The sequence below is a fragment of the Bombina bombina genome, chromosome 6 (genome assembly GCF_027579735.1).
Source record: "Bombina bombina isolate aBomBom1 chromosome 6, aBomBom1.pri, whole genome shotgun sequence".
NCBI lineage: Eukaryota > Metazoa > Chordata > Amphibia > Anura > Bombinatoridae > Bombina > Bombina bombina.
The window spans coordinates 780,257,064-780,329,152 of NC_069504.1; the positions used below are offsets into that span (position 1 = coordinate 780,257,064).

General features: G+C 40.4%; 1 protein-coding gene across 1 annotated transcript; it reads left to right on the forward strand.

Moving 5' to 3' along the window:
- Positions 1–11,222: 11,222 nt before the first annotated feature.
- Positions 11,223–46,984, forward strand: LOC128663654 (protein PET100 homolog, mitochondrial). The gene is made up of 4 exons (XM_053718089.1): positions 11,223–11,343; positions 23,323–23,409; positions 36,504–36,536; positions 46,774–46,984. The coding sequence occupies exons 1-4, from the start codon at positions 11,317–11,319 to the stop codon at positions 46,861–46,863; spliced, it is 237 nt and encodes a 78-aa protein (XP_053574064.1). The 5' UTR covers positions 11,223–11,316; the 3' UTR covers positions 46,864–46,984.
- The last annotated feature ends 25,105 nt before the right edge of the window (positions 46,985–72,089 follow it).

The following is a 72,089-nucleotide window of genomic DNA, read 5'->3' on the forward strand; positions in this document are numbered from 1 at the left end:
TGAACCTGCGCCTATAATCCTTGCTGGTGAACAGCCTTTAGATCCTCTGACTTCTGCCCTGGGCGACGAATACATTGCCCTCCAGAGGAGGCAAACATCAGCCTACGAGAGGCTCACATCAACCTGCGAGAGAATGCAGAGAGACCAACGCAGGTTTTACAGGAGCCAACAGACTTTACTACAGCAATCCATTGAGCTGCAACGGGACATGGCAGCATCTTTAAGTGGTATAGTCCAGAACCAATCTCAGATGATGAGAGTTATTTCGGACATGCAGATGCAGAGTGACAAAAGATGGCAGGAACAAAACCAACTGTTGGGTGTGTTGGTGGAGCATTTCACACACCAGCAGGACACTGCCTCCAGCCTCTCATCTGTGGCCAGCACTCCTGCAGAATCCTCTGAATCCACACAACCCAGGAGAGGCAGGAGACCCACTTGTAGTAGTTTCACTTACATGCAGTGGAAATCCGCAGTATGTAATTCGATGACTAGGGGCAGCACCATCACCATGGACCTCAGCAGCAACTATAGAATCAGCATGTGTAGACGGAACAACAGGGGATTGTAGGGCTTCAAGCACCCCTTGTGCCCAATGTTGACCCCTTGTGCCCCATGTTGACCCCTTGTGCCCCATGTTGACCACTTGTGTCCCATGATGCACCCCTTTGTGATTGGTTTGACAAACTTGCAGGGGCAGGAATAATAAATGCTTTGAAGAGGTTAACTATTTGTGATCAAGCTGCTGATATGTATGTTGTTAAGCATGTACTTGCTAGGCCTTCAGAGAGTTACGTTGGTTTCTAAGTCCGTGCAAGGGTTGCTGCGCCTTCAATTTGTGGCGAGATGAGAATGGAGTAGATTTTCTGAAATCTGCGCGCGTAATTACTTACGCCGTATATTGGATACCAAACTGCGCATGTTTTGTATGTTAGTCTATGGGCCAAAAAACGACGGGCGAAGGCAGAAATATACGCGCGTAACTTCTAAGTTACGCTATATATAGGATACCAAACCCGCGCAAATATTGGCTTTGCGGGCGACGATTTATATCGGATCGAGGCCATGATGTTCAATAATATTGATAATAATATTTTATTTCATGTATTTTGTTTAAGCATCTATCAGTGCTGCAGCTGCTGCAGTTACAGCTGATGGTGCTGCCACGGCTGGAGATGAGACCCTCCTATTGCCTGTCAGTATCCACACTGAATCCAGCCACAGCTTCTCGGCCACCATACACCCGGACATTATGTGCAGCACCCCTGATGGAGCAAGCATTGGCCGATCTACAGGTATGTTTTCTATTATTACGTTGCTTTTAATTAAATTGTTATTACTTGTATGATTGTTCACATTTCTAAATATGTATATTCTATTTTCATTATACAGCTGAGGTCCGAAGGGCTTTGGCACCCACTTCAAGATCTACGATCTCCTCCTCAGGTAACAAAAACAAGATCAAACATGAATGTTATGTGTGCTCAGATTATCAGGATTGTCAATAGCTCAATGTGAAAGTTAAATTTGTATTAATGAAGTATATCACTTTCATAAACATTAATGTGAAATAACATACGCCTAGATTTAGAGTTCTGCGTTAGCCGTCAAAAGCAGCGTTAAGGGGTCCTAACGCTGCTTTTTATCGCCCGCTGGTATTTAGAGTCAGTCAGGAAAGGGTCTAACGCTCACTTTCCAGCTGCAACTTTTCCATACCGCAGATCCACTTATGCCAATTGCGTATCGTATCTTTTCAATGGGATCTTCCAAACGCCGGTATTTAGAGTCTTGGCTGAAGTGAGCGTTAGAACTCTTAGAACAAGACTCCAGCTGCAGAAAAATGTCAGGAGTTAAGAGCTTTATGGGCTAACGCCGGTTTATAAAGCTTTTAACTACTGTGCTCTAAAGTACACTAACACCCATGAACTACCTATGTACCCCTAAGCTGAGGCCCCCCACATCGCCGCCACTCTAATAAAATTTTTTAACCCCTAATCTGCCGACCGGACACCGCTGACACCTACATAATATTTATTAACCCCTAATCTGCCCCCCCAACGTTGCCGATACCTTACCTACACTTATTAACCCCTAATCTGCGACCGGACCTCGCCACCACTAATAATAAATGTATTAACCCCTAAACCGCCTCACTCCCGCCTCGCAAACCCTATAATAAATAGTATTAACCCCTAATCTGCCCTCCCTAACATCGGCAACACCTAACTTCAAGTATCAACCCCTAATCTGCCGACCGGACCTCACCGCTACTATAATAAATGTATTAACCCCTAAAGCTAAATCTAACCCTAACCCTAACACCCCCCTAAATTAAATATAATTTTAATCTAACAAAATAAATTATTTCTTATTAAATAAATTAATCCCATTTAAAGCTAAATACTTACCTGTAAAATAAACCCTAATATAGCTACAATATAACGAATAATTATATTGTAGCTATTTTAGGATTTATATTTATTTTACAGGCAACTTTGTATTTATTTTAACTAGGTACAATAGCTATTAAATGGTTATTAATTATTTAATAGCTACCTAGTTAAAATAATTACAAAATTACCTGTAAAATAAATCCTAACCTAAGTTACAATTAAACCTAACACTACACCATCAATAAATAATTTAACTAAACTACCTACAATTACCTACAATTAAATCAACTAAACTAAATTACAAAAAAAACAAACACTAAATTACAAAAACAAACAAACACTAAATTACAAAAAATAAAAAATGATTACAAGAATTTTAAACTAATTACACCTACTCTAAGCCCCCTAAAAAAATAACAAAGCCCCCCAAAATAAAAAAATGCCCTACCCTATTCTAAAATAAAAAGTTAACAGCTCTATTACCTTACCAGCCCTTAAAAGGGCCTTTTGCGTGGCATGCCCCAAAGAAATCAGCTCTTTTGCCTGTAAAAAAAAAACATACAATACCCCCCCCCCAAATTACAACCCACCACCCACATACCCCTAATCTAACCCACCCAAACCCCCCTTAAAGAAAACTAACACTAAGCCCCTGAAGATCTCCCTACCTTGTATTCACCCAGCCGGGTATCACCGATCCGTCCAGAAGAGGGTCCGAAGCCTTTATCCTATCTGGCAAGAAGAGATCCTCCAGAGGGTCCAAAGTCTTCATCCAGGCGGCATCTTCTATCTTCTTCCATCCGGAGCGGGTCCATCTTGAAGCAGCCGACGCGGAGTCATCCTTCCTCACCGACGGACTAAAGACGAATGAAGGTTCCTTTAAATGACGTCATCCAAGATGGTGTCCCTCGAATTCCGATTGGCTGATAGGATTCTATCAGCCAATCGGAATTAAGGTAGGAAAAATCTGATTGGCTGATTGAATCAGCCAATCAGATTGAAGTTCAATCCGATTGGCTGATTGGATCAGCCAATAGTATTGAGCTCGCATTCTATTGGCTGATCGGAATAGCCAATAGAATGCGAGCTCAATACGATTGGCTGATTGGATCAGCCAATCGGATTGAACTTGAATCTGATCGGCTGATTCAATCAGCCAATCAGATTTTTCCTACCTTAATTCCGATTGGCTGATAGAATCCCAAAATGCACAAGCGGATACACCATTCACACAGTATGTGCAACATAACTCCTTATGCAAAGCTCAACTATAGGAGACTGCCATAACTTTGACCGATCCTGAGCACTTGTGCATATAGCATAATAGCGCTGATTGTACTTGCGGTGTCAAGAGCTACCTCTGCAGTCAGTGTCTAGCTAACATCTGCTAGTCACTTAGAATCTCAGTGTAGGAGACTGAAAATACAAATAAGTCGCTGTCGGCTAATTCGAGTGTCTATGAGCAGTGTCGGGCGGGGCCTGGTGTGTGCGGGAAGTTTAAATGGTGCCCTGTGCTACACTGCTCTGCAGCATTAGCTCTACTATCCAGGAAAACCGGTCACTTCAGTTAACTATTAATGTGCGCACATTTCCTGGATAGTAGAGCTAATGCTGTGCCGTGATGCCTGTGGGTTGGGGGTGAAACAGCTGATAGTGGGCAGCGGGAGCAAGGATCCTCAGCCTGGGTATGTGTGTCCGTAGGTCTTTCCCTGCAGTCTTCAGGGGGCGGGGAGAGGGAATCTTCTTGCTGCCAAGAGGAGCGGAGTATGTGAATCTAAATAAGCCTCTTCCTCCTCCTCCGCTGGAAGATGATGATGAGGAGTCCCAGGGTCCCGACTCCCCGCAAAGACTTTCTAGCAGTGTAGGGGACACGCACCAAGGAACATTTGTGCCTTTTGCCCACTGCCCTCACCCCTATTAGCCAATATATTTTTATTAAAAGTAAACCCAGGAAAATAATTTATCTTAACTTCTAGCTGAGGGGATCTGTGCCTGTGTATTTGATCATCACTACTGTGTAGGGAAATACAATAAAAATAAAACATTTCTCTCTAATCTCATTAGAGTATTAACTAAAGAACAGACCATCGTATTGCTGCCTGCCCGGCACTCACTGCCTCTCAGTCTCTGTAACACACAGCGCACAGCATGGATGAGAAGCAGTGAGTGCCGGGTATGAACAGCTGTTAGCTGAAATTGCAGGAGCGCGCAGGGACGAGACTACTAGACTCGAGAAAAGGATCCTGTACTAGTGCAAGCTTTTGGAAGACGTCAGAGAAGAAGGGGTCAGGCGGCCATTTCAAAACTGCAAGATGAGATATAGTAAGTTTATTTTCTGCCAAAGTTTATTTAGATGGAAATTTGGCTACAGTTTACTCTAAAGATTGTTATTTAACTAATCTAAATAAGTTACAGTAATTTTTGGGTTGACTGTCCCTTTAATTGCGGCGGACTTGACAATTGACATTAAATTGTTAAACAAGCATATATAGGGAGCCCGCGCTCCCCCAGCCAGTCTATTAAGCCTATTAAGTGCTTAAATTACACCGCAGCAAACGCTGGAAATATTTTTACTGGTCCACCCATCGGGGTCGTAGACCTATAGTTCCACTTATGCCCTGTGGGTTACTCGGTCAAACCGTGCACCAATACTGGCCGCAAATTACCGCCATCCTCAGGGTTTCACCATTCCGCCATCTACAGTTACGCCCGTTTGGTACGCTACCTGCCAGATGGGGATAGCCGTGAGTTAACTATCAACATATTTTGCCATTTCTTGTCGACCAACTAGCAAGACCTTATCAGATCTACCACTGGACTCATTGCCCTTCATGACCGTTTTGAGGCTTGGATATCTGCAATAAAAAGAAGCACATGTAAAGACCACTGTACCGTTTTTTTTGTGTTTTTTTTTTCATGGGGATAGGAGGGTGGGACAAATGACAAAGTGAAAGTGAACTGAAGCTGCTAGGAAAAGGTAAGCTCATATCTATCCCTAACCCCACTCTCCTGACCCTCCCCTGGCCTATCTCTATTCCTCCCCCCTGCTACCCCCCCTCTCTTGTTTGCTCACAGGGAGTGGAGAGCTGCCAGCCCTTTTACTCCTTCCATTGTCCCTGACCCTTACTGTGCTCCCTGCCTATATGGCACTCCACACTCATATACTCTGGCATTGACACGCTGCGCCCCCATTCAACTTCCTTATTCTATTAGCGTGATCTCGATTTCTGTCCCATCCGCTCTATAATTATTTATGATGCAATGCTTACATGTAAAGAAAAAAGTCCAATAGCCTAATATATACTGTGAATAGTCACCAAAATAATGTATAAGACCGTCTCATAAGTGTATTCATATCACAATATATGATCTTATTATTCAGGCCGCAATGTGGAAAAGCAGTAATTGTCAGTGTAGTATGTTTAGTATCTGTTACCAGTCGATTGCTTATGGGCTTACCTCCTCTGCATCTTTTGATACAGTTCGGTCGCTAAGCTATCTCCAGACCAGGCTGGTGGGTGTATCTTGGAAATGCTGACGCTTTCGCTATACAGCATAAACTCACCCTTGCAGCTCGACCGCCTCACGCTGTTCTGCAGAGAGGTACTCCGTAAAGAGATGAAGCCTTCAATCCTGAGCAGCGTGCAGCTACCGACACGTTTCTACAACTGACACCGCTCCCAGTCTTTGGCCCTCCTTGATTACGTCATTGAGGTAATGCCTCTGCCCATACGGTTCTCTTAGCGGCTACCTGGGATTCTGTAGGCTCCTTCCAAATAGGATTATTGATGCACTTGGCAAAGTAAGAAGAACAGGAAAATGGTCCCCAAACGAAGAAGACCTAGGTCTATGAGTACGGCTGTAAAAGCTGAAACACGTTAGACGTTGTTGTCTGAACATACTCACTTGTTGTTTTACTGAGCTTGCTGATTTTAATGATGTCCACAATAAAGCATTGAAGATTTTTTTTAAAGTTTTTTCATTTGGGGGACCTTTTTCCTGTTTTCTTACTTTACATGTAAAGAATGCTAATATTCTGAATGGCGTAATGAACGCATGCACAGAAGATCTTTTTTTTTTCCCCTTGATACATGCCAAAATGCCAGAAATTTGATTGGCACAAGGAAAACACGCAATAAAAAAAAAAAGAGGGCTAAGTGTCAGGGGCTGCCGGAGCGATCATTATAACAGTAGCGGTTAGAAAATGAAATGCCAAAGATACGGCTAGATTTAGAGTTTGGCGGTAGCCGTCAAAACCAGCGTTAGGAGCCCGCTGGTATTTGGAGTCAGTCAGGAAAGGGTCTAACGCTCACTTTGCAGCCGCGACTTTTCCATACCGCAGATCCCCCTATGCCAATTGCGTATCCTATCTTTTCAATGGGATCTTTCAAACGCCGGTATTTAGAGTCGTGGCTGAAGTGAACGTTAGAAATCTAACGACAAAACTCCAGCCACAGAAAAAACCCAGGAGTTAAGAGCTTTTTGGGCTAACGCCGGTTCATAAAGCTCTTAACTACTGTGCTTTAAAGTACACTAACACCCATAAACTACCTATGTACCCCTAAACCGAGGCCCCCCCAGATCGCCGCCACTCGATTAAATTTTTTAGCCCCTAATCTGCCGACCGCACACCGCCGCCACCTACGTTATACTTATGTACCCCTAATCTGCTGCCCCTAACACCGTCGACCCCTATATTATATTTATTAACCCCTAATCTGCCGCACCCAACGTCGCCGCCAGCTACCTACAATAATTAACCCCTAATCTGCCGACCGGACCTCACCGCTACTATAATAAATGTATTAACCCCTAATCCGCCTCACTCCCGCCTCAATAACCCTAAATTAAATAGTATTAACCTCTAATCTGCCCTCCCTAACATTGCCGACACCTAACTTCAAGTATTAACCCCTAATCTGCCGACCGGACCTCACCGCTACTCTAATAAATTTATTAACCCCTAAAGCTAAGTCTAACCTTAACACTAACACCCCCCTAAGTTAAATATAATTTAAATCTAACGAAATAAATTAACTCTTATTAAATAAATTATTCCTATTTAAAGCTATATACTTACCTGTAAAATAAACCCTAATATAGCTACAATATAAATTATAATTATATTGTAGCTATTTTAGGATTAATATTTATTTTACAGGCAACTTTGTATTTATTTTAACCAGGTACAATAGCTATTAAATAGTTAATAACTATTTAATAGCTACCTAGTTAAAATAATTACAAAATTACCTGTAAAATAAATCCTAACCTAAGTTACAATTAAACCTAACACTACACTATCAATAAATTAATTAAATAAACTACCTACAATTATCAACAATTAAACCTAACACTACACTATCAATAAATTAATTAAATACAATACCTACAAATAAATACAATTAAATAAACTAACTAAAGTACAAAAAATAAAAAAGAACTAAGTTACAAAAAATAAAAAAATATTTACAAACATTAGAAAAATATTACAACAATTTTAAACTAATTACACCTACTCTAAGCCCCCTAATAAAATAACAAAGCCCCCCAAAATAAAAAAATGCCCTACCCTATTCTAAATTAAAAAAGTTCAAAGCTCTTTTACCTTACCAGCCCTCAAAAGGGCCTTTTGTGGGGCATGCCCCAAAGAATTCAGCTCTTTTGCCTGTAAAAGAAAAATACAACCCCCCCCCAACATTAAAACCCACCACCCACATACCCCTAATCTAACCCAAACCCCCCTTCAATAAACCTAACACTACCCCCCTGAAGATCATCCTACCTTGAGCTCTCTTCACTCAGCCGAGCCACCGATGGAACCGAAGAAGAGATCCGGAGCGACAGAAGTGATCCTCCAAGGGGCGCTGAAGAAATCTTCCATCCGATGAAGTGATCCTCCAGGCGGCGCTGAAGAAATCTTCCATCCGATGAAGTGATCCTCCAGGCGGCGCAGAAGAAGTCTTCCATCCCGGCGATGTCATCTTCCAAGTGGGGTCTTCAATCTTCTTCTACAGGATCCATCTTCATTCCGCCGACGCGGAACATCGTTCTTCCCCGACGGACTACCGACGAATGAAGGCTCCTTTAAGGGACGTCATCCAAGATGGCGTCCCTCGAATTCCGATTGGCTGATAGGATTCTATCAGCCAATCGGAATTAAGGTAGGAATCAGCCAATCAGATTCAAGTTCAATCCGATTGGCTGATCCAATCAGCCAATCAGATTGAGCTCGCATTCTATTGGCTGTTCCGATCAGCCAATAGAATGCGAGCTCAATCTGATTTTGTTACCGACAAAACTCTAAATCTAGCCGATAGACTGCAAAAGTAAGTTTTTCATGAATGAAACTAATAATATTTTTTATTTTACATCTGACTTAATTGAGTAGTCCGTCTGAGTTTACCATCACTTTAAAACAGTGCTTTCCAAACTATGTGTCGTGACACATTAGTGTGTCGGCAGCAGTGTGTAGGTGTGTCCCTGCTTCAGCATAATTTTTTTTTTAATTTAAAATTATATTTACAATTTTTTTTTGTTTTCGCCTGCCTGCTACACATATCACATGGTTGGCACGTGATTGATACCTAGTGGGTCACAGATCATCTTAACCTATTGGCGCAGCTCATTGGGAACTGAGACTATTCCAATTGGCAGCTTTGGCTGCACATTGGCTCCTGACTGCACGTGTAGTCTCCTCAATCGGCTCGTGACTGCACGTGTAGTCAGTGAGTGGGATAGCAGTGCGGCCAGTAGTAGTCAGTGCAACTCGCAAAGCTCTAAGGGTGGCCGCTTAAACGCTGAGCTGAGGTCAGAAGTCAGTGTTTTTTTTTCTTCCTGCAGCTAGCTCCCAGTAGTGCATTGCTGCTCCTGCTCTTCATATATGGATAGGAAGCAGAAGCTTAAAAATGCTTGATGATGAAATGCAAGTGTCTTTATCTAATATTCCACCAAATATTCAGAAACTGTGTTCATCCCATCAACCTCATACATCCCATTAAAATAGTAAGTAGCTATTAGTGGTATTAAACTTTTTTTTAATTCTTGCACATACTGACATACTTTTACTTGTAAATACATTTCGTTATTACATATTTTATGTATGTGTCTGTATCTCTTAATACAAGTTAGTTTAACCTCCTGTTTGCTTGTACATCTGAATTACTGTGTCGCAAAATGATGTAGGTCTAAAAATGTGTGGCACCAACATGAAAAGTTTGGAAAGCTCTGCTTTAAAATAATCTTCCAGGCTGCAAAAATTATGAAACAACCTTTGTTTCCCCCTAGTGGTTAAACAATATATTAAAATGGCACACACATTTGAATTGTTTACAGATTTTAAAAAAAACATACAAGGCCATATTCAATATTTATTTTTGGATGGACAATATATATCAAACACACTCACAAGATTTAAGTCAAAAGTATCATCAAAATGCATTGTTAATGTTGGGGGGTATATATATATATATATATATATATATATATATATATATATATATATATATATATATAGGTTTCTTCAATCAAGGACTGCACTCGCTGGATTTAGATAAATTATTAGTTATTTATTATATGGTTACCACAGAATAAATAACTAATATTTTATCTAAATCCAGCGAGTGCAGTCCTTGATTGAAGAAACCTACTGATATAATGACTTTAGCACCCTGGTTGATGACTCAACTGAATTGCGAGTGCAGATACACATGGGATATATATATATATATATATATATATATATATATATATATATATATATATATATATATATATATATATATATATATATATATATTCTGAAAATGACTATTTATAGTGTTTGGAAAGCAATGTAATGGAGATACCCTGGGATCTATGTGGGCCAAATTATTATTACTACTACTACTAATAATAATAATAATATTGAATCCCCAAAGAGGCAAACTTTTTAATTTAACGTGTGCATGAAAGTGGGATGCCAGGGCCATTTATGTTAAATGAAAATGCAACCCTTTATATACTAATTAACTATTTTGAAATTTTCCTTGGTGGAGCAGTAGAGAAATGGGAAAGAAAATCAGCTGTATTTCAAAACCTGTTTACATCATTCATACATGGAAGTAAATATATATATCTGTGAAATCACTCTACAAAATAAAATCTGTAACAAGTTTACATGTAGCAAATTTAAAAAGTAACGTGGTTCTATCAAACTGAATGCACTAGATAATTAACCTTTAAAAAGTTGATTTTTATAAACTATAAAAATTAGATACGCTGAAAGAGTATAGGCTTTAAAATTGAATATATGTTAAATATTATTACTTATAATAATAATAATAATAATAATAATAATAATAATAATAATAATAATAATAAATATTTAACCAAAATGCAATAAATATTTTTTTACATAAGAGCTATAACACCAAAATAGTGTAAACAAAAAAGTTTTAATTACTAAGACAAAACTAACGTTTATCTACTCCTTTCTATTACATTCTCAATAAACATTCTGCATTACGTTAAAATATAGTTCAATATAGATAAAGGAGATATCAATTTGTATAATACAGTGTATATATATAGCGTATAGTGACTATAACTTCATTACAGCTTTATACAGGGAAATTAAGGACATTGGGAATTTCTGAATAATTCCTACACAGACTTATGATTAAAACTATCCCTGCCATTCAATAGACGGTAGTGAAAATAAAGTAAAAAAAAAAAATGCGTATGTAGCAACTTTTCCATTTGCCCACTAGTTAGATGGACTCTCGCGCTTCGAAGCAAATCTTTTCTGCCAATAAGCTTTGCCAGTGCTTGACCAATCAGAATTCAGCGTGCAGAGATCCCACCTCTAGGAAGTTATGGACACGAATCGCTGCCATTGCGATTAGACCAATGAACACAAGGAGGGGTGGATTTTCCGGCGAATATGGGGGTGAAGCTGGAGGTTTTTAGGGTAAATATTAGAGCACGAAATTTGTAGGAATTGCGATGCAATATTCTCGATAAACCTCTATATAACGGAACGTTTTTCTTTGAAAGGTTGATTATAGTTGAATTTGTGTGCATGGTTTGACCTTCAGTGAGCTCACTTGTATATGTATATCTCATGTTAACGCTCATGACAATGCCCTGTGGATGTGGAAGTTATGACATGTATACACATAAACTATAGGGTATACAGAGTGACTGAAAATAGCAGGCATTCATTTGCCTTAAAGTTGTGAACACATTTCCACCTTTCATATCATGCTTTATACAATAATAATAATAATGGGTAAAATCTGAGTTTAGCGTTCTAAATTATTACCTAATAATGTAGCTATGTATCAATAGTTTTACGAAAAAACTAAAACAATATCTCATCAGTGTTCTGCCTTTAACTTGCACGTGATCCCTGATGCAGTTTATCACTATGGGCAAGATTTATCAAAGTGAGAATAAGAATATTCTCACATTTGTCGTCAAAAAAAACCTCACAAATGATATCACCATATTTATGAAAGGTTATGCGCCAATAAAGTCGCAACTTTTCATATGTGCGAACAAATTGACTCATAACATTCGCAAGTCTTAAGTATATGCGAATAAGTTGTCTGGAAATGCCTAATTCTTGTATTAATCTCTATTGGCATTTTAAAATGCCCGTATATATTCGCAGTTCTCATATATTTATGAAAAGTGGTGCATGTAATATTCACTGCTTTTAATCTCGCCAATTTGTAGGTTGCGAGGAGTGAAAAATAAAGAGCAATATTGTTGTTTGTCTGGAGGGAAAATGGAAATATGTCTTTTACTTGCTTTATCTAGGGTTAGAAATTGCCCACAACAAGGCGCAGATCCTGAATAATAATAAATATATTATAAAAAAGTAAAATAATTTAAGTGCAATTGAAATGAGTGTATTAAAAAGAACGAAGATGAGCTCCAAAAAACGGGCAACCTTCCTTAATGAAAGAGAGCCAAAGAAGGGGCAAAATAAAACTAACTTTAATATATAAGAAATAGCATTCTTTTAAACAATCACTTGATTAAAACAATAAACCATTTATTGGTGTCTAAAATTAAGATTGATAAATAAAGTGAAAATTACATTTTCGCAAGAAAACTAGGATCAGCCATTCGCTTGACATCGCAAAAAAGTTTTGCCCCAAAAATGTCTCTAGAATTTTGATAAATACTGGCGACATTTTTGAATTCACACATTGCGAACTATTGCGAAAATAATCGCGACTTTTTAGGCGCATTTTTTCGGGGCTTGATAAATTTTGCCCATATACCTATGTTTATTGTTTTACAGCTATTTCTCATTATACCTGAGAACACATTGCTGACATTTTTAGAGGGTGGCACAGGGCTACAATGTAACTATCCACTACTTTTTATATGGCTCGCAGCCTCCTTGTATTTGTAAAATATTCAGTACTCATTCTCTCTGGAAATTGGCAATTATTATACTGGCTTCAACATATATACTATATGATCAAAGTATGTGGACACCTGACCATCCTTTTCATATGAGCTTGTTCAGGGCCGCCACTAGAAATTTTGGGGCCCCTGACTTAACCATTGATCAGGGGTTCCTTCCCCCCCTTTGACATGTGCAATTTTTTACCAAGTTACTAAAATGTATATGCACTTAATAATGGTGGATTGGTGACTTCTGGGAAGGTCTCGTTAGTCTCAAAGTCTGTAGAAAGATGTGAATAATCAGTAGGAAGGTCAAAATGTCCTAAAAAGTTAACAACAGACACAAACTTGCACATACACCCAAGGAAACACTGACAGAGACAGCCTCAGAAAACCCACAGAGACGCCCACAGAAAACACACAAAGACATACACACACAGAGAGACAACCACATAAAACACATATACATGCACACACATATACATGCACACACACACACACACACACACACCCTCACTGAGACACCACAGAAAACACACATACGCACACACCCTCACAGAGACACCCACAGAAAACACACATACGCACACACCCTCACAGAGACACCCACAGAAAACACACACATACGCACACACCCTCACAGAGACACCCACAGAAAACACACACATACGCACACACCCTCAGAGACATCCACAGAAAACACACAGACATACACACCAACCCTCACAGAGGCATCCAGAGAAGTACACAGACATACATACACCCTCATAGAGACACCCATATAAAAAGCACTAAGACATATACACCCACCCTCACAGAGAGACCCACAGAAAAAAAATACATACACACTCATATAGACACAGACACCCACAGAAACACAGGAGGTAACATTTCTGCACATTGCATCCCCTAAATCAACAGTGTGTGACATGCATGATAAAAAAATTGCAGAAATTAAGAGATCACTTTTTAAAGAATCATATTTGTAAATGTGCAAACAAAAATAATTCTGTGAATTCAAAATTGTACATTAATGATCTGGGTAGATGGCTAGATGAAGAAAAGTACTTTTGAAAGGTTGACATGTGTTCATGTCCCCCCCCCCCCCCCCATTTTCCCCAACAAGAGCACCATTTCAAATATGGTGTACAAATGTTCCCATCTGTCAGCTGTACTTATGGATTTTGAAAATGCTGTACTCTATATGGTCTTGGTGGAACCATAAACTTTGTTACTCAGTCTCATGCCAATAGATCTGGTTAAATGCAGGATTTAGGCTTGTTTGTGTGTATTTCAAAATTAAGTCTGCTGTAGTGTAAACTGAACAGTGTTAAAGGGACACTGAACCCAATTTTTTTCCTTTTGTGATTCAGATAGAGCATGACATTTTAAGCAACTTTCTCATTTACTCCTATTATCAAATTTTCTTTATTCTCTTGGTATCTTTATTTGAAATGCAAGAATGTAAGTTTTGATGCCGGCCCATTTTTGGTGAACAACCTGGGTTGTCCTTGCTGATTGGTGGATAAATTAATCCACCAATAAAAAAGTGCTGTCCAGAGTACTGAACCAAGAAAAAAGCTTAGATGTCTTTTTAAAATAAAGATAGCAAGAGAACGAAGACAAATTCATAATATGAGTAAATTAGAAACTGTTTTAAAATTGCAACCTCTATCTGAATCGCAAAAGAAAAAATTTGGGTTCAGTGTCCCTTTAAGTTAACCTGTCTCATTTCAAACACTGAGCAATCTTAGTCTGATAGTATAAGATTTTATGCAAATCTTAGATAAAATGCCTCCTTGCATCTGGAAAGTCCTTGTATAAAGGGGCAGTAAACTGGAACATAATTTTAAATAAATATATATTAATAAAAAAACAACAACTCATATCTGCCAAAAGGGCACCTACCATTTGTGTATTGAGGAGGAAACATTTCTGCATGGCTTTAAATATAGAATTTCTACAGCATTGTCAAATAATCATAAATACACTGCTGCATATTGCTAAAAAAAATTGTGTTTTTATGGACCCCTGGCCCCACCATACAACTACTATCATACTGAAGTTACAATCCGAAATTGCACAAATAAATAAAAAACATTTGCTAAGTAAGTCCTACCTCCTCTGCAAATGAAAGTGATCTGCCGTCTGACTCAGGCACACACTGTACAAGTGCCAAGTCTGTCTCACACTGTGCAAAGTGGTTCAGTTCACACTCAGAAAGCCTCTCAAATGCTAATGCTTTACTCCTTGTAATACCATTTCCCACGCTCAATAGCACTCTGCTGTAGTACCCTCTGGTGGCTAACAAAATTACATTTTTTTTTTATTTTTTTTTAAATAAGTTGTTCTTGCCTCATGGGGCCCCCTGGCCCATTGGGCCCCTGACAGGAGTCACCCCTGTCACCCCCTGATGGCGGCCCTGAGCTTGTTAGACATCCCATTTCAAAACCAATGGCATTAAAGGGACATAATGCTCATAAGCTACATCGCTTGAAAGTGATGCAGCATAACTGTAAAAAGCTGACATGAAAATATCACCTTAACATCTCTATGTAAAATAACTTACTTTTTTACATAGAGATGTTAAGGTGATATTTTCATGTAAACTTTTTACAATTATGCTGCATCACTTTCAAGTTATTTAGCATACGAGTATTATGTCCCTTTAATGAGGTTACATGAAACCCTTCAAGTCATTTTTTTTCCCCTCCAAAATCAGTATTTATAAAAAAATTCACTCTGAGCTATTTTAGTTTGCTGTAGTGAGTGTATTTTAATGGGTCCCAAGAAAAGGGCAATGTTAGAGCTATGTTCCGTTGCAGGGATTCTCTGTGGAAGGTCTTCCACGTGTGTTTCTGGGATGCTTTTGTGCAAGTGAGTTTAGAAATACCCAATGTTTACCTGTTCTTTGCTTTTTTTTGCAAGTTATAGGGCAATAAGTACAAGTAGCACTTTGCTATTTCAAAACCATTTTTTTCTTTCATGTAATTAGCAAGAGTCCATGAGCTCGTGACGTATGGGATATACATTCCTACCAGGAGGGGCAAAGTTTCCCAAACCTTAAAATGCCTATAAATACACCCCTCACCACACCCACAATTCAGTTTTACAAACTTTGCCTCCGATGGAGGTGGTGAAGTAAGTTTGTGCTAGATTCTACGTTGATATGCGCTCCGCAGCAAGTTGGAGCCCGGTTTTCCTCTCAGCGTGCAGTGAATGTCAGAGGGATGTGAGGAGAGTATTGCCTATTTGAATGCAGTGATCTCCTTCTACGGGGTCTATTTCATAGGTTCTCTGTTATCGGTCGTAGAGATTCATCTCTTACCTACCTTTTCAGATCGACGATATACTCTTATATATACCATTACCTCTGCTGATTCTCGTTTCAGTACTGGTTTGGCTTTCTACAAACATGTAGAGGAGTGTCCTGGGGTAAGTAAATCTTATTTTCTGTGACACTCTAAGCTATGGTTGGGCACTTTATTTATAAAGTTCTAAATATATGTATTCAAACATTTATTTGCCTTGACTCAGAATGTTCAACTTTCCTTATTTTTCAGACAGTCAGTTTCATATTTGGGATAAATGCATTTGTTTCAATCATTTTTTTCTTACCTTAAAAAATTTGACTTTTTCCCTGTGGGCTGTTAGGCTCGCGGGGGCAGAAAATGCTTCATTTTATTGCGTCATTCTTGGCGCGGACTTTTTTGGCGCAAAATTTTTTTTCTATTTCCGGCGTCATACGTGTCGCCGGAAGTTGCGTCATTTTTTGACGTTTTTTTTGCGTCAAAAATGTCGGCGTTCCGGATGTGGCGTCATTTTTGGCGCCAAAAGCATTTAGGCGCCAAATAATGTGGGCGTCTTTTTTGGCGCTAAAAAATATGGGCGTCATTTTTTGTCTCCACATTATTTAAGTCTCATTATTTATTGCTTCTGGTTGCTAGAAGCTTGTTCACTGGCATTTTTTTCCCATTCCTGAAACTGTCATTTAAGGAATTTGATCAATTTTGCTTTATATGTTTTTTTTTTTCTTTTACATATTGCAAGATGTTCCACGTTGCAACTGAGTCAGAAGATACTTCAGGAAAATCACTGCACAGTGCTGGAGCTACCAAGCTAAGTGTATCTGCTATAAACTTTTGGTATCTGTTTCTCCAGCTGTTATTTGTATTGCATGTCATGTCAAACTTATTAATGCAGATAAAATTTCCTTTAGTACTGTTACATTACCTGTTGCTGTTCCGTCAACATCTAATTTTCAGAGTGTTCCTGATAACATAAGAGATTTTATTTTTTAAATCCATTAAGAAGGCTATGTCTGTTATTTCTCCTTCTAGTATACATAAAAGTCTTTTAAAACTTCTCTTTTTTCAGATGAATTTTTAAAATGAACATCATCATTCTGATACTGATAATGGTTCTTCTGGTTCAGTGGTTTCTGTCTCAGAGGTTGATGCTGATAAATCTTTGTATTTGTTCAAGATGGAATTTATTCGTTCTTTACTTAAAGAAGTGTTATTTGCATTAGAAATAGAGGATTCTGGTCCTCTTGATACTAAATGTAAACGTTTAAATAAGGTTTTTAAATCTCCTGTAGTTATTCCAGAAGTGTTTTATCTCCCTGATGCTATTTCTGAAGTAATTTCCAGGGAATGGAATAATTTGGGTAATTTATTTACTCCTTCTAGACGTTTAAGCAAATTATATCCTGTGCCATCTGACAGATTAGAGTTTTTTGGGACAAAAATCCCTAAGGTTATGGGGCTGTCTCTACTCCTACTAATGTACTACTATTCCTACGGCAGATAGTACTTAATTTAAGGATCCTTTAGATAGGAAAATTGAATCCTTTCTAAGAAAAGCTTCCTTATGTTCAGGTAATCTTCTTAGACCTGCTATATTTTTAGCGGATGTTGCTGCAGCTTCAACTTTTTGTTTTGAAGCTTTAGCGCAACAAGTAACAGATCATAATTTTATAGCATTATTATTATTCTATAACATGCTAATAATTTTATTGGTGATACCATCTTTTGATATCATTAGAGTTGATGTCAGGTATATGTCTCTAGCTATTTTAGCTAGAAAAGCTTTATGGATTAAACTTGGAATGCTGACATGTCTTCTAAGTCAACTTTGCTTTCCCTTTTTTTCCAGGGTAAATAATCATTTTCGTTCCTTTCCTCACAACAAGGAACAAAAGCCTGATCCTTCATCCTCAGGAGCGGTATCAGTTTGGAAACTATTTCCAGTTTGGAATATATCCAAGCCTTATAGAAACCTATAGCCAGCTCCTAAGTACCTATGAAGGTGCGGCCCTTATTCCAGCTCAGCTGGTATGGGGCAGATTACGTTTTCTTCAAAGAAATTTGGATCAATTCCGTTCTTAATCTCTGGTTTCAGAAACATTGTTTCAGAAAGGTACAGAATTGGCTTCAAGTTAAGGCCTCCTGCTAAGAGATTCTTTTCTTTCCCGTGTCCCAGTTAACACAGCAAAGGCTCAGCATTTCTGAAATGTGTTTCAGATCTAGAGTTGGCTGGAGTATTTATGCCAGTTCCAGTTCTGGAACAGGGGCTGGGGTTTTATTTTATCTCTTCATTGTACCAAAGAAGGTCAATTCCTTCAGACCAGTTCCGGATCTATCATTATTGAATCGTTATGTTAGGATACCAACATTCAAGATGGTTACTGTAGGACTATCCTGCCTTTTGTTTAGCAAGGGCATTATATGTCTACAATAGATTTACAGGATGTGTATCTGCATATTCCGATTCATCCAGATCACTTTTAGTGTCTGAGATTCTCTTTTTAGACAAGCATTACCAGTTTTGTGGCTCTACCGTTTGGCCTAGCCTCAGTTCCAAGAATTTTTTTCAAAGGTTCTCGGTGCCCTTCTTTCTGTAATCAGAGAATAGGGTTTTGGTATTTCCTTATTTGGACGATATCTTGGTACTTGCTCAGTCTTCTCATTTTCAAAGAATCTCATACGAATCGACTTGTGTTGTTTCTTCAAGTTCATGGTTGGAGGATCAATTTACCAATCAGTTCATTGATTCCTCAGACAAGGGTAACCTTTTTAGGTTTCTAGATAAATTCAGTGTCTATGACTCTGTCCTTGTCAGACAGGAGAAGTTTAACATTGATATCAGCTTGTCAAAACCTTCAGTCACAATCATTCCCTTTGGTAGCTTTATGCATGGAAATGTTGGGTCTTAGGACTGCCGCATCAGATGCGATCTCCTTTGCTCGTTTTCACATACGACCTCTTCAGCTCTGTATGCTGAACCAATGGTGCAGGGATTACTCAAAGATATCTCAATTATATCTTTAAACCGATTTTACGACACTCTCTGACATGGTGGACAGATCACCATCGTTTAGTTCAGGGGGCTTCTTTGTTCGTCCGACCTGGACTATAATCTCAACAGATGCAAGTCTTACAGATTGGGGAGCTGTGTGGGGGTATCTGACGGCACAAGGGGTTTGGGAATCTCAGGAGGTGAGATTTCCGATCAATATTTTGGAACTCCGTGCAATTTTCAGAGCTCTTCAGTCTTGGCCTCTTCTGAAGAGAGAGTTGTTCATTTGTTTTCAGATAGACAATGTCACAACTGTGGCATACATCAATCATCAAGGAGGGACTCACAGTCCTCTGGCTATGAAAGAAGTATCTCGAATTTTGGTTTGGGCGGAATCCAGCTCCTGTCTAATCTCTGCGGTTCATATCCCAGGTATGGACAATTGGAAAGCGGATTATCTCAGTCGCCAAACGTTGCATCCGGGCGAATGGTCTCTTCACCCAGAGGTATTTCTTCAGATTGTTCAAATGTGGGAACTTCCAGAAATAGATCTGATGGCTTCTCATCTAAACAAGAAACTTCCCAGGTATCTGTCCAGATCCCGGGATCCTCAGGCGGAGGCAGTGGATGCATTATCTCTTCCTTGGAAGTATCATCCTGCCTATATCTTTCCGCCTCTAGTTCTTCTTCCAAGAGTAATCTCCAAGATTCTGAAGGAATGCTCGTTTGTTCTGCTGGTAGCTCCGGCATGGCCTCACAGGTTTTGGTATGCGGATCTTGTCCGGATGGCCTCTTGCCAACCGTGGACTCTTCCGTTAAGACCAGACCTTTTGTCTCAAGGTCCTTTTTTCCATCAGGATCTGAAATCCTTAAATTTAAAGGTATGGAGATTGAACGCTTGATTCTTGGTCAAAGAGGTTTCTCTGACTCTGTGATTAATACTATGTTACAGGCTCGTAAATCTGTATCCAGAGAGATATATTATAGAGTCTGGAAGACTTGTATTTCTTGGTGTCTTTCTCATCTTTTTTCTTGGCATTCTTTTAGAATACCGAGAATATTAGTTTCTTCAGGATGGTTTAGATAAGGGTTTGTCCGCAAGTTCCTTGAAAGGTCAAATCTCTGCTCTTTCTGTTCTTTTTCACAGAAAGATTGCTATTCTTCCTGATATTCATTGTTTTGTACAAGCTTTGGTTCGTATAAAGCCTGTCATTAAGTCAATTTCTCCTCCTTGGAGTTTGAATTTGGTTCTGGGGGCTCTTCAAGCTCCTCCATTTGAACCTATGCATTCATTGGATATTAAATTACTTTCTTGGAAAGTTTTGTTCCTTTTGGCCATCTCTTCTGCCAGAAGAGTTTCTAAATTATCTGCTCTTTCTTGTGAGTCTCCTTTTCTGATTTTTTCATCAGGATAAGGCGGTGTTGCGAACTTCTTTTGAATTTTTACCTAAGTTGTGAATTCCAACAACATTAGTAGAGACATTGTGGTTCCTTCATTATGTCCTAATCCTAAGAATTCTAAGGAGAAATCGTTGCATTCTTTGGATGTTATTAGAGCTTTGAAATATTATGTTGAAGCTACTAAGTCTTTCCGAAAGACTTCTAGTTTATTTGTTATCTTTTCCGGTTTTAGAAAGGCCAGAAAACTTCTGCCATTTCTTTGGCATCTTGGTTGAAATCTTTAATTCATCTTGCCTATGTTGAGTCGGGTAAGACTCCGCCTCATAGGATTACAGCTCATTCTACTAGGTCAGTTTCTACTTCCTGGGCGTTTAGGAATGAAGCTTCGGTTGATCAGATTTGCAAAGCGGCAACTTGGTCCTCTTTGCATACTTTTACCAAATTCTACCATTTTGTTGTATTTTCTTCTTCTGAAGCAGTTTTTGGTAGAAAAGTACTTCAGGCAGCGGTTTCAGTTTGAATCTTCTGCTTATGTTTTTCATTAAACTTTATTTTGGGTGTGGATTATTTTCAGCAGGAATTGGCTGTCTTTATTTTATCCCTCCCTCTCTAGTGACTCTTGTGTGGAAAGATCCACATCTTGGGTAGTCATTATCCCATACGTCACTAGCTCATGGACTCTTGCTAATTACATGAAAGAAAACATAATTTATGTAAGAACTTACCTGATAAATTCATTTCTTTCATATTAGCAAGAGTCCATGAGGCCTGCCCTTTTTTGTGGTGGTTATGATTTTTTTGTATAAAGCACAATTATTCCAATTCCTTATTTTATATGCTTTCGCCCTTTTTTCTTATCACCCCACTTCTTGGCTATTCGTTAAACTGAATTGTGGGTGTGGTGAGGGGTGTATTTATAGGCATTTTAAGGTTTGGGAAACTTTGCCCCTCCTGGTAGGAATGTATATCCCATACGTCACTAGCTCATGGACTCTTGCTAATATGAAAGAAATGAATTTATCAGGTAAGTTCTTACATAAATTATGTTTTTTCTTCAAAATTAGTGAAAGTTACATTGGAACACTGATATCTGTCAGGAATACCTGAATAACCCTTCACGTGTGTGTGTGTGTGTATATATATATATATATATATATATATATATATATTTATTTATTTTTTAGTGGACAACCTAAAGTATTGATCTAGGCCCATTTTTCACAAACTTTTTTTTCACAAACTTTTATTTCACAAACTTTTTGTTTCTCACTGAAATTATTTACAAACAGCTTGTGCAATTGTGGCACAAATGGTTGTAAATGCTTCTCAGGGATGCCCTTTGTTCAGAAATAGCAGGCATTTATGGCTTTGGCATTACTTTTTGGTAATTAGAAGGCCGCCAAATGCCGCTGCGCACCACACGTGTATTATGCCCAGCAGTGAAGGGGTTAATTAGGTAGCTTGTAGGGTTAAATTTAGCTTTAGTGTAGTAGACAACCCAAATTATTGATCTAGGCCCATTTTGGTATATTTCATGTCACCATTTCACCGCCAAATGCAATCAAATAAAAAAAAAAAAAAAAAACTTCACTTTTTCACAATTTTAGGTTTTTCACTGAAATTATTTACAAACAGTTAGAGCAATCATGGCACAAATTTTTGTAAATGTTTTTCTGTGATCCCCTTTGTTCAGAAATAGCAGACATATATGGCTTTGGCATTGCTTTTTGGTAATTAGAAGGCCAAAAAATGCAGCTGTGCACCACACTTGTATTATGCCCAGCAGTTAAGGGGTTAATTAGCTTGTAGGGTTAATTTTATCTTTAGTGTAGAGATCAGCCTCCCACCTGACACATCCCACCCCCTGATCCCTCCCTGACCCCCTCAAACAGCTCCATTCCCTCCCCCACCCCACAATTGTCACTGCCATCTTAAGTAATGGCAGAAACTCTGCGGGTACTAAAATAAAAGGCTTTTTTTTTTTTTTTACAGTTATTCTGCAGTGTTGAATCCCCCCTTAGCCCCCAACCTCCCTGATTCCCCCAAACAGCTCTCTAACCCTCCGCCCTCTACCTAGTTGCCGCCATCTTGGGTACTGGCAGCTGTCTGCCAGTACCCAGTTTGCTGAAAAAGACTGTATTTTTAATATTTTTTATTTTAAAAATACATTTTCTGTAGTGTAGCTGCCCCCCCCCCCCCTCAATTCCCTCCCCCTCCCAGATTCCTTGCCAAATAGTGATTTCCCCCCTCCCACTCCCTCCTCATCTCATTCATAATGATACTTGGCTGGCAAATATTTGGCATGCGTGCGCGCGCGCGCCACTCCCACTTCCATTTCTAACAGGAACTGAAAAGCTCACACTTTCAGAATGGAATTACAGGAAAAGGGGACAAAATAAATAATGGAAGTATATTGCTGTTTAATATATATATATATATATATATATATATATATACATACATACATACATACATACATACATACATACATATAGTTTATCATTTTATATTACCATCTTAAAGTGTTTAATGTCCCTTTTTAAGGGCATGCTTATTCAATTCCAATTTCTACTCCCCTTGTTTGATCCTGCAACACACCTGCCTACCTTAGCTCATCATATCTACAAAACAAACCAGATACAGAAATTTTTATTATGGGCGATGTGGGGTGGTTAAAAGAAAATATATTTGTAAGGAGTTGACCTATTTGTGTAGATTGCAAGGTTTAAATTACCTTACAAAAAAAAAGTTAACTTTAGTGTTTCTTTTGACGAAAAAATATATTTCTTTAGCTTCAATCAGTTTTTGCCTTTTGTCCCTGCAGATGGCGCTGTACCTGTCCTTTCCTGTTACAATGTTTTGGATATCTAATCAGGCTGAGTACTTTGAGGAGTATGTTATAAAGCGCAAGGTGAGTAGCACTATAATATTGAAAATCGTATCCTTTTCCCAATCCTGCATTCTTTAAAGGGACACTGTACTCTAAAATTACATTTCCTTGCCTTTTAATGTGCTCCCAATGGTCCATTTTGCCTACTGGACTATATTTAATTCTTTGCAAACCACTCATTTACCTTAATTTTATTATTTGAAATAGATAATTTTGCTGGTATAAACCACCACCTATTCTGAAAATATGAATAGCAAACACATAATCTGTAGAAAAAGAGATAAAAAATAGGAGACAGTGAGGCCTATTTATCAAGCCGTCAACTGTGCTGCATTCGACGGCACCAATGCGCTCGCCTGACATCGCCTTACATCGCTGCCGTGGACCTGAATACGTTCTCCAAATTTAACAAAAAAGCTGTAAAAAAGCCACGCACCAAGTACAGGGCGATGAGCAGCGGACTGTTGTTAAACAGTCATCGATCTCGCTGCTCTTTGGCTTTTTCCCAGCTTTATTTGTATACTGTCACAAAACACCGCCACTATACTAAAACGTTTATCCCCTATCCAGCCAATAGGATGAAAGCTCAATCCTATTGGCTGATTGCAATGCCCATACAAATGCCCTTTTCAGGGCAATGGGGAGCTTAGGTTTTTTTAGTTGGGCTTTTATTTGGGGGGTTGGTTGTGTGGGTGGTGGGTTTTACTGTTGGGGGGCTGTTTGTATTTTTTTTTTTTTTTTACAGGTAAAAGAGCTGATTTCTTTGGGGCAATGCCCCGCAAAAGGCCCTTTGAAGGGCTATTTGTAGTTTATTGTAGGTTAGGGTTTTTTTTTATTTTGGGGGGGCTTTTTTAATTTTTATAGGGCCCTTAGATTAGGTGTAATTTAGTTTAAATCTTTGATAATTTAATTTTTATTTTTTGTAACTTTAGTGTTTATTTTTTTGTGTAACTTGGTGTTTGTTATTTTGTGTAACTTAGTTGTTAGTTTTTTGTAACTTAGTAATTTTTTAGTGTAGATTTTTTTTTTTTTCCGTTTTTAAAAAGCTTTATTCAACACTTTAGCATACAAATGAACAACACAAAACGTGATAATATATCCAAATTATCTCAAATTTCAATCAGGTATTTTCCTTTATCCATAGATAACAGTTTTGGTGATTTCCATAACTTCTGTTGTCGTCGTCGGATAATTTCTACTTAACAAAAATAATTCATATTTACCCTCTATTCAAAGTTTATAAATAAAGCTCAAAATTAAATACCTCTAATCCTTAGTTTTTGTTTTTTGTATTTTGTATTTTTTTATTTTTTTATTTATTTATTTTTTAAATCTTCCTAAACTCGTCTAAGTCGGGTTTAGCTAGAATAATATGGTGTCTTCAGCGATGCAGGATCCGAAACCCTTCGCTTCCTATTTCGTTCCCTTTTTAATTTTGTCCCATAAAGATCTTCCTATATAGTTATTTCTAAAATATTCACTATATCATAATATAGATCCATCTGATTCAACAATTGATAGTGAAGTTTTTCCATTGATACTAAGTATTTTATTTGTGACTTCCATTCTGTTATTGTCAGGGCTCTTATCTGTTTCCAAAGCCTAGGTATAGTCTGTTTGGCACTGTTCAGAAGAATATACAGTGCTTTATCTTGTAATATTGATATTTTTGGTATTGGCTTAAATAGTAGAATGGTTATTGGGTCTGATACCAATTTTTTTTTTTTTTTTTTTTTTAAATGATTTTTATTAATTTTCCATATAGATAATACAATAGTACAGAGGGTTTCCACAAAGTATATAAAGTATATCGTACAAAGGTACAACAGGTGTGTATTTTCCAGTCCATTCAGTTAGTATCCTGTGCAATCTCGTTTTGAGACTGGGTGAGCAGAGTTCTTATGTGGACTGTGGAGTAATGGGAGGGAAACCGTATAGTTGGTTTCGGCAAAGAGCATAAATATAACTTGTCAAACTATAACATGAATATAAAGGTAACAACTGGAGACTGGCTTTTGTGACTATAAGGTGGTCAGTCTTCGTCTTGTCTTTGTGGATATGGAGTTTAGTTGGCGTCTTGGTAGTGGTCTGCATGTCTGTTTTACCTTAATGTTAGGTCCTAGTGTTAGTCGGAGGTGTCACAATGTTTTGGGGGGGGGGGGGGTTATTGAGTGTTAAGGGTGTGTAGGAGTGTCTCCCAATAAAACTTGACATCGAGGAATAGATCTAGTTGGTTGCGTCTGTAATATCCATACTGTTCTAGTTGTATGGTTTCTGTTACTTTTGATAGCCATTGTTGGCTAGATGGGACAGAGAGGGATTTCCAATTTTGTGCTATTAAGGCTTTCGCACTGTTTAGGCATATTGTCAACAGTGTCGATCGTATCTTGCATGGGATCCCTGGTCTTAAGTTAAACAGCGCTAGTGTGGGGGGTAATGTAAATTCGTTACCTAAGATGTTTTTTAGGTGAAGTTCTATTGACTTCCAATAAGGTGTTATCTTGTTACAATGCCACCATATATGTGCCATTGTTCCTGGTTCCCCGCATCCTCTCCAGCATGATGCTGAAGATGAGGGGTAGATTCTATGTAGTCTATGTGGTGTTAAATACCACCGTGTTAGTATTTTAAAGTTGAGTTCTATAAATCTGGTGGAGGTTGATGACTTTCGTGTGTTGTTAAAAATTTTCCTCCAGTCTTTTTCATCTAGCTCTATTTTTAGGTCTTGTTGCCAGTGAGCAGTATAAGGTGGGAGGGGGGTTAGTTCTACATTTTCTAGCATTTTTTTTGCAAGTGATAAAGTGCCTCTGGTGGGAATTGTTGACAGGCAGCATTGTTCAAAGGGAGTGGGCGCCCTTAGTAAGTTCTCCCTAGCTTGATTATTGCATATAAAGTTGTTGAGTTGGGAATATTTTAACCATGAGGAGAAAGCTCCCCCCAGCACATCTGTCAAGCTATTTCTGAGTTTAAGTGATCGTTTATCTAAAAGTGTTATTATGGGAACAGAGTCCTGTAATTCCCAAGTAGCTTTAGTGTTCCTTAGGGGTTCATACCCTCCGGAGAGTTCCATGTTCTGTGATATTGGTGTTAGGGGAGAGTGTTGTGAGGATAGTTTTGGATATTTTCGTACTAGGTAGTCCCAGGTATCAAAAATGTGTCTAAAGGTTGGGGAGGTCTGGCAAACAACAGGTCTTAAGGTTTTGGGAATCCAGCACACTGAGCCGGGTTTGGGCGCTTTTAATATTTGAGAGTCTAGGGAAATCCATGCTTTAGCTTTACTTTTGCTATGCCAGTCAAGGATGCGTTGCAGGGTCACTGAGTGGTAATACATTTCTAACTTCGGTACCCCTAGTCCCCCCCCTCTGGTTGGTCTGTGTAATGTGGTCGCGTTTACCCGAGGCTTTTGTTTTCCCCAAATGAACATGTTGATGCTCCTTTGGAGCTGTTGGATGTAGTGCTTTGGGAGGGATATGGGTATGGTTTGAAAAATATAAATTATTCTTGGGAGAATCGTCATTTTTATGGCCTGTATTCTCCCCCACCAAGATAGGGGTTTGTCACTCCAAGTTTTTAGGGTGTGTTGGGTAGCGGTTAGTAAAGTTTTGTAGTTGGCGTTTAGGAATGAAGCTTCGATTGATCAGATTTGCAAAGCAGCAACTTGGTCCTCTTTGCATACTTTTACTAAATTCTACCATTTTGATGTATTTTCTTCTTCTGAAGCAGTTTTTGGTAGAAAAGTACTTCAGGCAGCGGTTTCAGTTTGAATCTTCTGCTTATGTTTTTCATTAAACTTTATTTTGGGTGTGGATTATTTTCAGCAGGAATTGGCTGTCTTTATTTTATCCCTCCCTCTCTAGTGACTCTTGTGTGGAAGATCCACATCTTGGGTAGTCATTATCCCATACGTCACTAGCTCATGGACTCTTGCTAATTACATGAAAGAAAACATAATTTATGTAAGAACTTACCTGATAAATTCATTTCTTTCATATTAGCAAGAGTCCATGAGGCCCGCCCTTTTTTTGTGGTGGTTATGATTTTTGTATAAAGCACAATTATTCCAATTCCTTATTTTATATGCTTTCGCACTTTTTTATCACCCCACTTCTTGGCTATTCGTTAAACTGAATTGTGGGTGTGGTGAGGGGTGTATTTATAGGCATTTTGAGGTTTGGGAAACTTTGCCCCTCCTGGTAGGAATGTATATCCCATACGTCACTAGCTCATGGACTCTTGCTAATATGAAAGAAATGAATTTATCAGGTAAGTTCTTACATAAATTATGTTTTCTTCTTTTTTCAAGAAGCTCTTGAATTTTATTATTATATCTCTTGGTGGTACATTGTCTTTTGGTTTTGATCTTAAAGCACGATGTGCTCTCTCCCACTTAATATTTGTAAGTGCAGGGTCTCCTAACATGAAAGCAAAAAGGGCTGTGAGATATGTCTGGAATTCTTTCGGTGTCACTGATTCAGGTACTCCTCTAATCCTTATGTTCTCTCTTCTGCTCCTATTTTCTATGTCTTCCACTTTGTCTTCTAACATAGCTATACGATCCATTTGCTGTTCAGTAGTTGTTTGGATATTAGTTATTTCCTCCTTTATAGCTAATTCATTGTCTTCTAGTGCTTCTATCCTGAAGCCCAGTGTGGATATCCTGACGTAGATCTAATTCTTCTCTAATACAGGATCTAATTATATCTGTAAGATCCTTAACGGAGTTTAGAGGAAGAAGAGTCTTCTCAATATTTTGTTTGGTGTCCACTTGTAAAGTACTTGAGTTAGGGAGATTTCCATTTATTTCTGGTGATTCTTTATCGTTTATTTTTTGCTGACTATTTTCAGTTGATCCAAAAAAAGTAGTTACAGGATGCTCCCTATTACTAGTGATCTTAGTCTGTTTTACAGACTTGACATTTCTCTTTGACGCCATTCCCCCTTTTTAAAAAAAAAAAAAAAAAAAAAAAGGGGTCTAGACTCTCTTTCTTTTCCTTTTTTTATTCTCTCTTTTTGCAGACTTTTTGCAGACTTGTAGAGGGATACTTGAAAGTATACACAGTCGTTCCTGTGTTATGTTTAATATATATATATATTTTTTTTTATAAGCTTTTATATAAACTGTCTAAAATAAAACTGCATATATAATAAGGCACAAACCAGGGTCTTTTCCTTCCCAGTTAAGGGCACCTTTTTTTTTTCATTACTATTGTGGTAGCAAAAATAACAGGGAGATACCAGGAAGATAGCAAAAAAAAAAAAAAAAAAACTTCAGAGGTCTGGAGGAGCCGATTTTTACTTTTATTCAGATTTATTCAATTTTATTCAGTTATTCACTCCTTGTCCTTTTTATAGGCTTTTCAGTTTTTTTATATCTTTTTATTTCCAAAATCTCCTCTCCCCTGTATCTGCTATTTTCTCCTCTCCCGATATCTCAGGTAGTAGTTCTACCGCTTTCCAGGGATGGAGTGTAGTATATCAGAGACTGTGCTGAGAATGTGCTAGCGGCGTTATCCTCCAGTAGCGTCTAACGCTCATCAGCCTCCAATAGTTTCTCGCCGCTCACAACAGCGTCCCTCAGCCCAGCCCCCGCTCCAGCACGGCATCTCCTCGCCACTAAGAACTTTCGTGCGACCAAGTCCAGAGTGCATGAGTCACAGCAGCTTCACAGTAAGTCTCAGTGCGTTACTCCGTTTCTCAATTTTTTGACCGATGTCAGTCTGTTATATGCCTACTGCCAGCTCACTGCCCATATGATCTTCGCCGCGAAGAGGATCATTAAATCGCCGGCAGCCTCCTAGGTCCTGGTTTTCTCTATATCACACTGTATCGCTCTTTGCCGCTATACAGCTATTCAGCTATATCTCTGTACCTCTGTACCTCTGTGCTCTCTATGCCTCCGGGCCTCCAGGTAACTCCAGGTAACTTTTGTGATAACTCTCAGAGCCTTTTGTGGGCGGGAATACCGGTAACCATCTTTAACAATGAATAGTGTAAAGAGTTTGTATCCACTGTGTTCATTGTATCCATTGTTATCTACTGTGCCCGTTTAGTTACAGTTTGTTCACACAGTTTGCATGTGACACAGCTGCATATACATAAATGCTATTCTTATTTTTTGGGGTTTTTTTGGGGTTTTTTGCCAGGCTCATTTTCCCCCTTACATAATCCGGTCTCAAGAGCTCAGGTCTCACACAGCCATACGCGCTGCTGCCAGATCCTCCTCCCCTCAATCTTTAGTGTAGATTTAAATTATTTGAGTAGGGTTAGGTGTTTAAATATATAATATAGTTAATTTAATTTGTAGCTTAATGTAATTTTATTATAAAAGTTAGGTTATATTAATTATTAATTTAATATAGTTTAATGTAATTTTAGTATAAAAGTTAGGATAGATTAATTATTACTTTAATATAGTTTAATGTAATTTTAAAGGTAAGTTTAAATTGATTATAAGATAGGGATGAGTTAATATTTAATATAAAGTTAGCGGGTTGTTAGGTTTAGGGGTTAATAACTTTATTTAGTTGCGGTGGGCTCCGGGAGCGGCGGGATAGGGGTTAATAACTTTATGTAGGTGGCAGCAGTGTCTGGAGCGGTAGAATAGGGGTTAATAAGTATAATGTAGGTGGCGGCGGTGTAGGGGCGGCAGATTAGGGGTTAATAAGTATAATGTAGGTGGCGGGGCGGTAGATTTAGGGGTTAATAAGTATAATGTAGGGGGCGGCAGATTAGGGGTGTTTAGACTCTCGGGGTACATGTTAGGGTGTTAGGTGTAAACATAATTTTATTCTCCCATAGGAATCAATGGGATATCGGGCAGCAGCAAACATGAGCTTTCGCTGCTTTCAGACTCCCATTGATTCCTATGGCATCCGCCGCCTCCAGGGTGGCGGATTGAAAACCAGGTACGCTGGGCCGGAATAGTGGCGAGCGTACCTGGTAGATATTTGTTAACTAGCAAAAGTAGTCAGATAATGCCGCATTTGCATTCGGAACATCTGTAATGACGTAAGCATCGATCTGTGTCGGACTGAGACTCAAGAATCAAGCTCGCCACAATTACGCTGCGGAATTCCAGCGTATTTGCGGTTGACGGCTTGATAAATAGGCCCCAGTGGCTCTAATTCATCTATACATTGCTGTATCGAAGCTCATTTTTCCTAACAATATATATCTTTTTCACTTTTTCAAAAATATTAAAGCATTATACGTCTAGTATACATAATTAAAGTATTACAAAACAAATGTTAAATGTATACAAAACTTGTATTTTGTTAGCAAAATGTGCAGGGTTTTTGAACTGAAGAGCAGTCCAGGAATATTCTACTTTAAAAAAACAAAAACTCGTAAGTATGTTTTCTTGCTTTCCTTGTTGTTGCTAATCAGAGACCAGATGTAAATGAGCTCCTGCGCTGTTCACTATGCATACTTGTCAGATGTACAAATTTTCCTGGGACATTCTGTTTTTAGCCACCTGCCCTGCATTGTAAAAAAAAAAATGCCCTGAGGTTTGTGCTTAGCATGGATGCAATTTAGAATCGGGCAGGATGTCTGAAAGTGGGAATCGGGCATGAGGTCTTTGTCAGTCTTATGTATACATTTTGTTTGCATAATGTGGTATCTGAAACCTCCAGCAATTTACATTAGAAGATCTTTGGTGAACTGTCCTCTGTTAAACCCCTGCAGTTTACAGATGAAATCAAATAACAATATTTCATATCCTTGTGCAATTTACATCAGGTACTTAAACGTTGGTGATTGTGGTAAATACTCACACAACTTGCTTACTTAAAGTGAATGTAAATTTTGATGCTAAAGTGCCCGTTTTTAAAAAATTTTATTAAAAACAGGGATACTTTAATTCATCAAAATTTACATTTCACTTGTGAAAAAATACTTACCTTTTTAAACTTGACAGCCGCTCCAGCTTCCCCCGGTCGTCGCAAAGCCATTTCTGGTGTCAGAAATGATGGATCGGTCATCCTCCAATCACGGCTTCCCCCCCCCCCCCCCGGGGGAATCAGTGTCTGATTCGAAGCCGTGATTAGAGGAAGCCGGATTCCTCATTTTAGACCCAGAAGAGGCTTTGCGACGGGCGGAGGAAGCTGGGACGGCTGTCAAGTTTAAAAGGTAAGTATTTTTTCACAACGAGTTAAATGTAAATTTTGATGAATTAAAGTGCCCCTGTTTTTAATAAAATTTTTAAAAACCGGGCACTTTAGCATCAAAATTGACATTCACTTTAAATGAATGAGTTTAGTAGGAAAAGTATTAAACAAAGTATCTTTTAGCTGCGGTTTATGTGAACAAAAACATTTTACTGAAAAGAACACTTGTTTGATTATGAAAATGAATTTGTTGAGCATCCCATTCCAAAACCATGGGCATTAATATGGAGTTGCTCCCCTTTTCTGGGAAGGCTTTCCACAATATTTTGGAGTGGGGATTTGTGTCCTTTCAGCAAAAAGAGCATTTGTCAGGTCAGACAAGAAGCTCTGGCCCCCAGTCAGCGTTCCAAATAATCCCAAAGGTGTTCAGTGAAGTTGAGGTCAGGGCTTTTTTGCAGGCTACTCGTTCCTCCACACCAAACTTGTCAAACTATGTCTTCACGGACCTCGCTTTGTTCACAGGGGCACAGTCATATTGCAACAGGAAAGGGCCTTCCGCAAACGGTTGCTGCAAAGTTGGAAGCACCCAAATGTCTAAAATGTCATTGTATCCTGTAGTATTAAGATGATCCTTCACTGGAAACAAGAGGCCTGGCCCAAACTGTCAAAAACAGCCCCAGATCATTATCCCTCCTTCCTGAAACTTTACAGTAGGCACTATGCATTCCGGTAGGTAGCATTCTCCTGGCATCTGCCAGTGCCACACACATTTTCGCAGATCCCATATGGGATACTTCGTGATTGGCTGTAACGATCGAGGCATTGCTGGTTCAGGCAATTACACGCCCAGTGTAGGCGTTCTTGGTCAGGAAAATGCACGCCTGTTAGAGTGAAGTGTATGTTCTAAGGCTAGTTACGTGTGGTGGTGCCCCCGGGAGGGGTGACACCCAAGCTTTCATCCAAAATGAGAATAACCAATCTAAATCTGTGACAGTTAATCAGACACACACATTAATATAACCATCAACTCTATTAAGACAATTAACAAAACTACAAGCCCCATGATTCTTTGCGTCCCCAACCTGTCCTGTGGCTCCTCATAGTCCGAAGCGCTGTATTCCACCAGAGCCAGTGCTGACAAGATCACAAAGTTTTAACATGAAGGAAACTGTGAATTTACATGAAATACTCTTCAAGGGAATCCACAGAATAGGAGACACACTATTTTCAAAGGACAAACTTAGAACATACACTTCAAGCTACGCCTCTAACAGGCGTGTATTTTCCTGACCAAGAATCCCTCCCCAGGCTTGTAATTGCCTGAACTAGCAACTTTTCCACCAGGCGTTACAGCGAATCCCGAAGTATTCCATGTGGGATCTGCGAAAATGATCACCGTACCCAGATTCTTCCATCAGACTGTGAGATAGAAAAAGCGTGATTCATCACTCCAGATAACACATTTCCATTGCTCCAGAGTACAGCGGTGGCGTGTTTTACACCATTCCAGCCAATGCTTGGCATTGCAAATGTTGATTTGAGGCTTTTGTGCAGCTGCTCAGCCATGTAAACCCATTTCAAAAATGTCCTTACGCGCAGTTCTTGGGCTGATGTTGTTTCCAGAGGCAGTTTTGAACTCTGCAGTGAGTGATGCAATAGATAATATACAATACATGCTAAATGCTTCAGCACTTGGCAGCCCTACTCTGTGAGTTTGCGTTGTCTACCACTTTGTGGCTGGGCTGGTTTTACTCCGACACTTCCACCTCACAATAATCGCACTTGGGGGGCCTATTTATGATGTTGCGTACGCTCTCTGCATTTATCATTGCACCAGCAGTTCTTGTGAACTGCTGGAGCAATACCGCCCCCCTGCAGATTCGCGCCCAATCGTCCGCTAGCAGGGGGTGTCAATTAAGGCGATTAGACCGCTGCTTCATAACTTCTGTTTCCGGCGAGCCATGCCCCTTATAGTTGTTTGAGACAGATCTTGTAGGACAGAAATTTCACAAACTGACTTGCAGCAAATGTGACATCCTCTGACAGTGTCTTGTTTAATATCACTGAACTCTTCAGTGTGACCCATTGTAATACCATTGTCTGAGATTTCATGGCTATTTGCTGGATTTTCTGCACCTGTTAGCAATGGGTGTATCTAAAACACCTTAACTCAATAATTAGTAGGGATGACCTCATACTTTTGGCCATATACTGTATAATATCTTTCATTAGGCTTTTGCCTTCACTTGGTATCAGAATGCAACAGAAAAATAAATAAATACAACTGCTCTAAACAGATGACAAAAGTCTATAGGAAGAGGTTTAGCATGGACTTATGGGTATGTATTTTGAATTAGAGCATTACAATTGCAGTACTCACAGGATATTTTATTCAAGGGCAACTCACAGCATTACTTAGTTTACTCTCCCAATTCCTTTATATTTATTGTTCATGAAAAACCATGTTGTGTTTTCTTCCAAATATGCCATTTTTAGGATACTGGGAAATGTAGTTCTTAATCCCATCTATAAAAATGAACACAGCATTGCACATGAAGGTGAACTTAAATAGAGAAATTGGATAAATCTCCTAATGTTCCATTCCAATTTCTGAATTATATCTTACAAATACATTAATATTCAAGCACAAAACCTAAATCATAAGCTTATTTGGAAAAATAGGAGTCCCTGGCAAAGGTTTATTGCTAAAAACATAAATGAAATAACGCCCAGTATGAGGATGCATATTTTATTTTTTCTGCACGTTCTTTCTTAAAGTGAAAGTAAATCCTAGCGTTTTACAAACGCTATGATTGACTTTTGAAACAAATAAAGGGGACTTTCATTCATGAAGTATAAGATACCTCATGTAGAAAGCTCCTTTATTTGTTTTACCGATCGCCGTTTTTAGCTGCTACAGCAGCCCACGGCTAAAAAATTTTTAGCTAAGAGGTGACGTTTTGACGTTTTCACCTCTTAGCCAATAGCCGTGCGATAAATCCGTCTCCCATGGGCGCCAAGCCGGATTTACCGCACAGCTATTGGCTAAGAGGTGAAAACGTCACCTCTTAGCAAAAAAGTTTTTTTTAGCCGTGGGCTGTCGTAGCATCTAAAAATGGCGATCGGTTAAAACGAATAAAGGCGCTTTCTACATGAGGTATCTTATACTTCATGAATGAAGGTCCCCTTTATTTGTTTCAAAAGTCAATCCTAGCTAGGATTTACTTTCACTTTAAATGGACATGAAACCCACATTCTTTTTTTTTTTCTTCCATGATTTAGAAAGAGGCTGCAATTTTAAACAACTTTCCAAATTACTTCTATTATCTAATTTGCTTCATTTCCTTGGTATCATTTGTTGAAAAGCTTATCTAAATAGGCTCAGTAGCTGCTGATTGGTGGCTGCACATAGGTGCCTTGTGTGATTGGCTTACCCATGTGCTTTGCTAATTCTTCAACAAAGGATATCTAAAGCATGATGCAAATTAGATAATAGAAGTAAATTTGAATGCTGTTTAAAATTGTTTTCTCTATCTGAATCATGAAAGAAAAATTTTGTGTTTCATATCCCTTTAAAGAGACATAATACTCAAGTTTTTTTTTTTTTAATAATGTATATGGAAAGGGAAGCAGTTCAAGCATTTTACACGTCAACTGAAACAGAAATTGCATGTTGCTTACAACTGATAGCTAGGAGCTCTCACTGACCCGGACAACTCCTGATGTAAAAGTTAGTTTATTCAATACAGGAACATGATTTTTTTAGCAAACTTTGCCATACATTCTGAAATGTCTTTTAGACAGAACAGAGAACAAAACTGAGTTTAATGTTCCTTTAAAGGACCATTACAGTGTTCAAATTACCCCCTTACCTCCCTGATCCCTCCCCAAAAGCTCTACCCCCCCCCCCCCCCACACTTCTAACCAATTCCCTCCATCTTAGGTATTGGCAGCTGTCTGCCAGTACCCAGTTTTCGAGCAGCGATGGGCCGCCCACCCTCCTAACCCTCCCACACCAGCAACGATGGGCACCACCGCTGTCCAATGCAGAGAGGGCCACAGAGTGTCCCTCTCTGCATAAGTATCTCTGCCCGTCTATTTCTGCATCGCCCAACTTGTGGGGCATGCAGAAATAGCACAATCTCGCTACTTTTAGAGAGATTGCGGCAGAGAGAGGATATAGGGTACGGCCCTGGTCCTTTAAGGGGTTAATGGATTGATTTGTTCATATATTTAAGCTTGATTGTATATGTAACATTGTTTTTCTACTAATTCCTCTGTAGATCACACTTTAGCATTTGATTTGCACAGTCTATATATTTGTTAAAGCAAGTAAGTAGGTGGCAGGGTGTTGATATTGTGTGTTAGGCTACTTAAAGGGATACTAAACCCAATTGTTTTTCTTTTATTCAGATTAATTTACTCCTATTTAAAATTTTCTTCATTCTCTTGCTATCTTTATTTATTTTTTCAAAAAGCAGGAATGTAAAGCTTAGGAGAACTCCCATTTTGGTTTACAACCTGGGTTATGCTTGCTTATTGGTTAGCCAAATATAGCCACCAATAAGCAAGCACTATCCATGGTGTTGAACCTAAAATGGGCTGGCTCCTAAGCTTTACCTTTCTTCTTTTTAAATAAAGATTGCAATAGAACGAAGAAAAATTGATGATGATAGTAACAGTAAATTAGAAAGTTGCTTAATATTGCATGCTCTATCTGAATCATTAAGAAATAATTTGGGTTTAGTATCCCTTTAATACTATAAATTAAGACAATCCAGCGATGGGGTAAGAAGGTGAAGAAGAAAATGGGGGGGGGGGGGGGGGGTGAGGAGAAGAGAGTGGAAGAAGCAAAAAGGAGGGAGCTGCCCGCAGGTAATTTATATACCCTATGCATGAGAGGTAAAGGGAGGTAGAGAAAATAAAGTGTACAACTGGCTATTTATCTACCGTTATGTTAGGCAAGACAGAAGTGCTTTTAATCTTATTCTTTTGCTCTTATTACAGAGAGAAATTTGCCCCCCTGAGAAAGATGAACAGGTAAGAGAGAGGATGACTGTTTGATCTCAAGTACAGATATTGCTCTTTTTACAAATTGAAGGTTTGTAGCAGCCCTGTGTCGAGCAAGTCTATCAGAACCATTTTTCCAATTTATATTCATATAAACACACATGAATACACATATATACATATAAATACACATATAAACACATGTATACACATATATACACACCACCAGCAAAAAGATTGACTCACCGAAGGCTTAGATGATGATTTTTCATCAATAAAGTATTTTTTAATTAAGGTATATATATTTTTTTAGACATAATACTATTGCACACTTAAAGTGATGGTAAATTCAAGCGTTTAGCAAATGCTAGGATTTACCATCACTAAAAATCAAAGGGAGTTTCATTGATCAAAGGTGTACAAAAGGGTGCTAAACTCACCCTTTTTGTGCCGTTGCATGGCGCTAAATTCAGCGCCTCCGGCCACCCACGGCACAATGATCTTCTACCAATGAGGTGCCACTTGCAGCTTTGAACCAATAGCGGTGCATGCATACAAAAACCTGTCAGTTGACATGCACCAGTATTGGTTCAGAGGTGCAAATGTCACCTCATTGAAGGAGATTGTTGGGCCATTGGCAGCCGGAGCCACTGAATCTAGCGCTGTGCAACGGCACAGAAAGGGTGAGTTTAGCACCCTTTTGTACACGTTTGATCAATGAAACTCCCCTTGATTTTTAGTGATGGTAAATCCTAGTGTTTATTAAACGCTTGGATTTACCATCACTTTAATAGACTACATTTTAGTGTAAATATAACTTTTATATGCTCTGAGAAACCAAAAAGATGTTTGTGACTCACTTTATTGCTATATTCGCTTTATTGCGGTGGTCTGGAACCAAATCTGCAATGTCTCAGACGTACACCTGTATGTTTATTTGTACTTGTTGAAGGGAATACACACAGACACACACATTTTGGGTGTTGATCACATACAGTACACAGTAACTGACTGCACTTGTTTTTTTCACTTCTGTGTGAGTTGTATAGAGCAATTCTTAATCTTGTCATATTGCAAAAAGTAATACGACCAGGAGCAATAAGAAGAAATATATCAGTAACCGAGTTCATATGAGCACAAAATGTGAATGCGTTTGAGCCCTGGTCTCTAAATATAATATTGAATTATTAACCTTAAAGGGACACTAAACTAATTTTTTCTTTCTTTCATGATTCAGATAGAGCATGCAATTTTAAGCAACTTTCTAATTTACTCCTATTCTCAAATTTTCTTCGTTCTCTTGCTAACTTTTTTTAAAAAGCAGGAATGTGATGCATAGAGCCGGCCCATTTTTGGTTGAGAACCTGGGTTATGCTTGCTTTATTGGTGGCTAAATGTAAACCTCCAATAAGCAAGCGCTATCCATGGTGATGAACCTAAAATGGGCTGGCTGCTAAGATTTACATTCCTGCTTTTAAAATAAAGATAGTAAAAGAACGAAGAAAAATTGATAATAGGATTAAATTAGAAAGTTGTTTAAAATTTCATGCTCTATCAGAATCATGAAAAAAAAATTGCGTTCAGTGTCCCTTTAACCCCTTAACGACTGAGGACGTGCAGGGTACGTCCTCAGAAAAAAGGCAGTTAATGCCTGAGAACGTACCCTGCACGTCCTCAGTGTGGAAAGCAGCTGGAAGCGATCCTGCTCGCTTCCAGCTGCTTTCCGGTTATTGCAGTGATGCCTCGATATGGAGGCATCCTGCAATAACCTTTTTAAGTCATCCGGTGCAGAGAGAGCCACTCTGTGGCCCTCTCTGCACCGGAGATCGGTGGCTACCTGCGTTGGTGGGTGGGAGCCGGACCGGGAGGCGGGTGGCGGCCATCGATGGCCATGTGGATCTGAAGGGGGGCGGGATCGTGGGCGGGGGGGGCTGGGGGCGCGCACGTGCACGGGAGGGTGGGGGCGGGCGCGTGCACGGGGAGGGAGCGGGTGGGAACCGCTACACTGCAGAAAATGGGGAAATAAAAAATATAATAAAAAATAAAATTTAAACAATCAGCAAGGTGGTGGGGGTTTGTCTGTGGGGGGTGGGGGGGGGGAAGCTACACTACAGAAAAAAACAAAAAACCCCAAAAAAAAGCACTTTTCTCCAACATAGGTGTGTCCGGTCCACGGCGTCATCCTTACTTGTGGGATATTCTCCTCCCCAACAGGAAATGGCAAAGAGCCCAGCAAAGCTGGTCACATGATCCCTCCTAGGCTCCGCCTTCCCCAGTCATTCTCTTTGCCGTTGTACAGGCAACATCTCCACGGAGATGGCTTAGAGTTTTTTAGTGTTTAACTGTAGTTTTTATTATTCAATCAAGAGTTTGTTATTTTAAAATAGTGCTGGTATGTACTATTTACTCTGAAACAGAAAAGAGATGAAGATTTCTGTTTGTAAGAGGAAAATGATTTTAGCAACCGTTACTAAAATCGATGGCTGTTTCCACACAGGACTGTTGAGAGGAATTAACTTCAGTTGGGGGAACAGTGAGCAGACTTTTGCTGCTTGAGGTATGACACATTCTAACAAGACGATGTAATGCTGGAAGCTGTCATTTTCCCTATGGGATCCGGTAAGCCATTTTTATTACAGAAAGAAAAAAAGGGCTTCACAAGGGCTTTTAAGACTGTAGACATTTTCTGGGCTAAATCGATTTATATATAAGCATATTTTATACTCCATAGCCTTGAGGAATTATTTTAATCTTGGGAATTATGTAAAATAACCGGCAGGCACTGTATTGGACACCTTATTCTCTAGGGGCTTTCCCTAATCATAGGCAGAGTCTCATTTTCGCGCCTCTATTGCGCACTTGTTTTTGGGAAGCATGACATGCAGATGCATGTGTGAGGAGCTCTGATACATAGAAAAGACTTTCTGAAGGCGTCATTTGGTATCGTATTCCCCTCTGGGCTTGGTTGGGTCTCAGCAAAGCAGATACCAGGGACTGTAAAGGGGTTAAATATAAAAACGGCTCCGGTTCCGTTATTTTAAGGGTTAAAGCTTCCAAATTTGGTGTGCAATACTTTTAAGGCTTTAAGACACTGTGGTGAAATTTTGGTGAATTTTGAACAATTCCTTCATACTTTTTCACAATTGCAGTAATAAAGTGTGTTCAGTTTAAAATTTAAAGTGACAGTAACGGTTTATTTTAAAACGTTTTTTGTACTTTGTTATCAAGTTTATGCCTGTTTAACATGTCTGAACTACCAGATAGACTGTGTTCTGAATGTGGGGAAGCCAAGGTTCCTTCTCATTTAAATAGATGTGATTTATGTGACACAAAATTTAGAGAAAATGATGCCCAAGATGATTCCTCAAGTGAGGGGAGTAAGCATGGTACTGCATCATCCCCTCCGTCTACACCAGTCTTGCCCACACAGGAGGCCCCTAGTACATCTAGTGCGCCAATACTCCTTACTATGCAACAATTAACGGCTGTAATGGATAATTCTATCAAAAACATTTTAGCCAAAATGCCCACTTATCAGCGAAAGCGCGACTGCTCTGTTTTAGAAAATACTGAAGAGCATGAGGACGCTGATGATATTGGTTCTGAAGTGCCCCTACACCAGTCTGAGGGGGCCAGGGAGGTTTTGTCTGAGGGAGAAATTTCAGATTCAGGGAAAATTTCTCAACATGCTGAACCTGATGTGATTACATTTAAATTTAAATTGGAACATCTCTGCGCTCTGCTTAAGGAGGTGTTATCTACTCTGGATGATTGTGAGAATTTGGTCATTCCAGAGAAACTATGTAAAATGGACAAGTTCCTAGAGGTCCCGGGGCCCCCCGAAGCTTTTCCTATACCCAAGCGGGTGGCGGACATTGTAAATAAAGAATGGGAAAGGCCCGGTATACCTTTCGTCCCTCCCCCCATATTTAAAAAATTGTTTCCTATGGTCGACCCCAGAAAGGACTTATGGCAGACAGTCCCCAAGGTCGAGGGGGCGGTTTCTACTCTAAACAAACGCACCACTATACCTATAGAAGATAGTTGTGCTTTCAAAGATCCTATGGATAAAAAATTAGAAGGTTTGCTTAAAAAGATGTTTGTTCAGCAAGGTTACCTTCTACAACCAATTTCATGCATTGTTCCTGTCACTACAGCAGCGTGTTTCTGGTTCAATGAACTAGAAAAGGCGCTCAATAATAATTCTTCTTCTTATGAGGAGATTATGGACAGAATTCATGCTCTCAAATTGGCTAATTCTTTCACCCTAGACGCCACTTTGCAATTGGCTAGGTTAGCGGCGAAAAATTCTGGTTTTGCTATTGTGGCGCGCAGAGCGCTTTGGCTAAAATCTTGGTCAGCGGATGCGTCTTCCAAGAACAAATTGCTTAACATTCCTTTCAAGGGGAAAACGCTGTTTGGCCCTGACTTGAAAGAGATTATCTCTGATATCACTGGGGGCAAGGGCCACGCCCTTCCTCAGGATAGGTCTTTCAAGGCCAAAAATAAACCTAATTTTCGTCCCTTTCGCAGAAACGGACCAGCCCCAAGTGCTACGTCCTCTAAGCAAGAGGGTAATACTTCTCAAGCCAAGCCAGCCTGGAGACCAATGCAAGGCTGGAACAAAGGAAAGCAGGCCAAGAAACCTGCCACTACTACCAAGACAGCATGAGATGTTGGCCCCCGATCCGGGACCGGATCTGGTGGGGGGCAGACTCTCTCTCTTCACTCAGGCTTGGGCAAGAGATGTTCTGGATCCTTGGGCACTAGAAATAGTCTCCCAAGGTTATCTTCTGGAATTCAAGGGGCCTCCCCCAAGGGGGAGGTTCCACAGGTCTCAATTGTCTTCAGACCACATAAAAAAACAGGCATTCTTACATTGTGTAGAAGACCTGTTAAAAATGGGAGTGATTCATCCTGTTCCATTAGGAGAACAAGGGATGGGGTTCTACTCCAATCTGTTCGTAGTTCCCAAAAAAGAGGGAACATTCAGACCAATCTTAGATCTCAAGATCCTAAACAAGTTTCTCAAGGTTCCATCGTTCAAAATGGAAACCATTCGAACAATTCTTCCTTCCATCCAGGAAGGTCAATTCATGACCACGGTGGATTTAAAGGATGCGTATCTACATACTCAATTGTGGGGCATTCCAGACATGGATCTGATGGCCTCTCGTCAGAACTTCAAGGTTCCACAAGGAACATCATCGGTTCCTAAGGTTCGCATTCCTGGACAAGCATTACCAGTTTGTGGCACTTCCGTTCGGATTAGCCACTGCTCCAAGAATTTTCACAAAGGTACTAGGGTCCCTTCTAGCGGTGCTAAGACCAAGGGGCATTGCAGTAGTACCTTACTTGGACGACATTCTGATTCAAGCGTCGTCCCTTCCTCAAGCAAAGGCTCACACGGACATTGTCCTGGCCTTTCTCAGATCTCACGGGTGGAAAGTGAACGTAGAAAAAAGTTCTCTATCTGGTCTCGGGAAGAATCTCTTCTCCCGATAAATATTCTGGAACTGAGAGCGATATTCAATGCTCTCAAGGCTTGGCCTCAGCTAGCAAAGGCCAAGTTCATACGGTTTCAATCAGACAACATGACAACTGTTGCGTACATCAACCATCAGGGGGGAACAAGGAGTTCCCTGGCGATGGAAGAAGTGACCAAAATCATTCAATGGGCGGAGACTCACTCCTGCCACTTGTCTGCAATCCACATCCCAGGAGTGGAAAATTGGGAAGCGGATTTTCTGAGTCGTCAGACATTTCATCCGGGGGAGTGGGAACTCCATCCGGAAATCTTTGCTCAAATTACTCAATTGTGGGGCATTCCAGACATGGATCTGATGGCCTCTCGTCAGAACTTCAAGGTTCCTTGCTACGGGTCCAGATCCAGGGATCCCAAGGCGACTCTAGTAGATGCACTAGTAGCACCTTGGACCTTCAAACTAGCTTATGTATTCCCGCCGTTTCCTCTCATCCCCAGGCTGGTAGCCAGGATCAATCAGGAGAGGGCATCGGTGATCTTGATAGCTCCTGCGTGGCCACGCAGGACTTGGTATGCAGACCTGGTGAATATGTCATCGGCTCCACCATGGAAGCTACCTTTGAGACGAGACCTTCTTGTTCAAGGTCCGTTCGAACATCCGAATCTGGTCTCACTCCAACTGACTGCTTGGAGATTGAACGCTTGATCTTATCAAAGCGAGGGTTCTCAGATTCTGTCATTGATACTCTTGTTCAGGCCAGAAAGCCTGTAACTAGAAAAATCTACCACAAAATATGGAAAAAATATATCTGTTGGTGTGAATCTAAAGGATTCCCTTGGGACAAGATAAAAATTCCTAAGATTCTATCCTTTCTTCAAGAAGGTTTGGAGAAAGGATTATCTGCAAGTTCTTTGAAGGGACAGATTTCTGCCTTGTCTGTGTTACTTCACAAAAAGCTGGCAGCTGTGCCAGATGTTCAAGCCTTTGTTCAGGCTCTGGTTAGAATCAAGCCTGTTTACAAACCTTTGACTCCTCCTTGGAGTCTCAATTTAGTTCTTTCAGTTCTTCAGGGGGTTCCGTTTGAACCCTTACATTCCGTTGATATTAAGTTATTATCTTGGAAAGTTTTGTTTTTGGTTGCAATTTCTTCTGCTAGAAGAGTTTCAGAATTATCTGCTCTGCAGTGTTCTCCTCCTTATCTGGTGTTCCATGCAGATAAGGTGGTTTTGCGTACTAAACCTGGTTTTCTTGCGAAAGTTGTTTCTAACAAAAACATTAACCAGGAGATAGTTGTGCCTTCTTTGTGTCCGAATCCAGTTTCAAAGAAGGAACGTTTGTTGCACAATTTGGATGTAGTGCGTGCTCTAAAATTCTATTTAGATTCTACGAAGGATTTTAGACAAACATCTTCCTTGTTTGTTGTTTATTCTGGTAAAAGGAGAGGTCAAAAAGGAACTTCTACCTCTCTCTCTTTTTGGCTTAAAAGCATCATCAGATTGGCTTACGAGACTGCCGGACGGCAGCCTCCTGAAAGAATCACAGCTCATTCCACTAGGGCTGTGGCTTCCACATGGGCCTTCAAGAACGAGGCTTCTGTTGATCAGATATGTAAGGCAGCGACTTGGTCTTCACTGCACACTTTTACTAAATTTTACAAGTTTTGCAAGCCGTGGTGCCTTCCATCTAGGTGACCTGATTTGCTCCCTCCCTTCATCCGTGTCCTAAAGCTTTGGTATTGGTTCCCACAAGTAAGGATGACGCCGTGGACCGGACACACCTATGTTGGAGAAAACAGAATTTATGTTTACCTGATAAATTACTTTCTCCAACGGTGTGTCCGGTCCACGGCCCGCCCTGGTTTTTTTAATCAGGTCTGATAATTTATTTTCTTTAACTACAGTCACCACGGTATCATATGGTTTCTCCTATGCAAATATTCCTCCTTTACGTCGGTCGAATGACTGGGGAAGGCGGAGCCTAGGAGGGATCATGTGACCAGCTTTGCTGGGCTCTTTGCCATTTCCTGTTGGGGAGGAGAATATCCCACAAGTAAGGATGACGCCGTGGACCGGACACACCGTTGGAGAAAGTAATTTATCAGGTAAACATAAATTCTGTTTTTATTGTAAACTGGGTACTGGCAGACAGCTGCCAGTACCCAAGATGGCCCCCAATAAGGCAGAGGGGAGGGTTAGAGAGCGGTTTTGGGGGGGATCAGGGAGGTTGGGGGCTAAGGGGGGGATCCTACACAGTAGCATATGTAAATATGCTAAAAAAAATTCATTTTTTTTTAAAAACCCTTTTATTTTAGTACTGGCAGACTTTCTGCCAGTACTTAAGATGGCGGGGACAATTGTGGGGTGGGGGAGGGAAGGGAGCTGTTTGGGAGGGATCAGGGGGTGGGATGTGTCAGATGGGAGGCTGATCTCTACACTAAAGCTAAAATTAACCCTGCAAGCTCACTACAAACTCCCTAATTAACCCTTTCACTGCTAGCCATAATACACGTGTGAGGCGCAACAGGATTTAGTGGCCTTCTAATTACCAGAAAGCAACGCCAAAGTCATATATGTCTGCTATTTCTGAACAAAGGGGATCCCAGACAAGCATTTACAACCATTTGTGCCATAATTGCACAAGCTGTTTGTAAATGATTTCAGTGAGAAACCTAAAATTGTGAAAAATTTTACGTTTTTTTTAATTTGATCGCATTTGGCGGTGAAATGGTGGCATGAAATATACCAAAATGTGCCTAGATCAATACTTGGGGTTGTCTACTACACTACACTAAAGCTAAAATTAACCCTACAAGCTCCCTTAAAGCTCCCTAATTAACCCCTTAACTGCTGGGCATGATACACTTGTGGTGCGCAGTGGCATTTAGCGGCCTTCTAATTACCAAAAAGCAACGCCAAAGCCATATATGTGTGCTATTTCTGAACAAAGGGGATCCCAGAGAAGAATTTACAACCATTTATGCCATAATTGCACAAGCTGTTTGTAAATGATTTCAGTGAGAAACCTAAAGTTTGTGAAAAAATTTGTGAAAAAGTGAACAATTTTTTGTATTTGATCGCATTTGGCGGTGAAATGGTGGTATGAAATATACCAAAATTGGCCTAGATCAATACTTTGGGATGTCTACTAAAAAAAAATATATACATGTCAAGGGATATTCAGGGATTCCTGAAAGATATCAGTGTTCTAATGTAACTAGCGCTAATTTTGGAAAAAAATGGTTTGGAAATAGCAAAGTGCTACTTGTATTTATGGCCCTATAACTTGCAAAAAAAGCAAAGAACATGTAAACATTGGGTATTTCTAAACTCAGGACAAAATTTAGAAACTATTTAGCATGGGTGTTTTTTGGTGGTTTTAGATATGTAACAGATTTTGGGGGTCAAAGTTAGAAAAAGTGTGTTTTTTTCCATTTTTTCCTCATATTTTATAATTTTTTTTATAGTAAATTATAAGATATGATGAAAGTAATGGTATCTTTAGAAAGTCCATTTAATGGCGAGAAAAACGGTATATAATATGTGTGGGTACAGTAAATGAGTAAGAAGAAAATTACAGCTAAACACAAACACCGCAAAAATGTAAAAATAGCCTTGGTCCCAAACGGACAGAAAATGGAAAAGTGCTCTGGTCACTAAGGGGTTAAAGGATACCATAAAAGTTGTAATTATTTTTTATAAAGTTTTGTACTGATCCATTTCATGTATAAAAGGGATAAGAAATCTAAGAAAATTTTCCCTTTGTATTTCGGGTAGAGCATAAAATTTTAAAAAAAGATTCCAATTTGCGTCTGTTATCAAAACATTTTCGTTCTCATAGTATACTTTGTATTTATATGTCTGGATCATTACATGGCAGGAACTATTGCTGCTATCTAGTGCTCTTTCAAATGGATGACATTCTATCAAAACTGCTGCCATATAGTGCTCTAGACAGAGGCACGCTCCTGACCTTACATCCCTGCTTTTCAGCAAAAGATACCAAGAGAATGAAGACAGTTTGATATTAGAAGTAAATTAGAAAGTCGTTTAAAAATGCATGCTCTAACTGAATCATGAAAGAAGAAATTTGCGGAGGCTACCGTATTGTGCAGTATAAAGGACTAGTGTCAAAAGCTATTGCAAACTGTATTATGTGCATTGGGGATTTGACACGGCTAGAAACGTCTGCCTTCCAGACAAACAATATAGCTGTAATTTCTTTATTTAAAGGGACAGTCTAGTCCAAAATAAACTTTCATGATTCAGATAGAGAATGTAATTTTAAAATTGTTTTCCAATTTACTTTTATCACCAATTTTGCTTTGTTCTCTTAGTATTCTTAGTTGAAAGCTAAACCTAGGAGGTTCATATGCTAATTTCTAAGCCCTGGAAGGCCGCCTCTTCTCTCATGGCATTTTGACAGTTTTTCACCACTAGAGGGTGTTAGTTCATGTGTGTCATATAGATAACACTGTGCTCACGCACGTGGAGTTCAGGTGAGCCAGCTCTGATTGGCTAAAATGGATGTCTGTCAAAAGAACTGAAATAAGGGGGCAGTTTGCAGGAGCTTAGATACAAGATAATCACAGAGGTAAAAAAGTGTATTTATATAACAGTGTTGGTTATGCAAAACTAGGGAATGGGTAATAAAGGGATTATCTATCAATAAAAATTCTGGTGTAAACTGTCCCTTTAAATAGTCCGTTTTGTTATCTACATTCTTTATAGGCATATTTTCCTGCTTCTTAACAATCTCTTGCTCTCTCTTATGTGCTTCTGCAGAGAAAAGAATTGGAGGCTTTCCAGGAGCGGATGAGAAAGAAGAGAGAAGAAAGGCTGTTAGCTGAAGCAGAGAGACTGAAACATACATAATTCTGCCCCTACACATTTGGAATCCAATCCAGTGTCCCTCTTCCATTTAAAACCTACCGTTCATAGCTATAATTTGTCCCATTTCATGACCTCTAAATAAATATTTTATATAAAAAAACAATTAGTACAATTATTTCATGGTGTACTTTCCTAATGACGTTATCTGGCTGAGTATATTCAGACAGCCCACCTTTGTACAGTGTGCTAAATAATGATAAAGGGTTATTTGAGAGAATTGTTATTTCTTGTTTCTCAAACATATAGTATCAAGATAAAAAGCACAAAGTTTAGGAAAACAAACTTTTTCTTCTATAGGTTTAAAATAGCACCACCAAGCTGAAAAAAAGTGTCAACCAATAGCACTGTAGCACTGGTATGGCTGATTCACACAAGAGTTAAAGGTCCATTATAGTGGAAAAGGAGCTCTGATTAACTGTTATGTGAGACAAAAAAGTTCAGTTACCCTCATAATAACACTGTCTAATAAAAATTATTTAAAAAGAAAATATTGGAATAAAAAGTTATAAGGGCTCAAAGATATGAGGTCTCAGGTGTTATAAAAAGTCTGCAAAGGGCTATAACATAGAGATACATAGATATACAAGTCTAAAGGTGTGTGTGTGTGTATGTATATGTGTGTATATATGTATATGTGTGATATATATATATATATATATATATATATATATATATATATATATATATATATATACACACACACACACAGTCCCATAGAAGAGCACTCTCACATCCAGGTCAGGGTGCTAGTGGAAAATGCATAAACGTAACAAAAACTTGCACGTTTCGGGGACAGAGTATCCCCTTCCTCAGACCTGAGGAAGGGGATACTCTGTCTCCGAAACGTTACACATTAAATGAATGTTTTTGAAGGAAAGACCAGTGAGTGCAAGTTTTTGTTACATATATATATATATATATATATATATATATATATATATATATATATATATATATATATATATATATATATGTGTGTGTGTGTTTTAATGGTAACAGTTGCAAATATTAACTAAAGTACTTTAGTTAATATTTGCAACTATTTCCATTATTTAAATACTGTTCAGAGGAAATACACCATTATGATCTGCATTGGTAAATTAAGTAAGCATTGAATTGCTCTATATAACTATATATGTAATTGGATGCAAAGGCGGTTAACAATATGATACTTTACAGGAGGAAAGGACATTTTAAATATTGCAAATTATTACTGCACAGTTATAAAAGGCAGAATCATTTGATCTGTATGAAATTAAAGGATAATATTAAAATTCAGTAGGTAGAATATCTTGGATATAATTTTATACAAAAAATACTATTATCAGTCCTGCACATTTATTTAAGGCAGAATCCGGCATAATATTAAAATATAGAACACATCTCTAATTTGCTGCAGTTAATTTTAATATGGTTTTACCCTTCTTTAATTGGAAGAATTTAATGTAACAAACTCACATTGGAACACTCCATACACGAAAGGGGCCTGAGTGCTTAAAGGGGTATCCTGTTCAGTATAAATTCTGGAATATGAAATTAATGTATATTTCTTGATACACAGCACCTTTTAAGAGCCAACTACAAGTGCATTCAAAATAAAGGTTGTGCACAAATAGGTTTAGGAGCTTGTCCCTTAAGAAAAACAAATAGTGTTATTGGTTTCTAAGTTTAAAATTAATCTATAAAGTGCATTGGAGCCTTTTGCAGTCAAGTTAGTATATAAATATATATATATATATATATATATATATATATAACTATCTGTATAACCCCACTACAGTAACTGCCAACTTCCATATAATTCCGAAAATCCACAAAGACCCAGTCTCTCCACCAGGAAGGCCAATTGTGTCTGGTGTGGCTTCCCTGGGTGAGAGACTTGGTGAATGGGTTGATAACCTTTTGCAGCCATTTGTCAGGGCCTTTCCTGGGTTTGTAAAAGATACAACACATATATTGCAGATGCTAAAAGGACATACCTGGCACAGTGGCTGTATGTGGCTTACAGTGGATGTTTCATCACTGTATTCATTTATCCCCCATGAATTAGGGATTAAAGCTATTGAATATTATCTACTACTAAAAAGTAGCTTCCCTCCAGATCTAATTAAATTTATCCTAGCAGCATTGAAATTCCTTCTAACTCATATTTTTTTTTCAGTTTGACTCTGAGTTTTATCTTTAGGTGTGCGGCACAGCGATGGGTGCAAAATTTGCCCCCTCCTATGCCTACTTGTACCTAGGTTGGTTCAAGGCCTCAAACATCTTTGGCCAACAAAACCAATTTACTCAATACAGTAAGTTCTATGCTAGATACATATACAACGTGCTACTTATATGGGTGGGCAATAAAACACAAGCTGAAGAATTTGTACAATTTCTTAAAATAATTTAAACTTAAAATTTACATATCAACTAGAAAATAAACAAATTAAATTATCTTGACATAATGCTCAAAGGAGAAAACAAACAAGTCCATGCAGAACTCTATAGGAAAGAAATTGCAGGAAATACCATACTAAGGGCAGATTCTTGCCACCCTAACCACCTTAAACAAGGTATCCCCAAAGGCCAGTTAATAAGAGTGCAGAGAATATGTACTACTGACCAGGATTATGAGACACACTCACTAAAATTAGTGGATAGGTTGGTTAAACATGGATATTACAGAAAACAATTAAAGTGAATGTAAATTTTGATGCTTAAGTGCCCCGTTTTTAAAATTTAATTAAAAACAGGGGCACTTTAATTCACTCCTGTTGTGAAAAAAAAAAACTTACCTTTTAATCTTCACAGCAGCTCCAGCTTCCTCCGGTCGTCGCAAGCCATTTCTGATGTCAGAAATGATGGATGGGTCATCCTCCAATCACAGCTTCCCCCCTGGGGAATCAGTGTCTGATTCAACGCCGTGATTGGAGGAAGCCGGATTCCTCATTTTAGACCCAGGAAGAGGCTTTGCAACAGGTGGAGGAAGCTGGAGCTGCTGTGAAGATTAAAAGGTAAGTTTTTTTTTCATAACAGGAGTGAAATGTAAATTTTGATTAATTAAAGTGCCCCTGTTTTTAATCAAATTTTTAAAAAACGGGCACTTTAGCATCAAAATTTACATTCACTTTAATGGTATTACAAAACAGAATTAGGTAAAACACAAAGAGAGCAGTTCCTATGTGATCTGAATCCAAATAACAAAGTAACAAGTGGATATAAAAATAGAAGAAAACAATAAAAAAAGAATGGAAGGATACAGCTTTAAATTGTATCACCCAATACATTAACCAATTTAATAAAGTAAGGAATATTGTCCAACAAAATCTAGACATTTTAAAACTAGATGAGATACTTAGAGTGTCTGGACCCTGGCATAAAATTTGTATCAAGACGAGCCTCAACTATAGGTAGTAGAATCAACCAGTTTGTATACAACAATAAAAGGAAGTCCAAAGAAACATGGCTTACTAAGAAAGGGTTCTTTAGATGTGGGAGACACCCCTGTAATGTATGTCAGTATTGCACTGTAGAGGACGACTCCTTGACTTCTACAGGTCAAACTTATAAAATAAATTACAGAATGGATTGTTGCTCCTGTTATGTTATCTATCTAATCACCTGTGAAGTGTGTGAGAAACAATATACAGGGTGTACTAGTAGACCTTTGAAAGAATCCATGAACACTTAACCTCGCTAGAGAAAGATCCTCCAAAAAGTGTGATTGCCAAACACTTCTAAAAACATTGAGAAGTAATTAACAAAAAAACATTGAAATTTCAGGCAATTAATTCTTTCCCCAAAACATTAGAGGTGGAGATAGGCTCAGAAAGTTACTAGATAAAGAAGCACAGTGGATCTTTAAGTTGGGAACCAAAGATCCAAGGGGCATAACTTTTAGATTGGACATTGACCCTTATCATGGTACATAGATCCAACACGGTTACTGTGACCCCGTACTTGGGATCCTTTTTATAGATCATGAGCACTGTTTTCTCTAGTTCCAAATTGTTAAAAAAACAAACAAAAAAAACCCCTCCTCTTCTAAACCATGTTGGGAAAGGAATATAATTTATGATTAGCGCTGTATCATTGTCTATCGTAACAAGCTATGATATTATACTAACATTGAATGCCTCCCATTCCCGTGCACGACACAGCTACTGAAGTAGTTAGTTATTTTGCTGTTTATGTGGTAATAAAAATGAATAATTCGGATTGTGCATCCGCAGAACGTATAAAACTATCCCCTCCCTCCTCCTTTTTAGCTGTGTTGGATGTATAGTGATGACTGCATAATATGTATAACATATATAATATGAATTGTTTTTTTTTTCTTTCTTCAAATGCCAAAATTGTATTCTATAGCGGCTAAGATTTTTTTCATTTAATTTGACAAATTAAATATAAAATTCAATACTACAACCTAGTGGTCACCCCGAAAATCACAGTTTATCATTCTGCAAATTCCCCAGTTTTGCATAACACACATATACGTTTTACCTCTAAGACTACTTGCTTTTTATAATCTTGCATTTTAGCCAATCAGTGCTGTTTTTTTATAGTCCTTATCATTCTCCATGGGAATAAGCAAAATATTAATATTAATAATGGCACACATGAACTAGCAAGGTCTGTCTCAATTGCAAGATTTTAAAAGCTAATAAAAATCACTGAGATAGGATGCAGCCTGCTTGGTCTTAGAAACAGGCATTCTTAGAGATTATAAAGTATATTGATATAACAATGTTGGTTATGCAAAGCTGGGGAATGAGTAATAAAGGCATTAGCTTTTTTTTTTTTTTTTTAAAGTCAAGTAGGCTGTCCCTTTAAATATTACTCATACAGATCCCATATTACCAAACAATGTTTATAGCTCCTAGATTATTAAAAAAAAAATGAAAAACTCCTGAAGTAACAGCTGCTAAGTGTGAGGTAACTGCAAAATTACACCAAACAGGTGTTAATGATAATCAATGTATTATGTACATTGAAACACAATCATTAACTGAAACAGAAGCAGCTGTGTAGGTGGAATAAAACTGGGAGAGGGACAGCCAAACTCTGTTAACCTGTTAAGGTAAGTTTGCTAAAGACAGGTTAATGTCAAAGGGCATACACCATGGCAAGACTGTGCATAGAAACAAGATAAAAGGTGGTTATGCAGCATCAGCAAGCTCTCTCCCAGACAGAAATTTCAAGGCAGACAGGGGTTTCCAGATATGCTGTAGAGGCACAAAGAAACGGGCAAAGCTGAGGACAGCAAATGAAAGACCCATCATGCTTATTTCCCTTAACAATCAGAAGATGTCCGGCAGTGTTATCAGCTCATTTACAGTCTGGAAAAGTCTCGTCAGAAGAGTTCTTCATGGAAGACTTGCAACCACAAAGCCATACTTCCAAAGTGGAAAATTGGCAGTAGGTGCTCTGGACTAATGATTTAAAGTCTGAAATATTTGGCTGTTGCAAAAGGCAGTTTTTTCGCTGAAAGGGCTGAAGAGAGGTAAAAGAATAAGTGAAATATGGTGGAGGTTCCTTGCAAGCTTGGGGCTGCATTTCTGCAAATGGAGTTGAGGATTTGGTCAGAATTAATGGTCTCCTCAATGCTGAGAAGTACTGGCAGATACTTATCCATCATGTAATGTCAATAGAGAGGCATCTGACTGGCACCAAATGTATTCTGTAACATTACAATGACTCCAAACATACAGCTAAAGTCAATAAGTCAATTATCTTCAGCGTAAATAAGAACAAGGAGTCCTGGAGATGGTATGGCCCCCACAGGATTATATGAAGAGGTAGAAGCAACTGAGGCCTAAATCACAGAATAACTCTGGTTAATTCTGTTTGGAACAATTTACCTGCTGAGTTTCTTAAAATAATGTGTGCAAGTGTACCTAGGAATACTAATGCTGCTTTGAAGGCAAAGGGTGGTCATACCAAATATTGATTTGATTTAGATTTTTTTTCTGATCACTCACTTTGCATTTTGCCAGTTGATAAAAATAAACTATTAGCATTTCTATTTTCTAAAGCAATCTTACTTTGCAGCATTTTTTCACACCTGCCTAAATTTTTTGCACAGGTGTGTATATGTATATGTGTGCATAGATAGATTAGATTTGATACAATAGATAGATATGGAGATAGATACATATGGCTATAGATAAACAGATATGGATATATATATATATACACAATTGTACAGGCACTCACAGGACATGCAAAAAGCAAAAAATGTTTATTATATCTGTAAAATAAAACCAAAGTCGACGTTTGGCTCCAATAGGAGCCCATGCCAAGATATTACAAATCCTCCAAAATTATATTTGTTTAATAATAAAGTATTCCTTTTTTACTTATAATTTTATTTAATGGTCTCCATTTATCATTGTCAGAAAGGGAACCTGTTTGCATAACTTCGTAGCCTCTGGTGCAGCTTCGGCTGCTGGAATTTAAGCAACCACCGTCCCCTGCTCAAGTATACCGTATGAATCAGTCAGGGTTGTCTGGCAACTGCAACTTTTGAGGTTTTGGACACGTTAAAGGGATATGAAACCCAAAATGTATCTTTCTTTCAAGTAAATAGCAAGAGTCCATGAGCTAGTGACGTATGGGATATAAATTCCTACCAGGAGGGGGCAAAGTTTCCCAAATCTCAAAATGCCTATAAATACACCCCTCACCACACCCACAATTCAGTTTTACAAACTTTACCTCCTGTGGAGGTGGTGAAATACGCTTTTTTGCTTGATTTCTTCTATGATAAGCGCTTCTAAGCATTTTAAAGCACAATTCCTCTCAGAATACAGTGTTTGTCAGATGGATGTGAAGAGAGTATCGCCGGTTGATTTTTATGGTTTCACTCATGGGAAATCTTTTCAAGGGTTCTCTGTTATTGGTCATAGGGATTCATCTCCTACCTCCCTTTTCAGATCGATGATATACTCTTATACCATTACCTCTGCTGATAGTTTTCAGTACTGGTTTGGCTATCTGCTATATGTGGATGGGTGTCTTTTGGTAAGTATGTATCATTGTTTAAGACACTCTCAGCTATGTTTGGCACTTTATGTATTAATATAAAGTTTTAAATATATGTATTTACTTGTATTTACCATGAGTCAGGTCTATGTGTATTTCCCTTTGCAGTCTAACAGTTTCAGTATGGGAATCATGTTTTAGGAAGTTATTTTTTAAGATTTTCTTACCTGGGATTTAGTCTTTTTTTTCCAATTTGACTTGTTTTTCCTTAAATTTCACAGGCAAATCTAGGCTTGCATCATTTTTGTCTTGAAAATTTTTTTGCCCCAAATTTGCATCTATAGTGTTTCAAGTTTCATTATTTCCTGCGTCTTTATTGATGTTAGGTTGTTTGGCGCAAAGTCACGCTTGTTATGACGCAAGTTGCGTAATTTCCGGATGTTGTTTGGCGCCAAAGATTTTTCACTTTGCGTTGTGTGTCATACTTGGTACCAAATATTTTTTGGGTTATATTACCGCACTTCCTTTATGCTCCCTGCTCTCTTTATATTCTAGAGGGCTGTGCTGTTTTCTTTTCTGCCTATTTAGCATATGCATTGTTTCCCATTCCTGAAACTGCTATATGAGGAAATTGGATATTTTGTTTAAATGTTATTTTTTTTTTTCTTTTACATTTTGCAAGATGTCTCAGTCTGATCCTGTCTCAGAAGCTACTGTAGGAACCATGCTGCCTGAACACCGTACTACCAAAGCTAAGTGTATCTGTTGTAAGGAAGCTGAGATTATATCTCCGGCAATATTATGTAAGAGTTGTCATGATAAGCTTTTGCATGCCGATAATGTTTCTATTAGTACTAGTACAGCGGCTGTTGTTCCCTTAACATCTAATGTACATGATATCCTTGTTGATATGAAAAATGATATTGCTGATGCAATACACAAAGGATGTGTCTGCTATTCCACCTTCTAATAAACGTAAAAGGTCTTTTAAAACTTCTCATAAAACTGATGAAATTTTTAATGACCGACTGTCAGGGTTTTTTCCCTGTTTTGTTTGCCATGTGCTGCTGGCAGCCATTTTACTCACCTCATTTTCTGACTATGGTGCATTGTGGGGGATGCTGCTCATTTCCTGCATTTCCTTTTATGGCCAGACTGGTGTGCATCATCTGTGTGAGACAGGATGCAGTCTCAGAATTGTGATGTCATCACTTATTATTTAAAGGGCCTCTGTTCAGTATGCTTTGCCTTTGCGTTGTCTCAGACCTGTTTGTGAGAGTTCCTGTGTATTACCTGGCTGTCTGACGTCCTTCCTGGTTCCTGATCCCTGGCTTGTTCCTGACTCTGCTGTTTTCCTTGTTCCTGATTCCGGCTCGTCTGACTATTCGCTTTGGCTCCTGACTCGGCTCGTCTGACTACCAGCTCTGGTTTTGACTCCTGGCTTGTTATTTGACTTGAGGACTTTTTATTATTATTTTGTTATTAATAAAGATGTGATTATTTTTGCACTTCTCGTCTCAGTCTGATTCCTGGCACCCTGACATTACGCAAAGGCCATGAATCCTGATGGTGCTAATAATCCACCTTTACCTGCCATCATTTCCAGGATGGATGAACAGGATCACCGCTTGGATCAATTTGCACTAGCCCTGCAAACCCTGCTGACTCGCACTGCACATTTGGACCAAAGTGTCCCACAAGTTATGGCTGCTGCACCTAGTCCTACCAGGAGCATGTCCAGTTCTGCACCTCTACCTCAGCAATATGGAGGCGATCAAATTCAGTGCAGAGGGTTTTTGAACCAGGTGGGCATTTACTTTGAGATGTTACCTCAGGCGTTTCCCTCTGACAGAGCTAAGGTGGGATTTCTCATCTTGCTACTCTCTGACACAGCTCTTGCCTGGGCTAATCCCTTGTGGGAGACTAATAAACCTGTGATTTCAAATTACCTTGAATTTGTGGCCTCCATTCGAAGGGTATTTGATGTTTCGGCTCGCTCCTCCTCTGCTGCTAAACGACTCATGTCCATTCAGCAAGGTACAAGATCTGTTGCTCACTATGCTATTGAGTTCCGTATGCTTGCCGCAGAGGTTGGTTGAAACAATGAAGCCCTTGTTGCCGCCTTCTTTCATGGGCTCTCTGATGCGATTAAAGACGAAGTTGCTGCCAGAGATTTACCAGAGGATCTCGAGGCATTGGTGTCTTTTTTGAGCCTAATTGACATCAGACTCAGAGAGAGGCCCTCTTTCAAGGAGCGCTTGCGGAAGCCTCCTGTTCCGTTGTCTCCTACGTGTTCGTTCCCACCCATGCCTCCCTCTCCTCCCATGCCTCCTGGTCCCAAGTCACCAGGTACTGCTGAGCCGATGCAGTTGGGATTCACGCGTCTCTCCGCGGCGGAGAGGGCCTTTAGGAGGAGGGAGGGGCTCTGCCTCTATTGTGGGTTACAGGGCCACCTTTTAAAGTCTTGTCCTACACGGACGGGAAATGCTCACACCTAAGGTCCTGTTGGGGGCAGACCTTAAGTGGTTTATCCTCGTCCCCGGAACCGCTTAAGGAGAAACCTTTGGTCACGGTTATCCTTTCCTGGGTGGACTCCTCCATAGTCACCCAGGCTCTTGTTGACTCCTGTGCTGCAGGCTATTTCATTGACAGTGCTTTTGTATCAAAGCACTCCATTCCTGTTTTGCCTCGGTCCGTTCCGCTTGCTATTAAGGCCATTGATGGCAGGCCCCTTCAGCCCGCACTCGTTACTCACGAAACTACTCCGTTGTCCATGGCTGTTGGGGCTCTCCATTTTGAAACCCTCCAGTTCCAGGTGATAAACTCTCCGCATTTTCCGGTTGTTCTGGGTTATCCCTGGCTCCAAAAGCACAATCCCAGTCTCGACTGGCGCAGGTCCGAAATTTTGTCGTGGTCCCTGCAATGTATTTCCACTTGTCTTCGGAAACCAGTTAAAGTCTTGTGCACTTCTTCAGTATCTCAATTGCCAGGGAAGTACAGAGAGTTCCTAGACGTTTTTGACAAGGTGCGTCCCAGTACGTTGCCTCCTTAACGGTCTTACAATTGTGCCATAGACCTGCAACCCGGAGCCATTACTCCTCTGGGCCGGGTTTACCCTCTGTCTGTTGCAGAGAATTGTGCTATGGAGGAGTATGTTGCCGATGCTCTGTCACGGGGGATCATCCACAAATCCTGCTCTCCTGCAGGGGCTGGCTTCTTCTTTGTGAAGAAAAAGGGTGGCGAGTTAAGACCATGCATCGATTATAGGGGTCTTAATCGTCTTACCATTAAGAATGCTTACCATAGTCCGCTCATTACGGAACTCTTTGACCGCCTCAAGGGAGCTACAGTCTTTACTAAACTTGATTTGAGAGGAGCGTACAATCTCGTTAGGATCAAGGAGGGCCACGAATGGAAAACGGCGTTTAACACCAGGAGCGGGCATTATGAGTATCTTGTAATGCCCTTTGGCCTATGTAATGCTCCTGCTGTTTTTCAAGAATTTATTAATGATGTCCTACGAGATATGTTGCAACAGTGTGTTGTGGTGTACTTAGACGACATCCTCATACACTCACCCACACTTGAGGCTCATCGTTCTGATGTTACACGGGTTCTTCAGAGACTACGTGAGAACGGCCTGTTTTGTAAACTCGAGAAATGTGAGTTCCATCAAACTCAAGTAACCTTCCTAGGTTATGTTATCTCCATTGCAGGGTTCTGACAAGTTATCTGCAGTTCTGCAGTGGCCTCGCCCAGTTGGTCTTCGGTCTATTCAACGTTTTTTGGGGTTCGCCAATTACTATAGAAAGTTTATTAAAAACTTTTCTTCCTTGGTCAAACCTATCACAGACATGACCCGTAAAGAGAATGATCCAATCCATTGGTCACCTATTGCCATTAAGGCCTTTGATAGTCTTAAGACTGCCTTTGCTGCCGCTCCAGTTCTGGCTCATCCTAACCCTGTCCTGCCTTTTGTTCTTGAGGTCGATGCGTCTGAGACTGGAGTAGGTGCTCTCTTGTCTCAACGTCCTACGCCTGACGGTTCCTTGCATCCGTGTGGTTTCTTCTCTAAGAAATTGCCTCCAGCGGAGTGCCATTATGAAATTGGCGACAGGGAATTACTGGCCATAATTTTGGCACTCAAGAAATGGAGGCATCTTCTCGAGGGTACTAGCGTGCCAGTGCTCATTCTTACTGACCACAAGAATTTAACTTATCTATCTGAAGCAAAACGTTTGTCGCCCTGACAGGCCAGATGGGTGCTATTTTTGTCTCGGTTTAATTATGTGGTCTCCTACCTGCCTGGTTGTAAGAATGTTAGGGCTGATGCCCTCTCTCGACAATTTTCGCCTCTGTCCAAGGAGGAGTCTGTACCTACTTCTGTTATACCTCCTGACCATATTTTAGCTACCATACGTACTAATTTGACTTCTTCCTTGGGGGAGGAGATCCTGGCTGCACAAACCAATGCACCTCCTGAGAAACCTAGTGGTGTTTTGTTCCTGAGAATCTTCAAACTAAACTTTTGCACACTTACAACTATCCTATAGCCGCAGGTCACCCAGGCAAGAACCAAATTATTTGGTCTGCCACTCGACAATTCTGGTGGCCAGGTCTTCGTTCTGATGTTGCTGCGTATGTTGCCTCCTGCTTAGTTTGTGCACAGAATAAGACTCCTCAACGTTTTCCTGTGGGTCTTCTTCAACCTATTGCTAATGGTGAGCGTCCTTGGACACATCTTTCCATGGACTTCATTGTCGAGCTCCCTGTTTCCAATGGCAATACTGTTATCCTTATGGTGGTTGACCGTTTTTCTAAAATGTCACATTGCATTCCCTTGATGAAGTTGCCTACTGCTCAGGAGCTTGCTTCAATTTTTTCCCGGGAGGTCTGCCGTTTACATGAGTTATTCAAGGAGATAGTGTTGGACCGGGGTAGCCAGTTTGTCTCCAGATTTTGGCGTTCCTTTTGTGCTCAAATGGGGATCCAGCTTTCCTTCTCCTCTGCATATCACTCTCAATCCAATGGGGCTGCGGAATGGTCTAATCAAGCTCTGGAACAGTTCCTCCGTTGCTATGTCTCAGATCACTACAATAATTGGACTGAACTGTTACCTTGGGCAGAGTTTGCTCGTAATAGTGCTATTAATGCTTCCTCCAAGTTATCCCCGCTCATGGCGAATTATGGGTTTCAACCATCCTTGTTGCCCGATTTCATTCATGTCTCAGGGTATTCCGGCTTTGGAGGAGCATCTCCGGCAACTCCGTTCCACGTGGGTGCAGATTCAGGATTGCCTTCATCGTTCTATGCAGCGCCAAAATTTCAGGCTGATCGTAGGCGTCTGCCCGCGCCTTCCTACCAGGTTGGTGAGAGAGTTTGGCTGTCCTCCCGCAACTTGAACCTTCGTGTGCCTTCCAATAAACTGGCTCCCCATTATGTTGGTCCTTTTCGAATACTCTGACGGGTCAATCCTGTGGCCTACACTCTTGACCTTCCTCCTGCAATGCGCATCTCAAATGTTTTTCATGTCTCCCTCTTGAAACCATTGTTTTGTAATCGGTTTACCACTGTGTTGCCTCGTCCCCGTCCTATCTTTGTTGACAACCATGAGGAGTATGAGGTCAGCAGCATTATTGACTCTCGTATGTCCAGGGGCTGTGTACAGTATTTGGTTCACTGGAGGGGCTACGGTCCGGAGGAGTGTTCTTGGGTTCCCTCCTCTGATGTTCATGCTCCCGCCCTCCTCCGTGCCTTCCATGCCCGTTTCCCCATTAAGCCTTTTGTCCTCCCGCGGGGAGGGGTCGTTGAGGAGAGGGTACTGTCAGGGTTTTTTCCCTGTTTTGTTTGCCATGTGCTGCTGGCAGCCATTTTACTCACCTCTCTTGCTGACTATGGTGCATTGTGAGGGATGCTGCTCATTTCCTGCACTTCCTTTTATGGCCAGACTGGTGTGCATCATTTGTGTGAGACAGGATGCAGTCTCAGAATTGTGATGTCATCACTTATTTAAAGGGCCTCTGTTCAGTATGCTTTGCCTTTGCATTGTCTCAAACCTGTTTGTGAGAGTTCCTGTGTATTACCTGGCTGTCCTTCCTGGTTCCTGATCCCTGGCTTGTTCCTGACTCTGCTGTTTTCCTTGTTCCTGATTCCGGCTCGTCTGACTATTTGCTTTGGCTCCTGTCTCGGCTCGTCTGACTACCAGCTCTGGTTTTGACTTCTGGCTTGTTATTTGACTTGTGGACTTTTTATTATTTTTTGTTATTAATAAAGGTGTGATTATGGTCTAGCATTGTTCGTTTGCTTCAACATGCTAATCATTTTATTTGTGATGCTATTTTTGATATCATCAAGATTGATGTTAAATCTATGTCTTTAGCTAGAATAGCTTTATGGCTTAAATCATGGAATGCTGACATGGTATCTAAATCTAGATTACTATTTCTATCTTTCCAGGGTAATAATTTATTTGGTTCTCAGTTGGATTCTATTATTTCCACTATCACTGAGGGGAAGGGAGTTTTTTTGCCCCAAGATAAAAAAAATCTAAGGGTAAATCTAAAGCTTCTAATCGTTTTCGTTCCTTTTGGCAGAATAGAGAACAGAAAACCACTCCTTCCCCTAAGGACTCTGGTTCCAATTGGAAGCCATCTTCAAGTTGGAATAAATCCAAGCCTTATAAGAAGCCAAATCCAGCCCCCAAGACTGCATGAAGGTGCGGCCCTCAAGCCAGTTCAACCTGGGGGGCAGATTTAAATTATTTCAAATCATTTGGACAGATTCTGTTAAGAATCAGTGGATTCAGAGCATTGTCTCTCAAGGGCATAAAATAGGTTTCTGAATAAGACCTCCTGTGAGGAGATTATTTCTCTCTTATGTTCCAACAAATCCTGTGAAAGCTCAGGCTTTTCTGAAGTGTGTTTCATATCTGGAGCTTTCAGGGGTGATTATACCAGTTCCGCTTCAGGAACAGGGTCTGGGTTTTTATTCAAATCTATTCATTGTCCCAAAGAAAGAAAATTCATTCAGACCAGTTCTGGATCTGAAGTTTTTGAATCGTTTTGTAATTGTCCCAACTTTCAAGATGGTGACTATAAGGACTATTCTTCCTTTTGTTCAGCAAGGTCATTACATGTCCACAATAGACTTACAGGACGCATATCTTCACATTCTGATTCATCCAGATCACTATCGGTTTCTGAGGTTCTCTTTTCTAGACAAGCATTACCAATTTGTTGCTCTTCCATTTGGCCTAGCGACAGCTCCAATAATCTTTTCGAAGTTTTTCGGTGCCCTTCTATCTGTAATCAGAGAGCAGGGTATTGCGGTGTTTGGACGATATCTTGGTACTGGCTTAATCTTTTCATTTAGCAGAATCGCACAAGAATCAACTAGTGTTTCTTCAAAGACATGGTTGGAGGATCAATTTACCAAAGAGTTTCTTGATTCCTCAGACAAGAGTCACCTTTTTAGGTTTCCAGATAGATTCAGTGTCCATGACTCTGTCTTTAACATACAATAAATGAATGAAATTGGTTTCAGCCTGTCTAAACTTTCAGTCTCGATCATTCCCTTCAGTGGCTATGTGCATGGAAGTTTTAGGTCTCATGACTGCAGCATCGGACACGATCCCCTTTGCTCATTTTCATATGAGACTTCTGCAGCTTTGCATGCTGAATCAATGGTGCAGGGATTATACTTGGATATCACAATTGATATTCTTAATTACCCGCATTCTACTCTCTCTGACTTGGTGGTTAGACCATCATCGTATTATTCAAGGGGCCTCTTTTGTTTGTCCTTCCTGGACTGTAGTCTCAACGGATGCAAATCTTTCAGATTGGGAAACTGTCTGGGGGTCTGTGACAGCACAAGGAGTTTGGAATACTCTAGAGGCGAAGTTACCAATCAATATCTTAGAACTCCGTGCTATTTTCAGGGCTCTTCAGGCTTGGTCTCTATTAAAGAGAGAACTTTTCATTCGCTTTCAGACAGACAATATCACAACTGTGGCATATGTCAATCATCAGGGAGGGACTCACAGTCCTTAAGCAATGAAAGAAGTATCACGGATACTTTCTTGGGCGGAATCCAACTCTTGTCTAATTTCTGCGATTCATATCTCAGGTGTAGACAATTGGGAAGTGGATTATCTCAGCCGTCAGACTTTACATCGGGGGGGGGAGTGGTCTCTCCATCCAGATGTGTTTTTTTCAGATTGTTCAGATGTGGGGTCTTCCAGAAATAGATCTGATGGCTTCCCATCTAAACAAGAAACTTCCCAGACACCTTTCCAGGTCCAGGGATCCTCAGGCGGAGATGGTGGATGCGTTAGCAGTTCCTTGGTCTTACCAACTTGCTTATATTTTTCCGCCTCTAGTTCTTCTTCCAAGGGTGATCTCCAAGATCATAATGGAGCAATTGCATGTGTTTCTGATAGCACCAGCATGGCCTCACAGGTTTTGGTATGCGAATCTTGTCCGGATGTCCAGTTGTCAACCTTGGCCACTTCCTTTAAGGCCAGACCTTCTGTCTCAAGAGCCGTTTTTCCATCAGGATTTCAATTTGCTAAATTTGAAGGTTTGGAAATTGAACGCTTAGTGCTTAGTAATAGTGGTTCCTCTGACTCAGTGATTAATACTATGTTGCAGGCTTGTAAGTCTGTTTCAAGGAAGATTTATTATCAGGTTTGCAAAACCTATATTTCAAGTTGTTGCTTTTTTTTAGAATTCCTAGAATTTTACAGTTTCTTCAGGATGGTTTGGATAAAGGTTTGTCAGCAAGTACTTTGAAGGGACAAATCTCTGCTCTTTCTGTTTTGTTTCATAGAAAGATTGCTAAATTTCCTGATATTCACTGTTTTGTTCAGGCTTTGGTCCGTATCAAGCCTGTTATTAAATCTATTTCTCCTCCTTGGAGTCTTAATTTGGTTTTAAAGGTTTTGCAGGCTTCTCCTTTTGAACCTATGCATTCTTTGCATATTAAACTACTTTCTTGGAAAGTATTGTTCCTTTTGGCTATCTCTTCTGCTAGAAGAGTTTCTAAATTGTCTGCTCTCTCTTGTGAGTCTCCTTTTCTGATTTTCCATCAGGATAAAGCTGTTTTGCGGATTTTGTATACATTTCTTCCTAAGGTTGTGAATTTTACAACATTAGTAGGGAAATTGTTGTTCCTTCCTTGTGTCCGAATCCTAAGAATTCTCTTGAGAATTTTCATTCTTTGGATCTGGTAAGGGCTTTGAAATACTATGTTGAGGCTACTAAAGATTTCAGGAAGACTTCTAGTCTATCTGTTGTCTTTTCTGTTCCCAGGAAAGGTCAGAAAGCCTCTGCCATTTCTTTGGCATCTTGGTTAAAGCTTTTGATTCACAAGGCTTACTTGGTGGCGGGGCAGTCTCTGCCTCAGAGAATTACGGCTCATTCTACTAGATCAGTTGCCACTTCTTGGGCTTTTAAGAAAGAAGATTCAGTTGATCAGATTTGCAAAGCAGCAACTTGGTCTTCTTTGCATACATTTACTAAATTTGACCATTTCAATGTATTTGCTTCTTCTGAAGCAGTCTTTGGTAGAAAAGTTTGATTCTTGATTTCTTGTAATTTATGAGAAAAACGTATTTTTTGTTTGGATTTAATTTTTATTTTATCCCTCCCTCTCTAGTGACTCTTCGGTGGACTTCCACATCTTGGGTATTTTATCCCATACGTCACTAGCTCATGGACTCTTGCCATTGAAAGAAAACACAATGTATGTAAGAACTTACCTGATAAATTCATTTCTTTCATAATGGCAAGAGTCCATGAGGCCCACCCTGTTTTTGGTGGTTATATTTTTTTGTATAAAAGCACAATATTATTTTCCAGTTCCTCTTTTTTGTATGCTTTTTTACTCCTTTTTACACCTCACTAATTGGCTATACGTTAAAACTGAAGTATGTGTGTGGTGGGAGGTATATTTATAGGCATTTTTAGGTTTGGGAAACTTTGCCCCCTCCTGGTAGGAATGTATATCCCATACGTCACTAGCTCATGGACTCTTGCCATTATGAAAGAAATTAATTTATTAGGTACGTTCTTACATAAATTACGTTTTCCTGATTCAGATAGAGCATTTGATTTTAAACAACTTTCTAATTTACTTCTATTATCAATTATTCTCTTTGTATATTTTTGTTGAGAAGCAGTAACATATGCTTAGGAGCCCGGCCCATTTCTCCAGCACTATATGGCAGCAATTTACAAGAATGTTATCCAGTTGCATGAGCACTAGATGGCAGCACTATTTCCTGCTCTATAGTGCTCCAGACAACTACCTAGGTATCTCTTCAACACAGAATATCATGGGAATGTAGCAAATTTGATAATAGAAGTAAATTGAAAGTTTTTTTTAAGATTGTATGCTCGGTCTGAATCGCAAAAGAACATTTTTGGATCTGATATCCCTTTAAGAAGCACTGTAAGAAAGAAGCTAAAAGAATCAAGCTTGCACCCAAACCGCCCCCGAAGCTACTAACACAGCTTTATAAATGGGGGCTGAAGTCTTTTATCTTCCATACATCAACATAAAAACTGGAACACCACAGAAAGTAGTAAAGGGAGAGAGGATTAATTGTAAAGGGACAATAAACACCCCGTAATTACAATGTTTTTCTGCTCTCTTGCAATAAGTTAACATACTAGGTGAGTGGGATTTTTTTAAAGCATTAACACCTTGTCTGCTGCACTAGTTTTTGAACATCCAAGCTCCCACCACTTAGTAAGAACCAATCAGAACCTGCATAGACAGAGCTGAGTTTCTTAAATGATAATCTCTGTTGAGGCCAATTATGACCAGATATGTGACAGGGTTAATTAAGCTTGTAAAGCCAGCAATGTGCACTGCCAATCCACAGAGTTGGAAAAAGGTTTTCAGATAATTTGCATAGTTAAAACTTTAGGGCTAGAATACAAGTGGAGCAGTATTTACCACATCCGTTAGAGTGCTAATTGCGATAGTAGTAAACTTTTTCCGCTCGTCGGGTTGCACTTGTATTATGAGTTGAAAGTAAAAAGTTATCACTTTCGTGCCACCCCGACGAGTGCAAACAGCTTACTTCTAGACAATTAGACTGTCACGCAAACAATAACCTATTCCCTCATAGAAAACATCATAATGGAGCAATCGCATGTGTTTCTGATAGCACCAGCATGGCCTCACAGGTTTTGGTATGCGGATCTTGTCCGGATGGCCTCACAGGTTTTGGTATGCGGATCTTGTCCGGATGTCCAGTTGTCAACCTTGACCACTTCCTTTAAGGCCAGACCTTCTGTCTCAAGGGCCGTTTTTCCATCAGGATTTCAATTAGCTAAATTTGAAGGTTTGGAAATGGAACGCTTAGTGCTTAGTCATAGAGGTTTCTCTGATTCAGTGATTAATACTATGTTGCAGGCTTGTAAGTCTGTTTCAAGGAAGATTTATTATCAGGTTTGGAAAACCTATATTTCATGGTTTTCTTCTAATAAATTCTCTTGGCTTTTTTTTAGAATTCCTAGAATTTCACAGTTTCTTCAGGATGGTTTGGATAAAGGTTTGTCAGCAAGTACTTTGAATGAACAAATCTCTGCTCTTTCTGTTTTGTTTCATAGAAAGATTGCTAAACTTCCTGATATTCACTGTTTTGTTCAGGATTTGGTCCGTATCAAGCCTGTTATTAAATCTATTTCTCCTCCTTGGAGTCTTAATTTGGTCTTAAAGGTTTTGCAGGCTTCTCCTTTTGAGACTATGCATTCTTTGGATATTAAACTACTTTCTTGGAAAGTATTGTTCCTTTTGGCTATCTCTTCTGCTAGAAGAGTTTCTGAATTGTCTGCTCTCTCTTGTGTGTCTCCTTTTCTGATTTTCCATCAGGATTAAGCTGTTTTGCGTTTTTTTTATAAATTTCTTCCTAAGGTTGTGAATTTTACAACATTAGTAGGGAAATTGTTGTTCCTTCCTTGTGTCCGAATCCTAAGAATTCTCTTGAGAAATCGTTACATTCTTTGGATGTGGTAAGGGCTTTAAAATACTATGTTGAGGTTACTAATGATTTCAGGAAGACTTCTAGTCTATCTGTTGTCTTTTCTGGTCCTAGGAAAGGTCAGAAAGCCTCTGTCATTTCTTTGGCATCTTGGTTAAAGCTTTTGTTTCACAAGGCTTACTTGGTGGCGGGGCAGTCTCTGCCTCAGAGAATTACGGCTCATTCTACTAGATCAGTTGCCACATCTTGGGCTTTTAAGAATGATGCTTCAGTTGATCAGATTTGCAAAGCAGCAACTTGGTCTTCTTTGCATACATTTACTACATTTTTTTTTTTTTAAATATAAATTTTTTATTGAGACAATCAAGCAAGGAATAAATAACAAAAAGACAAGTGCGAGTCATTACAGTTGTATACTTTCACATCATTGCGAACACATAAGGTTGTTAGTGGTAGATATGTACATGGATGGGCCTGAGTGTTCATTGGCTACAGTAAATGTTACAGAAGCATTAGTTATTTTGTTGTGAAGAGCTTATTTCCCAGCAGCAATGCCTGAACCAGCAAACCAGCGCCTAAGAAGGGTATCCTAGCTGTACTGCAGCTAAGGGAGATTATTCTATATTTGCGAGACTCATATAGAATACTATGGAAAGCAGCTTCTCCCCTCTTTAGCAATAGGGATCCAGGCTACTAAGCGGTCCATCTCTCAGCGAGACTAAGGGTAACCGTAACATTTGGCGGCAGCGGCGGGATTTTCCTGGATTTCCTAGGAGAGGTACAGAACGGATGGAGAGCGCTTACGAAAAATTGAAGCGTACAACCCTAAAGGATTTATTTGAAAGCAGAGGGGGGTACGCCAGCAACCGGCCGAGGAGAGAGCTGATTGCAGAATTGACCGAACTGGATCAGAGCTTCACAATGGCGGAAACACCGACCACGATTAGTGACGAAAAAACCAGGATTGTTCGGGAAAGGCTCTCATTATACGGGCCGAACCCCTCCATGGAATTGGTACAGCAGTTGATGGCGCAGGCGGATGAGGATATACGAGAGACTCGAGCCCACGAACTCAACCTAGCGAACGCACACCGCAATGCTGAAGCCCCGCAGGTAATCATCCCTGTCGAAAATGCTGGGAGGCCCAAGATACCCTATGCGGCATTTCGACCCTTTCTAGAGAGCGAGACAGGGATTGATGAATATTTGGCGGACTTCGAAAGGCAATGTGCCCTGCACCAGATTCCCAACAGAGAGTGGCCCACGATATTGCCTGGGAAACTATCCGGGCGAGCCCTGGAAGCCTTTTGTACTCTGGGTGCTGAGGAAGTGACACAGTATGAGCTAGTTAAGGAGACACTGTTGCGACGGTACGCTGTAACTCCGGACACGTATCGCCGACAGTTTTGGGGCACGGAAAAGAAGCCTAACGATACCCATATGGAATGGGCGCACCGAATGCGGAGAGCGGTGACTGGGGAGGAAATTTTACAATTGTTTCTCTTAGAACATTTTTATAATGGCATGGAACAGCAAGGGAAGGAATGGCTGCGAGACAGGCGGCCTTCTACCTTAGAAGAAGCAGCCAAATTGGCCGATGAACATTATGACTCCCGTCTTCACGAACCCATGAACTACCGAGCTCCAGCACGGGTCGAACCCAGAGAGGTTTACCGTGCACCCCCTCGTGCTGAATTCCGAGCCCCGGTGCCCACAGGGCCCGTCCGACACTCAGGACCACCCAATAACAGCTCTGAGCGTCCAAGACCGACTTGCCACCGATGCAAGCAACCAGGGCATTTCATGGCTAGCTGCCCCCTTAATACACACCAGACACCCAGGAATTACAATTACACCTCTGGGTCCTATCGTCCGGCCCGGGCCCTCTGTGTTAACCAAGAGGCCCCTATGGAGGGATATGTGGGGCCGCTTCACGAGGCAGACCCTGTATATGCTGCCTCAGATAACCGCCAGCACCATCGGCAGAGGGTATGGCTCGAGGGGCGATCTACCGAGGGATTGCGAGACACAGGGGCTACTATCACGCTGGTACAGAGTCATTTGGTGCCAGAGCACAAGCGATCCGGACAGACTGTGGCAGTTAGAGTGGCGGGGGGGATGTGTACAAAATTCCAACAGCTAAAGTGCATCTTGATTGGGGAGCGGGAAAGGGGGCTGTGAACGTGGGCCTAATGGATAATTTACCTGCCAAAGTACTACTGGGCAACGATTTGGGCCCCATGACTTCTGCCTATGCTCCAGTATGCAACAACGAGGCGGACCCAGTGACTACACGGGCCCAAGCCCGGACGGAGCGAGAGCTCTCACCAGTGCGGGAGACACAGGTAAGACCTACCCCGACCTTGCCTGACAGGTTAGGCCCCATACCCTGGGACACCCCAGATGCTTTCGAGGCAGAGTCTAAGACTGACCCGACCTTACAAAAGTACCGGGAACGAGCAGAGACCGGAGGGGGCGGGGCAGATAACGAAACATTCTTATGGGAAAAAGGGAAACTATACCGCTGGACAGAGAAAAGGGGACAGCGTAGGCGACAGCTGGTAGTGCCCCACAAATACCGTCAAGAAATCCTCAAAATAGGCCACGACATCCCCTTAGCAGGCCACCTAGCCGTAACCCGTACCCTACACCGCATTACTCACACGTTCTTTTGGCCAGGGGTGCACGCTGACGTTAGAACTTACTGTAACACCTGCGATGTGTGTCAACGAGTAGGAAGGCGAGGCGATCACCCTAAAGCCCAGCTAGTAAATATGCCCATTGTAGAGGAACCCTTCAGCCGGGTTGCTATTGACCTAGTGGGACCACTGGCTACCCCTAGTCCCTCCGGTAAGCGCTACATTCTTACCGTAGTGGACTACGCTACCAGGTACCCAGAGGCTGTCACCCTATCCAACATACAAGCGGATACGGTAGCGAATGCACTAGTACAGGTGTTCTCCCGGGTAGGATTTCCAAAAGAAATCCTATCCGACCGAGGCACCCAATTTACGGCTGAATTAACCCAACAGCTCTGGCAGGTTTGCAAAATTAAGTCCCTCCTGAGCTCCCCATACCACCCCCAGACGAACGGGCTGTGTGAGAGGTTCAATGGGACCCTCAAGCAAATGCTCAAGACGTTCACTCAGGAATACCGAGACTGGGAACGCTTCCTGCCACACCTCCTATTTGCTTATCGGGAGGTGCCCCAGGAAACGACAGGGTTCTCTCCCTTCGAGTTGCTCTACGGAAGAAAGGTACGGGGACCCCTAAACCTGATCCGGGAGCACTGGGAGGGAGAGATGGAGGCTGACGGTGTCCCCATTGTGCCATACGTGCTGGAACTCAGGGACCGAATGGAGCAATTAGCCAAATCCGTGCGGGCTAATCTCCAGTTGGCCCAGAGAAGACAGAAAGTATGGTACGATCGGGGGGCCCGAAAGAGAATCTTCACCATAGGACAAAAGGTGTTAGTACTTAAGCCGGTGAAGACAGACAAATTGCAGGCGTCCTGGCAGGGTCCCTACCAGATCATAGAGAAAAGGGGAGACACCACTTATGTGATAGCTAGCTGCCATGACAACAATCTTAGAAAGACATTCCATGTAAACATGCTCAAGGAATATTTTGAGCGACCAGAGAACGTGACGGCCGTATGTTGTTCCCCTCAGGAAGACCCCGACAGTTTACCCATTCCAGACCTATTAGAAAAGAGTCTCCCCACAGGTATAGTGGCGCAGGTTCAGATAGGGGACCGACTTAGCCCCACTGAAAGGGAGCAGCTCAACCAACTCCTCCAGTCCAAACACCTCACCTTCTCCCCGAAGCCAGGGTACACTACTTTAACCACCCACCAGGTAGATACTCCGGGACAAGCTCCCTTGCGCCAGGCTCCGTACCGAATCCCCGAAGCAGTTAGGACAGGAATGAAGAAGGAGATCGATGAGATGCTCCAGCTCAGGGTAATTGAGCCCTCCGATAGTCCATGGGCCTCCCCAGTTGTCTTGGTGCCCAAGAAAGATGGGACCACCCGGTTCTGCGTAGACTATCGGAGGCTCAATGAAATTACCATGATGGACGCTTACCCTATGCCCAGGGTAGACGAGCTACTCGATCGTATAGCCAGGGGAAATTACCTGACCACTATTGACCTCTGCAAAGGTTACTGGCAGATTCCCCTGGCCCCGGAGGCTATCCCCAAGTCGGCATTCGTCACCCCATTCGGCTTATATCAGTTTAGGGTAATGCCGTTTGGGATGAAGAATGCCCCAGCTACATTCCAGCGCTTGGTGGATAGGCTCCTGGATGGCTTCCAGAGTTTTGCTTGCGCCTACCTGGACGACATAGCGATCCACAGTGAGTCCTGGGAGGACCACTTAGCTCATGTGGGAATAATTCTGGATCAGATCCGGGCTGCTGGCCTGACTCTGAAGCCAGAAAAATGCCACTTTGGGATGGCCGAGGTACAGTACCTGGGTCACCGGGTGGGGTGTGGAAAGCCGCGACCAGAGCCGGCCAAAATAGAAGCCGTCGCCAATTGGCCCACCCTCATCACTAAGACTCAGGTCCTAGCCTTCCTGGGCACGGCAGGGTACTATAGACGGTTCGTACCAGACTACAGCACACTTGCCAAACCCCTGACTGACTTGACCAAGAAGAACTTACCTCGACAGGTCCTGTGGTCTCCCCACTGTGAAACGGCTTTCCAGGCTCTCAAAAATGCTCTAATTAACGCTCCTGTCTTGGCGGCCCCAGCCCTTAACAAACGTTTTATCGTCCATACAGATGCTTCCATGTTCGGGCTGGGAGCTGTCCTCAGCCAAGTAGGCGAAGATGGAGGGGAGCATCCAGTTGCCTACATCAGCCGGAAGCTCCTGCCCCGCGAAGTCAGCTATGCAGCGGTCGAAAAGGAGTGTTTGGCTTTGGTGTGGGCATTAAAGAAATTGACTCCCTATTTATATGGTCAGGAGTTCACTCTGGTCACCGACCATAACCCGTTGGTGTGGCTGAACCGGGTCTCTGGAGATAACGGCAGGCTATTACGTTGGAGCTTATCGTTGCAACCCTTCAATTTCACCATTACTTACAGACCTGGGAAACAGAATGGCAACGCCGACGGGTTGTCCAGACAAACCGACCTCAGCCCCGCATAACCAGCGGTCTGGACAGCCTTAGTCTGCCCCGAAAAGGGGTCAGACCGTGTCTGCCAGAGTGTTCCACAGAAAGGGAGCACTGTTACAGAAGCATTAGTTATTTTGTTGTGAAGAGCTTATTTCCCAGCAGCAATGCCTGAACCAGCAAACCAGCGCCTAAGAAGGGTATCCTAGCTGTACTGCAGCTAAGGGAGATTATTCTATATTTGCGAGACTCATATAGAATACTATGGAAAGCAGCTTCTCCCCTCTTTAGCAATAGGGATCCAGGCTACTAAGCGGTCCATCTCTCAGCGAGACTAAGGGTAACCGTAACAGTAAAGTAATGTTACTTGCCTATAAGTGCCGTGTCTCTATTTTACGATATTAAAGGAGATGTTAAATGGAATACCAACAATGCGATATACAGCTCTCAGGTGGTTTAGCATCAACAGGTTTATACAGGAATGTACAATTGTTCAGAAATATATACAGTAATATTGGCCTAGACACAGATATCAATACACAGTTGTACAATCATGAACGTATATGAATATGTCTATTTGTGTACGTCCAGAGGTAAGGTGAGGGGAGAGGGAAGAAAGGGGGAGGCAATGGGGTTCCCTAATAATTAGGATACGCTAGTGTTTTAGTTTAATATAATTTAATCTGGAAAGAGAGTGAGCCACGGATGCCAAATCTGGAAGTATTGATCAACCTTATCTAGTACTCTAAAGGAGTATTGCTCCATTAGTCTAATATGTCTGATTATAGATAGTACTTGTGCGAACGACGGTGAGGTTTTATTCCTCTATGCTCTGGCTATAGCCAACTTAGTGGCCATAAAAAGATAGATCGTAAGTGCGTCAGCGTGGTTATTTAGAGTAGGTATTGGCATGTGTAGGAGGGCAATCTCCGGCAAGTAGGGGGCAATGATGTGGAGGTCATCTAAAGTGTTGTATATTTTCCTCCAGAGAGGTTGGATTTTTGGGCAAGACCACCAAATGTGGATGTGTGTGCCTGTTTGTCCACACTGCCTCCAGCAGAGTGGGGTTTGGGAGTTATAGGCAGTATGTAGGGAGACGGGAACAAGGTGCCACCTGACAGTAATTTTA

Excerpts from the sequence above, each read along its gene's own strand:
- LOC128663654 (XM_053718089.1), top strand. The coding sequence starts at position 11,317 with ATGGGGGTGAAGCTGGAGGTTTTTAGG. Across the intron at positions 11,344-23,322 it reads TGAAGCTGGAGGTTTTTAGG|ATGGCGCTGTACCTGTCCTT; the intron begins GTAAATATTAGA and ends TTGTCCCTGCAG. Across the intron at positions 36,537-46,773 it reads CCCCTGAGAAAGATGAACAG|AGAAAAGAATTGGAGGCTTT; the intron begins GTAAGAGAGAGG and ends GTGCTTCTGCAG.